We start from the raw sequence: 72,089 nt of genomic DNA on the forward strand, positions 1-72,089 counted from the left end.
TGTTTTGGCATCACCAGAGCTCTTCAAACCTGACATGGTGTCTAAAATATATTTTTTTTAAAAAGGAGGCCCCAAAATCCACTAGGTGCTCCTTTGTTTCTGAGGCCGGTGCTTCAGTCCATAAACACACTAAAGCCATATGTGGGATATTTCTAAAAACTGCACAATCCGGGCAATATATATTGAGTTACGTTTCTCGGGTAAAACCTTGTGTGTTACAGAAAAAAACTGTTTTACAAATGAATTTTGGCAAAAAGTTTTTTGTAATACATTTGTATTATAAATTTGTAAATTTCACCTCTACTTTGCTTTAATTCCTGAGAAACGCCTATGGAGTTAAAACACTTTCCGAATGCTGTTTTGGATACTTTGAGGGGTGCAGTTTTCAAAATGGGGTGAGTTATGGGGTCTTTTTAATATATAGGGCCCTCAAAGCCGCTTCAGAACTGAACTGGTCCCTGAAAAAATGGGCTTTTGAAATTTTCTTGAAAATATGAGAAATTGCTGCTAAAGTTCTAAGCCTTTTAACGTCCTAGAAAAATAAAAGAATGTTCAAAAAACAATGAAAACATAAAGTAAACATATGGGGTATATGAAATAGTAACTATTTTGTGTGGTATTACTGTCTGTCGTACAAGCAGATACATTTAATTTTCAAAAAATGAACATTTTTGCAAATTTTCTCAAAATTTTGGTGTTTTTCACACATATATTAAATTTAAATTGACCAAATTTTTTTACTAACGTAAAGTGCAATATGTCACGAGAAAACAATCTCAGAATCACTTAGATAGGTAAAAGCATTCCCAAGTTAAAAATCAGCTTCGTCCTCAAGACCAAAACAGGCTCAGTCCTGAAGGGGTTAATAAACCAAAATAATGGAACAAAAACATTGGGCTGTGCTCTCCCCTCCCCCTGTCTATTATGCCTGATTTGCGAAGACGCTCTAAACTGCTCTTTTCTCTTTAGCTGTTACAGTTTCAGAGAATGAAGTGTTTCTTCCCTGGTGTGTGAGCCAGGAGCTTTTGGTTGCTACCACAAACTCCAAATTGTCTCAAATTTCCCACTATTATGGTAAGTTCACACATAGCGGAAATCCGTTGCGGAAAATCCGCAGCGCAGCAGAGTGGATGAAATTTGAAAAAAATCTCATCCACACACTGCGTAAATGATGAGCGAAAAAAACGCTCAAATTGACCTGCGGTGCGTTTTTTTTAATCCACAGCATGTCAATTGTATTTGCGTAATCACTGCTTTTTTGTTGCGGGTTTTCCCTATTGAATACAATAGGGAGGTAAAACCCGCAACAGATAGCAGATGTGATTTTTGCGGCAGAAAATATGCGATTCCACCACAATAATCACATCTCCGAGAAAAAAATCTTACCAAGAATTCTGTTCTTTTCCATCCAGGCCGGCCTCCTGGGATGACATTTCATCCGATTTGACAGCGGCAGCCAATCACAGGGTGCAGCGGTCATTTGGGATGAAACGTCCTCCCAGGAGGCCTGCCTTAAAGATGGCAGTGGGACGCGTCACTATGGCTACGCAAGTATGAAACTTTTTTTATGTGCAGTTTTCCGCAGCGGATGTTTTGCCCGGAAAACTGCACCACAATTTGGTGCGTGTTTTCGGCCGGAATTCCCTGTCGCTTCCAGGGCGGATACACGGTGTGCTTTTATGCAGCATATCCGCCCTGTGTGAACATAGTCTAAAACATTATGACGACTCTCAATCTACGCTATACCGGTGCCCGCACACATAGTGGTTGTGCGCCATTCCGTTCACAGCAAATTACCACGGTTTTGTGTGATTTCCATGTACTTGCCACACTAGCGAAAACTGCGTTGGAGGCCTGCCTTAAAGACGGCAGTGGGACGCGTCACTATGGCTACGCAAGTATGAAACTTTTTTTATGTGCAGTTTTCCGCAGCGGATGTTTTGCCCAGAAAACTGCACCACAATTTGGTGCGTGTTTTCGGCCGGAATTCCCTGCCGCTTCCAGGGCGGATACACGGTGTGCTTTTACGCAGCATATCCGCCCTGTGTGAACATAGTCTAAAACATTATGACGACTCTCAATCTATGCTATACCGGTGCCCGCACACATAGCGGTTGTGCGCCATTCCGTTCACAGCAAATTACCACGGTTTTGTGTGATTTCCATGTACTTGCCACACTAGTGAAAACTGCGTTGTGAAATTGCTGTAATTCACAGTAAATCGAATGCGGTTTATGCCGCACGCACTAACAACTATAGATACCCTAAGACTGGGTTCACACGAGCACATTAACGTCCGTAATGGACGGACGTATTTCGGCCGGAAGTCCCGGACCGAACTCAGTGCATATTTCGAGGCATTTAGTAGCTTCGTGGAATGGGTGACGAAGGGCGTAGCCAGGGTTGATTCTTTGATACATTATCTTGATGATTTTTTGTGCATCGGCCCGGGGGGTTCGCCTATTTGCGGTAATTTGTTGTATTCCTTGCAGAAAGTTGCGAAGGACTTTGGGATTCCCTTGGCGCCGGAAAAAACTGAGGGCCCTGTCTCCACCATTTGTTTTTTAGGGATTGAAATTGACTCAGTGGCGATGGAGTGTCGACTTCCCAGGGATAAATTAGGGTCATTGAGTCAGGAGGTACGGCGGGCTTGTAGGTTGAAGAAGATGACGTTGCGCGATCTCCAGTCTCTGCTGGGGAAGTTGAATTTCGCTTGTCGGATTATGCCGATGGGGAGAGTTTTTAGTAGACGTTTGGGGGCAGCAACGGCGGGGGTTCGTGCGCCACATCATTTTGTGCGGCTCAGGGAGGAGCATCGGGCTGATCTTCAGGTTTGGGATGATTTTCTTGGTCAGTATAATGGTCGCTCTCTATGGATGGCTCCAGCACAGGATACGAGTGAGTTAAAAAAATTTACGGATGCGGCTGGGGCGGGTGGTTTTGGCACGTACGGGGGTGGTCCATGGTGTGCGGGTAACTGGCCGGCTAGCTGGGTGGCCAGCGGACTTACGCGGAATCTGGCCCTGCTCGAGCTGTTCCCTATCGTGGTTGCGGTGACCATTTGGGGGGATAGGCTCAAGGATAAGAAGGTCCGTTCCTACTGCGACAACATGGGGGTGGTGCTGGCCATTAATAACATCTCAGCATCTTCTCCTCCGGTAGTTCAGTTGTTGCGACACTTAGTTTTGGTGTGCTTGTCCTTGAACACGTGGGTGGTTGCGGTGCATGTGCCGGGGGTGCGGAATTGTATCGCTGATGCTCTTTCTCGCTCACAGTGGGATCGATTTCGTCAATTGGCACCGGGAGCGGAGCTGCTCAGTTTGGCTTGTCCGGGACATTTCTGGGATCTGGTTTCGGTCCCGTAGAACGATTGGTTGAAAGGTCGTTGGCACGTACGACGTGGAGTGCTTATTCTGCTTGTTGGAGGCAGTGGGAAGAGTGGGTAAGAGATTTGGGTAACGTCAGCACGGATCAAGACAGGTTGGTGGCACTTTTGTATTGGTTGGGGGACGCTTGGGAGGCTGGGTTTTCCCTGGCTAAGGTCAATCGTTTCGTCTCTGCGTTGGCTTTTGGTTTTAAGTTACGGGGCCTACGGGATGTGTCTAAGGATTTTTTGGTAGGACAAGCTTTGAAGGGTCTGCGTCGAGGTAGGGTCAAAGCAGATCGGAGACGGCCCGTGTCTTTTGCTCTCCTCGGTTCTTTGGGTTTATCGCTAGCGTCTGTCTGTCGTTCACCTTTTGAGGTTGAGTTATTTCAGTTAGCATTTTCCTTAGCATTTTTTGGTGCACTTCGAATTGGCGAGTTGGTTTCACCTAGTACCAAGCGGGCTGGTGGGTTGAGATTGGAGGAGGTGGGTCTATATGGGGATAGACTTGAGTTGTTGTTGCGGCGGTCAAAAACTGACCAAATGGGAAAAGGAAAGCGCATAGTTTTGTTTGCCCTCCCGGGATCGGCGATGTGTCCGGTCGCTTGTATGCGCGGTTTTAAACTACGGGTGGGGGCGCCCGAGTTGTCGTTGCTACGTCACGAGAATGGGTCATTTTTGTCCAGATATCAATTTGGCGCAGTATTTAAGAAATGTTTGGCGGCGGTCGGAGTCGGTGCGGGCCCTTACTCATCTCACTCCTTTAGGATTGGTGCAGCAACTGAGGCCGTTGGGAGTCCAACAGGTTTAGGACATACGTGCGCCCTCATTTGTTATGAGTCATGTTGTTATTTGTTTGATCGGTGTTAAAAGCGTGTGTGCTTGTCCTTTTTCGTTTCAGATCAGCTCCCTTGCCTCGTGTGGTTGTTAGGACACTCTTACGTGATTTGGGGGGCCTTGAGGGCGGACGTCCGCCCTGACAGCCGTCAGCTGCGCATTCCGCGGCAGGATGCGGTTTTGCATTGGCTGGGATTCAGAGGTACGTTGTGGATTTGGAGTCAGGAGAAGGGAATTACTGGAGGAGTGATGGGGTGCATCTGACCGAGGTTGGGATTGATTTGTGGAGCCTGGCACTAGCAGAAGGAATTGAAAGGGCGGTGGTGGTGTGGCGGAACTCACAGGCTTAAGGTGGTCAAGGCCTGTTTCGCTGTGGCGGGGGTAGTCCTTGAGGTTGGTCAGTACGAAATGGTGGGGGGGTCGCATCGGGGGTATGCGTCCCCCAAAAAGGTACATTGTTTGAAGACTTCATAGGGTGTTATCCCTTTGAAGTGGTCTTCTGGTGGTTGGAGCCATCTACAGAGGTGAGGTGCCTCCGAGCTGGTTTACGGCTGGAGGTAAATAGTTGGTGGTGGTTGCAGATGGCTAACTCGAGGTGAAAACATATCTGAAAAATGGCTTCAAGGACTTCCCCTGCTCTGATTAGTGTTAATGTTAATTGTTATTTATGATTCTGACCCATGTTGGGTCATGTGAATTATAGGAGGAATTCTCTGGTTGGATTCCTAATTAGTTATCCGAATGTTTCGGATCAAAATTGCATTTTATAAACAATGTCAATTAATAAACGGCTGCTGTGGCCATTTCACATCCAACCTCGGTTGTCACATATCTTTTTTCTTAGACGAAGGGGGGATAAAAGGATAAGTAAAAATGTTCAATAACACACGACTCTACTTAGGCAAGTCAAGAAGAGGCTGGACGCAGCACGAAGGGCTTCAGAGGGAAGCCTCCATGACAGACATAGGAGGGAAAGGGTTAAGAGAGTTGAGAGAAGGAGGGAGTAGAAGGAGGAGTTGGAAAGGGGAAGGGAGGAGTTAGGGGACGTTATCAGTTCTTCCCGCTGTTTTTGGCATTGAGCCGGAAGCAGCGGGAGGAAGAGCAAGTAAAAAAACACGAGCTCCCACCCTCCCGCCCTTTAATTGGGTTGTGTCCCTTGTTTCGTTTTATGTGTGTGTTTGTCTATGCTTGTTTCTGTTTTGTTGTATGCTCATGTAACTTGTTGTTTTTCATTTTTAAGCAGGTCCAGGTGTCATAGCGGCTGGCGGGGGGAGTCCTTGAGGTTGGTCAGTACGAAATGGTGGGGGGGTCGCATCGGGGGTATGCGTCCCCCAAAAAGGTACATTGTTTGAAGACTTCATAGGGTGTTATCCCTTTGAAGTGGTCTTCTGGTGGTTGGAGCCATCTGCAGAGGTGAGGTGCCTCCGAGCTGGTTTACGGCTGGAGGTAAATAGTTGGTGGTGGTTGCAGATGGCTAACTCGAGGTAAAAACATATCGGAAAAATGGCTTCAAAGACTTCCCCTGCTCTGATTAGTGTTAATGTTAATTGTTATTTATGATTCTGACCCATGTTGGGTCATGTGAATTATAGGATGAATTCTCTGGTTGGATTCCTAATTAGTTATCCGAATGTTTCGGATCAAAATTGCATTTTATAAACAATGTAAATTAATAAACGGCTGCTGTGGCCATTTCACATCCAACCTCGGTTGTCACGTGTCTTTTTTCTTAGACGAAGGGCGGATAAAAGGATTAGTAAAAATGTTCAATAACACACGACTCTACTTAGGCAAGTCAAGATTTCTCTATGATTAAACATATTTGAATCTACACAGGGGCGTCGCTAAAGGCTCATGGGCCCAGATGCAAAGATTTTTCTTGGGGCCCCCGCTCCCCAAACTTCTCATGGCCGACTGCCCGCAGCTTTCAGCTACATCACTGGGTCTACTAAGTGACCCAACGATGCAGCACTAGCACTAAGAAACGTCAACAAACAGAAACCTTTAGCAACGTGGAGATCAATGGTGAGGGAAACGGAAGCTGAGGTTTGTTTGCTGTTCCATTGAGGGATTAACCGACAGAAAACTCAGACGGAAGCCCTCAATGGAAGGGCAACGCTGATGTGAACACAGCCTAACACATATGGTAGGCTTAGATACAGGGCCCAAGTGCATGTGTGATACGGTTTGTTGGACTCTGTATCTAAGACTAAGTTAGGCTTAGATACAGGGTGCATCAGACAGTAATCTTATACAGTATAAGATTACGGTCTGCTGGGGCCCTGTATCTAAGACTAACACACGGTAGGCTTAAAAAGGGTTGTCCAGTCCCTAAACATTGATGGCCTATCCTCAGGAGCTCTGCATCCCCTTCAAAACAGCTGATTGACCTATCAGCTCCAGACAGTAATATAATCTTACCCTCCTCTTGCCCGCAGTGGAGGTCCTGACTCCATCCAGGGTCGGGATGCTGTGCGCAGCGCATAGCGTTGTGACTTCATGTGCTGTGCACAGCGCTGGGATGTCATGACCGCCGCTGCGCTCTGGAAGGAAAAATGAAAGTACTGTCCGTTACTTTAGTAACGGGGGTCCGTGTAGTTTATTACATAGGCTCCAGTTACTATAGTAACTTTTCATTGATGTTACATAGTTACATAGTTAGTACGGTTGAAAAAAAGACACATGTCCATCAAGTTCAACCAAGGGATGGGAAAAGGGAAGGTAAAAATTTCTACACATATGAGTGAATATTTTTTTGCTCTAGGGAATTATCTAAGCTTTTTTTAAAGCCATCTACTGTCCCTGCTGTGACCAGCTCCTGCGGTAGACTATTCCATAGATTCACAGTTCTCACAGTAAAGTAGGATTATCGCCTCTGCAGATTGAACCTTTTTTTCTCCAGATGGAGGGAGTGCCCCCTTGTTTTTTGGGTGGGTTTTACATGGATCAGGATTTCACCATATTTTTTGTATGTTTCATTAATATTTTTATACAAGTTAATCATGTCCCCCCTTAGTCGTCTTTTTTCAAGGCTAAATAGGTTTAATTCTTTTAATCTTTCCTCATAACTTAGATTCTCCATGCCCCTTATTAAGTTCGTTGCTCTTCTTTGTATTTTTTCCAACTCCAGGGCATCATTTCTATGAACTGGAGCCCAGAACTGAACTGCATATTCTAGATGAGGCCTCACTAATGCTTTGTATAGTGGTAATATTACATCCCTGTCCCGCGAGTCCATGCCTCTTTTAATACACGACAATATCTTGCTGGCCGTTGAAGCAGCTGATTGACATTGCATGATGTTATTTAGTTTATGATTTACAAGTACACCCAGATCCTTCTCAACAAGTGACTCCCCCAGTGTAGCTCCCCCTAGGACATATGATGCATGCAGGTTGTTGGTACCCAGATGCATAACTTTACATTTATCTACATTAAACTTAATTTGTCAAGTGGACGCACAAACACTTAGTTTGTTTAAATCCGCTTGCAATTCACGAACATCTTCCATAGACTGAACATTACTACATAGCTTGGTGTCATCTGCAAAAATAGAAATAGTGCTATTAATCCCATCCTCTATATCATTAATAAATAAATTGAATAATAGTGGTCCCAGCACGGAACCCTGGGGTACACCACTTATAACCGGGGACCATTCAGAGTAGGAATTATTGACCACAAATCTCTGGATACGGTCCTTGAGCCAATTCTCAACCCAATTATAAACTATACTTTCTAAACCTAAAGTTCTTAATTTACCCATTAGACGTCTATGAGGGACAGTGTCAAATGCCTTTGCAAAGTCCAAAAACACTATATCCACATTGGCCCCTCTGTCTAGGCTTCTGCTCTCCTCTTCATAAAAACAAATCAAGTTGGTTTGACAGTTTCTGTCCTTAGTAAAACCGTGCTGGCTGTCACTTATAATACTATTTTTTGTCACATACTCCTGTTTATAGTCCCTTAAAAGCCCCTCAAACATTTTTCCCACGATGAATGTTAAGCTTACTGGTCTATAATTACCCGGGGAAGACCTAGAGCCCTTTTTGAAAATAGGCACCACATTTGCCCTGTGCCAGTCCCTTGGCACTATACCAGTCACTAGAGAATCTCTAAATATTATGAAGAGGGGGACAGAAATAACTGAACTAAGCTCTTTAAGAACTCTAGGGTGTAACCCATCTGGTCCCGGGGCCTTGTGTACATTTATTTTATTTAATTTAGCTTGGACCATATCTACATTCATCCAATTCATTATATCAACTGATATATTAACAGCACTGGCACCGGCTACATCAGCTGCCCTTTCTTCTGTTGTATATACAGAGCTAAGGAACCCATTTAGTCAGTCACTTTGCCTTCTCTTGATCCCCTTGTTAACAACTCCCCATTACCACTATCTAGGGGTTCTACATGTTCAGACCTTGGCTTTTTTGCATTTACATACTAGAATAATTTTTGGGGATTTGTTTTACTATCCTTAGCCACCTGCCTTTCATTTTGTATTTTTGCTGATTTTATTACCTTTTTACAGATTTTATTAAGCTCTTTATAATTTACAAAGGCTACAGCTGTACCCTCAGATTTGTATTTTTCAAATGTCCTTTTTTTTGTCACGTATTGCCTTTTTTACAGAAGGTGTAAGCCATGTGGGGTTTAATTTTAGTCGTTTATACTTGTTACCTATAGGAATACATTTTGCACTATAATTACCCAAAGTAGATTTGAAAATCTCTCATTTATCATTTGTACCATTGTTTGACATTAGTTCTGCCCAGTCATCCAAAAAAGAGAACTTGAAGCAGCACTCAAATAAAGTGAATTTATTCATCCAATATGGAACCACAACGTTTCACCTCCTCTATGAAGGCATTTTCAAGTAGTACTACTTGAAAATGCCTTCATAGAGGAGGTGAAACGTTGAAACATGTTGGATGAATAAATTCACTTTATTTGAGTGCTGCTTCACGTTCTCTTTTTTGGATATCTAACACATAAGGAGAGGTCACTCCTTTATTTTTGAAGCTTTGCACCAGCCTAGTCAGGCATTTGTTCACAGTGCTGCTCCAATCCTTTGCTTTTTTCTACAGTTCTTCCCAGTCTATATCCTGAATTGCAGCCCTCTTCCTGGGGAAATTGGCCTTCTTAAAATTAAGTGTTTTTGCCCTCCCAGCCTGTGTTTGTTTTTTACAGTATAGGTTAAATATAACTATATTGTGATCACGGTTACCGAGGTTTTCACGAACATTGACATTCCCAACAAGCTCTGCATTATTAGAAATGACCAGATCCAACAGAGCTTCACCTCTAGTCGGGTCTTCCACAAACTGGCCCATAAAATTTTCCTGCAACAGGTTGAGGACATTTCTCCCCTTTGCAGTTGAAGCCGAACCATGACACCAATTAATATCCCGGTAATTAAAATCTCCCATTATCACTACAGTACCCGCCAGTGCAGCCTGCTCCATCTGTTTATATAGCTGACCTTCCATCACCTCAGTTATATTGGAGGGTCTATAGATTACACCAAAAGTTATTTTTTCAGTGTTTACCTCCCTTTGTAATTCCACCCACAAGGTTTCAACCTCCTCAGTCTTCACCCACTATTGTCTCTTTCACACTCACCTTCATATCACTTGTCACATACAGACATACACCACCACCTTTCCTATTTGTCCTGTCTTTCCGAAATAGTGTAAAACCCTGTAGATTTACAGCCCAGTCGTGTGAAGAGTCCAGCCATGTTTCAGCAACACCAACTACACCGTGTTCCAAATTATTATGCACATTGGATTTAAGTGTCATAAACATTTAATTATTAGTTTTTCAATTAAACTCATGGATGGTATTGTGTCTTAGGGCTCTTTGGATCATTGTAATCAATCTCAGACACCTGTGATAATTAGTTTGCCAGGTGTGCCCAATCAAAGGAAAACTACTTAAAGAGGCTCTGTCACCAGATTTTCAAACCCCTATCTCCTATTGCAGCTGATCGGCGCTGCAATGTAGATAACAGTAACGTTTTTCTTTTTCAAAAACTAGCATTTTTGGCGAAGTTATGAGCATTTTTATATTTATGCAAATGAGCCTTTCTTATGGACAACTGGGCGTTTTTAATCTTATTTCCAACTGGGCGTGTATTGTGTTCGTTACATCTGGGAGTGTTTACTTGTTTAACTAGCTGGGCGTTGTGAATGGAAGTGTATGATGCTGACGAATCAGCATCATCCACTTCTCTTCGTTACCACCCAGCTTCTGGCAGTGCACAGACACACAGCGTGTCCTCGCGAGATCACGCTGTGACGTCACTCACTTCCTCCCACAGGAACTTCATCCCGTCGGACGAGCGAGATCACGCTGTGTATCTGTGAACTGCCAGAAGCTGGGTGGTAACGAAGAGAAGTGGATGATGCTGATTCGTCAGCATCATACACTTCCATTCACAACGCCCAGCTAGTAAAACAAGTAAACACACCCAGATGTAACGAACACAATACACGCCCAGTTGGAATTAAGATTAAAAACGCCCAGTTGTCCATAAGAAAGGCTCATTTTCATAAATATAAAAATGCTCATAACTTCGCCAAAAATGCTCGTTTTTGAAAAAGAAAAACTTTACTGTTATCTACATTGCAGCGCCGATCAGCTGCAATAGGAGATAGGGGTTTGAAAATCTGGTGACAGAGCCTCTTTTAGAAGGACGTTCCACATTATTAAGCAGGCCACAGGTTTCAAGCAATATGGGAAAGAAAAAGGATCTCTCTGCTGCCGAAAAGCGTGAAATAGTGCAATACCTTGGACAAGGTATGAAAACATTGGATATTTCAAGAAAACTTAGGCGTGATCATCGTACTGTGAAAAGATTTGTGGCTGATTCAGAGCACAGACGGGTTCGTTCAGATAAAGGCATAATGAGGAAGGTTTCTGCCAGACAAATTAATAGGATTAGGAGAGCAGCTGCTAAAATGCCATTGCAAAGCAGCAAACAGGTATTTGAAGCCGCTGGTGCCTCTGGAGTCCCGCGAACCTCAAGGTGTAGGATCCTCCAGAGGTTTGCAAGTGTGCATAAAGCTATTATTCGGCCACCCCTAAACAATGCTCACAAGCAGAAACGGTTGCAGTGGGCTCAGAAATACATGAAGACTAATTTTCAAACCGTGTTGTTTACTGATGAGTGCCGTGAAACCCTGGATGTTCCAGATGGATGGAGTAGTGGATGGTTGGTGAATGGCCACCATGTCCCAACAAGGCTGTGACGTCAGCAAGGAGGTGGCAGAGTCATGTTTTAGGCTGGAATCATGGGGAGAGAGCTGGTAGGCCCCTTTAGGGTCCCTGACGGTGTGAAAATTACCTCTGCAAAGTATGTAGAGTTTATGACTGACCACTTTCTTCCGTGGTACAAAAAGAAGAACCGTGCCTTCCGTATAAAAATTATCTTCATGCATGACAATGCACCATCTCATGCTGCAAAGAATACTTCTGTGTCATTGGCTGCTATGGGCATAAAAGGAGAGAAACTCATGGTGTGGCCCCCATGTTCCCCTGACCTCAACCCTATTGAGAACCTTTGGAGCATCCTCAAGCAAATTATCTATGAGGGTGAGAGGCAGTTCACATCAAAACAGAAGCTCTGGGAGGCTATTCTGACATTCTGCAAAGATATTCAAGCAGATACTGTCCAAATACTCACAAATTCAATGGATGCAAGAATTGTGAAGGTGATATCAAAGAAGGGGTCCTATGTTAACATGTAACTTGGCCTGCTAAGTTTTTTTTTTATTGAAAGAGCTTTTGATTTCTGTAAATATAACTTCCTGATGCTGCAAATTCAACAAATTACCATTTTAGTTCTCTTTACAACCTTTAAAATGTTTTGATCTCTATTGTGCATAATAATTTGAAACAGTGCATTTTGAGTTTTTTTACTTCTAAAAAAAAAATCTGTTATCATTAGGAGATTTGTTCAGTAAAATTTGCATTATACTCCAACGGTTGATGTCTTGAAGATTATACTGACTGTCATTTGCATCGACTGTTTAGGAAAATCAGCGAAAAAGAACATTTGCATAATAATTTGGAATGCGGTGTAGATCTAGATTTTCCTCCAGTACCAAGGCCTCCTGCTCCACGATTTTGCTTGCTAGACTTCTGGCATTTGTGAACATACACTTTAACTTGCCTTTAATTTTTTCACTTTCAGAAATGTGATTATTTGACATTATTTGGGCATTTTTATTTTCATTGCTGTTTTGTAACAAAAGGATCTCCCTATCCTGTTGTCTAGTCCTCTCCCCACAGTCTATTTCTCCCCCACCAATATAGTCTGACCCCTCTCTTACCTGACTACCCCTTTATTCTCTACATTGACCTCCCTCCTCAGCCCTAGTTTAAATACTCCGCCACCCCAGCTAGAATTCTCTCCCCCAGCACAGCAGACCCCCTCCCATTTAGGTGCAAGTCATCTGAAGAATACAGTACGTACCCCAATGAAAAGAAAGCCCAGTGCTCTAGGAACCGAAAGCCTTCTCCTCTACAGCAAGACTTAAGCCATGCATTTAACTCCCCGAGCTCCTGCTGTCTTTCCTGTGATTCACACGGCACAGGCAGTATTCCTGCGAATACAACCTTGGAGGTCCTTCCCTTCAGCTTGTAGCCTAGGTTTTTAAAATTATTCTTAAGGCTCCTCCACCTAACATTTATTCTGTCGTTGGTACCTACATGGACCACGACAGTTTGCTCATCATCATCCCCTCCCAGTCATTTATTCACCCATTCCACCACATGCCGAACCCTGGCACGAGGGAGACCGCAAACCATTCGGTTGAGGCGTTCTTGGTGACAAATTATTCTATCCATTTTCCTGATTATAGAATCCCCTACAACTATCAATTGTCTTGCCTTACCTGCATTACCATCCCGCTTACTACTAGCTGGGCTGTTCTCCTGGCTGTTAGGGAGATCAGTATCCACTAGGGCTGCCATTTCTGAGACGGACACCCTCGCATCATCACCCAATTTGGCAATTTTGCTTGGAATATCAGAAACAGGATTGGCCTTCCTATTCTTGGACCCCTTTCTACTGCCCCTAACTACATTAACCCAGCTACTTGCCTGATCCTGCTGACCCATGTCTTCACCCTCCAGTTCTACCCCACTAACTTCTTGCTCAGTGAGCAGCATGCTCGGCTCAAGATTGTCTATCGCCCTCAGTGTTGCATTTTGCTCCTCCAGGTCTCTAATGCGAGCTTCCAGGTGAACAACATGCTCACATCCGCCACAGAGGTAGTCACCCTGGAACTCCTGCTCCAGTTGTGCATACATATGGCAAACTGTGTGGGGTGGTGGTGGTGTGGGGGGCCGCAATTGCGACCGTCGTGACTGTGACCGCCGTGACCCCTATAGTTTTGCCACTGTATCTACATCAAACAGCCAATCAAGGCAGATTATATACAAGAAAAAAAAAAAATCATTCTCCACAGGACTACATGCACACTAAACACAATTGTCTTTTTGCATCACAAAAAACATCACATTACATAATACGTTTAAAGAGGCTCTGTCACCACATTATAAGTGCCCTATCTCCTATATAAGGAGATGGGTGATATAATGTAGGTGACAGTAATGCTTTTTATTTAGAAAAACAATCTATTTTAAACCACTTTATGAGCGACTTTTAGCTTTATGCTAATGAGTTTTTTAATGCCCAAGTGGGTGTGTTTTACTTTAGACCAAGTGGGCGTTGTACAGAGGAGTGTATGACGCGGACCAATCAGCGTCATGCACTTCTCTCCATTCATTTACACTGCGCTAGCGATATAGTTATATCGCTAGTGCAGTCACTTACACAAACACTAACATTACTGCAGTGTCCTGATAATGAATATACATCACTACCAGCCTGGACGTCATGTTTATTCAGAATTCTGACATGTCTGTAGTGTGTCTGTGAGATTCCAGCAAGGCAAGCGTAATCTCGCGAGATTACGATGTAACCTGTCATTTCAAATGAGATTACGCTTGCCTTGCTGGAATCTCACAGAAAAGATTCAGAAGTGTCAGGATTCTGAATAAACATCACGTCAAGGCTGGTAGTGATGTATATTCATTTTCAGGACACTGCAGTAATGTTAGTGTTTGTGTAAGTGACTGCACTAGCGATATAACTATATCGCTAGTGCAGTGTAAATGAATGGGGAGAAGTGCATGACGCTGATTGGTCAGCATCATACACTCCTCTGTACAACGCCCACTTGGTCTAAAGTAAAACGCGCCCACTTGGGCATTAAGAAACTCATTAGCATAAATCTAAAAATCGCTCATAAAGTGGTTTAAAATAGATAGTTTTTCTAAATAAAAAGCATTACTGTCACCTACATTACAGCATCAATCTCCTTATATAGGAGATAGGGCACTTATAATGTGGTGACAGAGCCTCTTTAAATAAACAATTTAGCAATTTATTTATTTGTTTTGCTTATATGGTGTAGCATAGGCGATTACTAAAGAATAATGTAGAGGCTCTTGTATACCTATTTTAGTTAATGTGACATTGATGGGTTGTCTGCCATCTTGGTTCATTCTTCAGCTCTGAAATGGTTCCCCTAATATAGGCTGCGATTTCCCATGATTCTTCCTGCTTTGTGGTGGAGTCTCATCACTCTGCACTTGCTCTGGTCTGAGTCCTATACCCGTGCACCAAGTGATAGATCAGTGACTTAAAACTTCTGTACTCTCGAGTCTCCATGTATCCTATGTGATGCTGCTCAGTCTGTCTCCTGCTTGTCTTAGTTTTTACACAGAAGGCAGTGAGGAGCAGTATCTCATAGAAATATACTGGAAACTCACACTAACTGTCTATACTCTCTGTGTGCTGTGTGCAGTCAGAGGCAGGGGAGTTTTATAACTGCAGATAATCATTGTATGGGGTCAGCTATTGTATCACTGCTGTAATGAATCGGGGTAGGGAGACAGACAGGTGAGCCCTAATCTACCCGCAACTCAGTCCCTGCCTACTTGCACGGCCCATCCTAAGTGACGGCGTACAACTGGGCGACGGTCCCTACGCTCAGTAAGTGCAAGACAGACAAGACAAGAGCACACAAAAGCAAGGGGGGTAGGGGCAGTTGCCAATGGAAACACAGTGAGCAACAGGCAGAGGTGAACAGCCGAATCACCCAGGGGAGTACGTAGTAGCAAAATCAAAGCAGGAGAATAGTCAGGTAAGTCAGGGACAAGTAAGTAACAGCGGTGAACGGGTGAATAGCAGGAATCGCAGAGCCAGGAAACCAGACAATCACAGGCAAGGAACATGCTGCAAGTGAGGGTATAAATAGACCAAAAGCGGGAGCTAGAACCGTCAGGCCAGGCTGTGATAGGTTCTCCCTCTCCTCAGCCTGCAAGCCTGAGTGGTAACAGATCGCGTCACTCTAGCAGCCCTTGGAGCTGATGTGGGCTGATTAACCCCGGGCGTCGACACAGAACCTGTGTCTGGCAAACCCTTTAAAACTGCACTCCTGGTCCCTAAGGGCAGAAATGATCCCTTCTGCTGCACTATATGCATGGAGGACATACAGAGGAACAAGGGGGGGATGGGAGGAATTTGATTTGTGATGATATAATCTTGTTGTTCACAGAAAGTCATCTATAGAGGGGAAAGTGACTTTAGTCTACAAACACGTGAGAGCATGGTCCATTTTGGTGGGCAGACAAAAATCACATGACACAGCTGCCAATAATAAAAGGGTTCAAAATGTATTGGTGCAACTGAGCTGAGCAAGAATATCGCTGACGAGTCAGCATGATCTGTGCAAAAAAAACATTTGCCGGAGTGCTTCCTTAATTTATTTTAATTTTATTTTTTACAATGGTGATAACTGATCTTACAGAGCGCAACATTCTTAAAGAGGTCACCAGATTATAAATGCCCTATCTCCTACATAATCTGATCGGCGCTGGAATGTAGATAACAGCAGTGGTTTTTATTTTGAAAAACGATAATTTTTGAGCAAGTTATGAGCAATTTTAGATTTAGTTTCTTAATGCCCACCTGGGCGTGTTTTTACTTTTGACCAAGTGGGTGTTGTAAAGAAGTGTATGAGGCTGACCAATCAGTGACCAATCTGTGACATACACTTCTCATTGTTCCAGCCCAGCTTCTTTCACTGCACAATCTCACTGTGCTGTGGATCATGCTGGGCTGGAACAATGAGAAGTGTAGGACACTGATTGGTCACTGATTGGTCAGCCTCATACACTTCTTTACAACACCCACTTGGTCAAAAGTAAAAACACGCCCAGTTGGGCATTAAGAAACTAAATCTAAAATTGCTCATAACTTGCTCAAAAATGATCGTTTTTCAAAATAAAAACCACTGCTGTTATCTACATTACAGCGCCGATCAGATTATGTAGGAGATAGGGCATTTATAATCTGGTGACAGAGCCTCTTTAAATTGCATAATTTTTCACCCTTTCAAGTCCGTGTTTAGAAGAGAGAATTTTGGCAGAAATGCAGGCTTGAATCTGTATGGATAGGTCTCCCTTCAACTTTGCACATGTGGGCAATGCATTGTTTTTGTCAAGTTGCATGGAAATCGTGTCTGAATATTTACTTTCAAGTCCACGAATGCTCAATTAGATTAAGCTCTGGATTTAGACATTGGGAAGATTAAGGTTGACAATACACTTTACATAGCTGTCAACCCAACAATTGTTCGGCCAACAGCTATTCTTAACGACTCCCCCATACACGTGCACGCTTGGCTCGGCCGAGCGTGTATGTGTTTTCAGTAGGTAGAGAGCCACTGCCAGACTCCTCTGGCTGAGGCTTATCTCCTTACAAACAAAAGGATCAGGTTTGTTAAAATTCAACAACCTGATCCTTCTGAATGGGGTTATCTCTGCAACAGGTACATGGATTTCTGCAAGCCCCATTCAAATGAATAGGACAGTCACAGAACTTTCTGCAACAAATCTGCTGCATGGGAGTTCATCCTAAGGCCTAGTGCACACAATGTTTTGGCCCTATGTTTAGCATGTATGTCGGGAAAGGTTTCGACGTACACACACTAAACGTGTCCATAGGGCACCATTAGCCAGATGGAGGCCAAAAGAGTGTATTTTTGGCCTTTATCGGGCTGGTATACATCAGTATACCTTTTTTTGGAGAGATGGAATAGCGTAGTAGGCTATGCTATTCCATCCTGAGGAGTCCTGCAAAAAAACCTTATACTGTGTGGTATACGGTTTTTAAACATGGGAGTGTATAGGTGGCAGATGCCACTGTATGGCATCTGTCACAGGTATACGTCGGGAAGCTTTCCTAAGGCCAGATCCCCAGGAAGAGCATTAGGTATCGCTCTGCCTGGGGATTCCAGCCCTGGGGAAGCTCCGGAGGTCACTGTCCATATATGGACAGACTTAGATTAACATTTGCTCGATATTACAGACAAGAAAAAACATGGGATACTGATGAAAAATATGCTGCGTGTAAGCAGCCTTATAGGGCCTACTGCAAAGAAGTATCTTACCAGTATGATGCTGTTACTCCATGTTTTACAATAGAGATAATGTATTTTTGTTGGAGTGCAGTGTTTGTCCCAAACATAGTATTTTTCTGTGGGCTTTTTAATTCTCCCCAGACCATAGAAACATTTTCCACTTGATTTTAGAGTTTCCCAAGCAACATTTGATAAAGTATAGCTTTCAAATGTGGCTTGCTATGCACCATTTCCCCATAACACTGTGACTAATTAAGCATTTGGACAACAGCTATATACAAAGTATTTCCCTTCTCAAGCAAGGTAACTTATGACTCCTTCAGAACAGTTACATCTTTAGTGCCTTGTATGCACCATCACTCATCTTTGAGGGTGGCATTGAGCCTCATGCACACAGCCGTACAAAATGGAGCTGGAAGAGAGCTCACATTTTAGTGCACTGGGCTCTGGATGCATTGCTTCAAAGGGAAAACATCTCTATATGTATGGCATTCAACAGACCCTGTATCAGAGCACATGGAGGCTATGCGGCTCTGTACCAATGCTCCACACTGCCATACTACCTCTGAGCACTGCCGAACAGACTCTGTGGCCACGGCAGAGTACATGGGGCCTTATGTAGACAGATTTAATAATTTTATATAAAGCTAAGCTAGAAGAAGACAATATTAGCATTAGAAACGTAGAAAACCACAAATGTATCTGCTGCTGTAAAAATCTGCAAGTCTCCTTTGTAGTTTATGCTAAATACACTACTGTAGTGTAAACGCTGGACTGATTAAACCATTTACACAGCTGCTCTAAAAAGGTAAGTTTGGCTGGTCAAAGGTAATCAAAAAGGAAAGTAAGCAAAAAAGAGCCATAAACATTAGGCCTCATGCCCACTTCAGTGTTTTTCTTCAGGGTGCTAGCCGTTTTTCTCACGGCTAGCACCCTGACCCATTCATTTCAATGGGGCCATGCACACTAAAGCATTTTTGACGGTCCCGTTGCTCCGTTCCGATCCAAAGTAGAGCATGTCCTACTTTGGTCCGAGATTCTGTGACCGTGAGGCCCATGCAAGTCAATGGGACCGTCAAAAAAACTGAAGGCACACGGAAGGCATCCGTGTGCCGTTCCTGTGTGAAGGAGCCGTTGCCTAGCAACGGCTGGGCGGGCAGAAATACATTACAAAAATATGACACTAAATCGGCAGCCACTTGTCTCTATCAATCACTGATAGAGAAAAGAGGCTGCTGATTAAAAATAAAATAAAAAGCAGTTCATACGTACCCGGTCGTTGTCTTGGTGACGAGTCCCTCTTCTTCCTCCAGTCCGACCTTCCTTTCTGACGCAACAGCCTGTGATTGGCTGCAGAGGCCGCTGCAGCCTGTGATTGGCTGCAGAGGTGGTCACGTGGGATGAAGTGTCATCCCTGGAGGCCGGCCTTCTGACATCATCCTGACGTGCGTGACCGCCACTACAGCCTGTGATTGGCTGCAGCGGTAACATGGATGAAACGTCATCGCTGGAGGCCGGACAGGAGGAAAGTAAGTATGAACTTATTTTTTAATTTTTTTTATTTCATTAAAATTGTATTTTCCGAGCGCCGAGAATGGTACTGTCTAGGGTGCTGAAAGAGTTACCGCCGATCAGTGCAGCCCATTAACTCTTTCAGCACCCTGGACAGTACCATGCTCGGCGCTCGGAAACACGGAGTGCACACGGGAGTGTACATGGCCGCTAAACCGGGCACACGGATCCGTCAAAAACGGTCGTGTAAACGGTGTCGGAAGCGTGCACGAGGCCTTAGAGGAAAGGCTACTTGTTGATAAATGACGAGCCCAAGAGTATAACTAGCTTGTCATCCTATGAAGTCGGAAAGAGGCTCTGTCACCACATTATAAGTGGCCTATATTGTACATGATGTGATCGGCACTGTAATGTAGATTACAGGAGTGTTTTTTTATTTAGAAAAACGATAATTTTTGACGGAGTTATGACCTATATTAGCGTTATGCTAATGAGTTTCTCAATGGACAACTGGGCGTGTTTTACTTTTTGGCCAAGTGGGCGTTGTACAGAGGAATGTATGACGCTGACAAATCAGTGACCAATCAGCGTCATACACTTCTCTCCATTCATTTACACTGCAGATAGCGATATAGCTATATCGCTATGTGCAGCCTCAAAAACACACTATAACATTACTGCAGTGTCCTGACTATGAATATACATTAACTCCAGCCAGGACGTGATGTGTATTCAGAATCCAGAGCACTTCTCTGCACGTCTCTGTGATTTACAGCACAGCACAGCGAGATCTCGCGAGACTACACCTGCTATACGCCTGTCAGGATTCTGAATACACATCACCTCCTGGCTGGAGGTAATTTATATTCATAGTCAGGATACTGCAGTAATGTTAGCGTTTGTGTATGTGGCTGCACATAGCGATATAGCTATATCGCTATGTGCAGAGTAAATGAATGGAGAGACGTGTATGACGCTGATTGGTCAGCATCATACACTTCTCTCCACAACGCCCACTTGGTCAAAAAGTAAAACACGCCCAGTTGTCCATTGAGAAACTCATTAGCATAAAGCTAATATAGGTAATAACTCCGTAAAAAATGATCGTTTTTCTAAATAAAAAACACTGCTGTAATGTACATTACAGCACCGATCACATTATGTACAATATAGGCCACTTATAATGTGGTGACAGAGCCTCTTTAAGTAGACCATAGGCCCTGGGCTGTTACCCAAACTTGGGCCCCCTTCCACACCACCGCCCTGTAACTATTTTTAACACTACCTTTTTGGGCAAGCATTAACAAATGGGTGTTACGATTCCCCTTGTCACAGGGCTGTGTCCCTACATACTGAAAGTATCACACTGTGCTGGGACACATGCTACTGACAAGGGGAATTGTCTATCAGTCCTGGACTGTAGAAAGACTTTGTGAAATACAAGGATTTCCTATAATAAACATGTCAGGAGAGGTGACAGATTCTTTATAAATCTAGTGACTCACAGGTGACGACGTCTCAGATTCTAGTAGTTTTTTTCCTCTTTTCTTCTCCATCCGGTCCAGAGCTCATGACGACTTCTCCCGGCCATGACCCATTTCTGCAGAATTTGCCACTCAGATGTCTTCGGCTCCTCACTTTTCCAACATTTCCACACCTATAAACGAAAATAAAATTATCATGGTGCCACATACTGTGACCCTAAATATAATAGCACCAAACACTGCGCGCCTGAATATAATAATACCATACACTGTAAAACACCACATACACACAGCCCCCTGTACATAGTGCCACACACAGCCCCTGTAGATATTACACCCCCCCATAGATAGTGCCACATACAGCCCCCTGTAGATATCACACATCCCCCTATAGCTAGCACCACACACATCCCCCCGTAGAGAGCGTTACACACAGCCCCTTATAGATAGCGCCATACAGCCCCACTGTAGAGAGCACCACACAGCCCTCCCCCTCTTGTAAATAGCGCCACAGAGCCACCTGTAAAGAGCACCACACACATACCGCTGTGGATAGCGCTACACAGCCCCCCTTGTATATAGTGCTACACAGCACTCCCCCTTTGTACATAGTGTCACAGAGCGCTCCCCTCTTGTATATAGTGTCACACAGTGCTCCCCCTTTTGTATATAGGGCCACACAGCACTCCCCCTCTCATATAGGGCCACTTAGCGCCCCCCTTGTATATAGGGCCACATAGCTCTCCCCCTTGCATATAGTGCCACATAGCGCTCCCCCTTGCATATAGTGCCACATAGCGCTCCCCCTTGCATATAATGCACACAGCGCTCCCCCTTTGTATATAGTGCCACACAGCGCTCCCCTCCCCTCTTCTATATAGGGTCACACAGCACTCCCCCCCCTTGTATATAGTGTAACGGAGAACTCCCCCCCTTGTATATAGTATCACAGAGTACTCCCCCCTTTGTATATGGTGCCACACAGTGCTCCCCTTCCCCTTGTATATAGGCCCACAAAGCGCTCCCCTCCCCCTTGTATACAGGCCCACACAGCACATCCCTCCGCCTTGTATATAGGCCCAGACAGCGCTAACCTCCCCCTTGTATATAGGGCCACCCAGCACTCCCCCCTTGTATATAGTGTCACGGAGCACTCCCTCCCTCCTTGAATATATACACAGCGCTACCCCACCTAAAAAATATATATATATTTTACTTACCTTGCCCCGTGGTAGCCGCTCCAGCTGGACACATGTGAATCCTCCGAACTAGACGCATGCGCAGACCGGCGTGATGCAGTACTTCATCACGCCGACCTGTGCAGGGAGTCTTCCCAGCGCCTTATAGGCTGCAAGCGTAACGTGGCCTGCAGCCTATAATATTAATTTGTATGGGACTCTTGAGGACTCCGATACAAATGAATGTGGCTGGCGCTAGCATCGGGCCCCCTTTGGTGCTAGCGACGCCACTAGGCATGAGGGGGCCCCGTGCGGTTCGGGTGGCTGCCCGAACTGCCCTAATGATGATCCGCCACTGATCCTATGGCACCCTGCACCTTGAAAGTCAACTTTAAATGTGGGCTATAACACAGCCGCGGACCCTCGTTCTAACTTTCCTCCCTCCTGAGAGATGCCGGCGCTCACTTCCGCATCACTGTACTGGCACCCGTGGGTTGTTTTCCGGTTACCAGTGTTCCTGTGCCCTGCTACCTGTATCCTGTGCTATACCTGGTTTTGTGTCCATGAAGAGTTGGAGTCTTGTGCTGCTTGCGTCCACGCCTGTTGTGTTACACCGCGCCTGGTGTCTGCTACCAAGGTCCCATCTGAGCCTAGCCGTTACTACTGTCTGAACTACCACAGGTACCCTTGTGCTCGGACTATAGACTTTGTCGTGGTACCCTATTTGGTCAGCTGCTATCCCGCTATGGCGGTACGGCCCAGTGGGTCCACAATCCCACAGATCGTGACAGGAGTCTCATTATTATGAATGGACATTTGTCACTGACTAACATGCCCAAGAACAGCATGTTTTAAACAATCATGTCCAACAAATAGCCAACCTGGATGATTTTTTTTGTGCTGTTGTGTTCCATAGACATGTCACAACGGGAAAAATTTTACCTGATAGTTGGACAAAATCAGTTATGGTATAACTTTGCTCTAATGTCATTGAAGAATGCTTTCAAAAATAGAAGTGTAATAATTTGTTTTTTTATCAATTAGCAAAATATGAAGTGAATGAACAAGAGAGAAATCAATATTTGGTGTGACCACCCTTTGCCTTCAAAACAGCATCAATTCTTCCAGGTACACTTGCACAAAGTCATGGATTTTGTTGGATTATAGTCAGCTGCATGATTGACCAATTATACCAAACAGGTTATAATGATCATCATTTTCATATGGAAATTGAAACACAGTCATTAACTGTAACAGAAACAGCTGTGTAGGAGGCTTAAAACTGGATGAGGAACAACCAAACTCTGCTACAAAGGTGAGGTTGTGGAAGACGGTTTCAGGTCACAGGTCCACAATGGCAGGACTGAGCACAGCTACAACGTCTCTCCCAGGCAAAGATTTCATAGCAGACTGCTCTTTTGAAGCTCTTTTGAAGAAGCACAAAGAAACGGGAAACGTTAAGGACGGTAGCCGCAGTGGTCGGCCAAGAAAACTTAGTGCGACTGATCAAAGACACATCTTTGATCTGTCGCACAAGAATTAAAAATTTTATGGGACTCCAATAACATTACTACCCCAAGGTAAACCACCATATCGTTCACTTGTTTCAGATTCCCTCTAAAGACTCGTTGAAATTGTTGAGACCAATATATGACACGATGGATTGGAAGACTGACTTTGTAAAAACCAGCCTATTCTGACCTGGGAGAAAAAGCATACACAAACCTTTACCACTACACCGTGGTAAAAAGCTACTAAATTCACGACTAAAATATTTAAATGTGTAACGCATTATGAAGTAGCCATGAATACACTTTTGAGATGGAATTATACTCCCGTAAAATTAAGTTTTATCTGCCCAGGTACATCTAAAAGTTGTTGTAGGCATTGTGGTCAGTCGGAATCCCGACTACATATTCTCTGGACTTTTCCTAAACTTAAAAAAATATTTGTTAGATGTATTTTCCCCACTTTCAGAGGTAGTATAAGGCTACATTCACACGACAGGGAAAAAACGGCCGTGTGACAGACGTTTTTTTAACGGCTGTCACACTGCCGTTTTCAGAAAAATGTAGTTCTATGGCTGTATTCACATGGCCGTCAAAAAATAGGACATGTCCTATTTTTGGCCATTTTCACAGCCAGACAGCCCCCATAGAACTCAATAGATCAGTTTTTAACGGACGTTTTTCAGGAATCAATTCTTGTGACGCCGGTTAAAAACTGATTCTGGCCAACAGGACTCCCAGAGCACAGCGCTGCTTTAAGCGCTGAACCTAGGGAAGCCCTTGATGTCACTGCCGGAATCCCAGGCCAGAGTGTCGGGAACGCTCAGGCATGGAATCCTGCTCCTAGAGAGAGCCCCTCACATCACTGTCCCTATATGGACAGTCCCTATATGGACAGTGATGTCAGGGGTTCCTCCGTGGAGCGGAATCCCCGGCCAGAGTGTTGCTGAAGGTCTGGCTGGTGACTCTGCTCCTGAAGGAGCCTTTGGCATCACTATTCATATATGGACAGCGACGTCAGGGGCTCCTGGAGCAGAATCACTTGTCAGAGCGTTGCGACGCTCTGGCCGGGGATTCTGCTCCTGAAGGAACCCCTGGCGTCACGATCCACATATGGACAGTGACGTCAGTCAATCCTCCTGGAGCAGAATCCCCGGCCAGAGCGCTGCCGATGCTCTGGCCGGTGATTCCGCTCCTAAAATATATTTTAATGAACTAAAAAAAAAAAACACAACCCTCGTTAACCATTTTATTGAGAATAAAAAAAACGCCGTAATCTAAGTAGTCCTCGAATCCAAAGTAGTCCAACAACCAATCCTGTAAAAAAAATAATAAAAAAATAATAATAATTAGTAACACGTAAAAATGCAAAGCAATTATTATACTTACCTTTTCTGGGTCCAGCGCTGGAGCCGCAATGTCAACGAGCTACGCTGTTTCCGTAACTTTGGGACTTCTAGGGGGCATTAGCACTAAACGTGCATAGGGCAGCATGAACTCTAAATACGGCCCTGCTTTCACCTACTCTCTCCCCCCTGGCCCCCCACTTAACCTCTGCCTCCTTCTATGCCCCTCTCCCCCTCCTCCCACAGAGTGCCCTTTTGGGTACGTGGACCCACTAGGCCGTACCACCTTGACAGTATGGCAGCTGGCCAACAGGACACAGGTCACAGTCTATAGGTGTACCTGTGGTAGCTCAGACAGTAACAAGACAGGCTCGGCTGGGACTAAGCGTTGTGCAGAAGGAAAGGCGTGGTACTCAGCGCAGCAGGACTCCGACTCAAGACGGCACTTGGACCAGGGTAGCACGGGATACAGGTAGCAGGAACGGGAAACACTGGGAACTGGAAAACACTCAGGAGACCATTTGCAAAGACAGACTAGGGTAACGACAACAAAGCTCAGGCAATGCAGAAAGGGGCAGAGCGATTCTTATAGTCCAGGGTGCTCATGGGCTAATTTGGTACTTAAACTCAGGTGCGTGCGCTGGCCCTTTAAAAGTGGGCACGAGCGTGCGAGCGCACCCTACGGGCCCCGGCCGAGAGAAGCGGAAGTGAGCGCTGGCGTCTCCGGAGGAGATGGGGGCAAGCGCTCACAGATCCATGGCTGCGGCCGTCAGGAGGTGAGTGAGCCTGACGGCTCGTGGCCATGGGCATGACAGTATCCCCTTACGCCCCCTCCTCTTGGGGCCAGAGCGAGAGAGAAAGGTAGGAGCACTAAGGTTCTCCTCTGGCTCCCAGGACCTCTCTTCAGGACCAAACTCTCTCTAACCCACCAAATAAAAGGTTCTTCCACCCACTCTCTTGGTGTCCAGGATCTCCTTAACCTCAAAAGTATCTGATGAACCGCTGGGAGCCACTGCAGGACTAGGAATCTTGGAGTAGCGTTTCAGGACCACAGGTTTCAGAAGGGAGACATGGAAGGAGTTGGGGATCTTGAGGGTAGGAGGCAGCCGAAGCTTGTAGGAGACAGGGTTGATTTGTTGCAAAATCTTGAAGGGTCCGAGGAACCCGGGAGCAAACTTCTACGATGGCACCCTCAGCCGGATATTCTTAGGGGACAGCCAAACCTTAGTGCCTGGAAGAACTGGGGAGGCTCTCGTCTTCTTGTGCCTGCCTTTCTTTTCATGCGGTCGACCGCCAGCAGAATAGAAGATCGGGTCTGCTGCCAGATTTGTAGAAAGTCCCTGAAGTAGAGTCAGCTGCAGGTACCTGGGACGTAGTGGAAACAGGGTGAGGTATTCGTGGGTGTTGGCCGTAGTCAATGAAGAATGGCCTGGAGGTGGTGGACTCACTAGTGTGCTTTTTGTAGGAGAACTCAGCCCAAGGAAGCAGTCATCGTGCTGCCTGGAGATAAAGTGTAATAGATAGTTCTCCATAATGGGATTTATTCTCTCGACTTGACTATTGGACTGGGGATGGTAGGCTGAGGAAAAGGCCAACTTCACACTGAGAAGTCCGCAGAGGGCTCTCCAGAACTTTAAGGTGAACTGAACCCCCCGATCCGACACAATATGCAGAGGCAAGCCGTGCAGACGGAAGATGTGTTGGACGAAGAGATTGGCCAGTCGGGAAGCAGAAGGTAGGCTGGTCAGTGGAACAAAATGAGCCATCTCTGAGAATCGGTCCACCACCACCCAGACCGTACTGCATCCAGCAGAGGGAGGCAGGTCCGTGACAAATTTCCATAGCAATATGTTGCCAGGGGGCATCGGGCACAGGCATCGGCTGGAGCAGGCCAGCCAGTTTGGAGTGGGAAACTTTATTTACTGCGCTCACCGTGCAGGAGGAGACAAAGTCCGTGATGTCTTTGGGCAGTGTGGGCCACCAGAACTCACGAGCAATCAGGTCTCGGGTCTTATGGGCACCCGTGTGACCTGCCAGTTTGGAACTGTGTCCCAAGCGGAGGATTCTTCTTTTGTCTGCCAGATGCACAAAAGTCCTCCCCGGAGGAATGTCTCTAACTTGCAGAGAGTTGACAGGGATGATGCAGGATGGATCAATGATATTCTGTGGAGACTCCATAGTGTCCTCTGTCTCGTATGACCTGGACAAGGCATCGGCCCTCACATTCTTGTCGGCCGGATGGTAGTGGAGCTCAAACTGGACCCGGGCAAAGAACAGCGACCACCTGGCTTGATGGGGATTCAGTCGTTGGGCCGTTTGGAGATAGGTGACGGTCTTGTGGTCCGTGAATATCAAGGGATGAACTGCGCCCTCTAGTAGATGTCTCCACTCCTCCAGAGCAATTTGATGGCAAGTAACTCCCGATCCCCAATCGAGTAGTTGTGTTCTGCGGAAGAGAATAGTCTAGAGTAATAGCCACATACCATAGTCTTGCCCTTGGAACCTCTCTGGAATAGGAGTGCACTAGCACCGACAGAGGAGACGTCCACCTCCAACGAGAACTGTCTAGATACATCTGGATTATGGAGGATAGAGGCTGATGTGAAGGCACTCTTCAGGCTATTAAATGCGGATTCCGCCTCAGGAGTCCACACCTTACCATTCATGCCTTTCTTGGTGAGGGTAGAGATAGGAGATGTCAGTGAGGAGAAGTTTGGAATGAACGGTCTGTAGAAATTAGCGAATCCCAGGAAGCGCTGTTTGGACCTCAAGCCTTGAGGGCGTGGCCATTCCAGGACGGCCTTTACCTTCTCAGGATCCATCTTGAGGCCTAGATCCGAGATTATGTAGCCCAGGAAGGGTAGAGCATTTATGTCAAACACACACTTCTCCAACTTGGTGTACAGGCGATTCTCCCTTAACTGCAGCAAAACTTGACGGACATGTCTCTGATGAGTCATCGGATCCGGAGAAAAAAAATCAAGATGTCATCAAGATAGACTAAAACAGAATTATAGAGGTTACGGAAGATGTCATTAACGAACTCTTGGAAGACTGCGGGAGCATTACAGGGGCCAAGGGGCATTACTAGATATTCATAGTGTCCGTCACGAGTGTTAAATGCAGTTTTCCATTTGTCACCCCGGCGAATCCGGATTAGGTTGTAAGCCCCACGCAGGTCTAGCTTCGAAAAAATCTTGGCTCCTTGGCAATGGACATCTATTTTTTACCGTGATCTGGTTGAGACCCTGGTAGTCGATGCAGGGACGCAGAGAATCATCCTTTTTCTTGACAAAGAAGAACCTGGCTCCTGCAGGGGAGGAAGACTTCTGTATGAAGCCACTCTCCAAGTTCTCCTTAACATAGGTGGACATGAACTGAGTCTCTGGTAAGAAGAGAGGATATACCCTACCACGGGGAATGGATGCACCAGGAATCAGCTCGATAGGACAGTCATACACCCAGTGTGGGGGCAGCGTCTCCACCTCTTTCTTGCTGAAGACATCCGAGAATGTGGAATAATTACAAGGCAATCCTGCCAAGGACTGAGGCAGAGCCGGATTAATCTGTACCAGGCAACGGTTGAGACACTGTGGACCCCACTGGAGAATCTCTCCAGAATTCCATTCCAAGACTGTGGCATGTAGTCGGAGCCAGGGCTGGCCCAGCAGCACAGGGTTGACGGCTTTAGCCAGGACAAAGAACGAGAGGAGCTCGGAATGTTGGCTCCCACTTGGAGCCTCTGTGGCTTGGTCACAGCTACAACCTGGTCTGGCAGAGATACTCCATTCACCGATGCAACCATTAAAGGCCTCTCCAGAGTGGTTGTGGGCAACTGGAGAAGATCCACCAGGTCTCTATAAAATGAAATTAGCAGCGAATCCAGAGTCCAGATAAGCAGAAACCCAATGCGTTTTTTCGCCGGACACCATGGTCACGGGAATGGACAATTTAGACAAAAGTCCTTCACCCAGGGTTGTCTCTCCCACCAACTCTAGGCTCTGGGGCTTTTGGGGGCACAGACGCACAAGATGGCCTCCGAGGCCGCAATAGAGACAGAGTCCCGAGGTGTGTCTGCGTTGTCGCTCCTGGATAGACATCTTAAACTGGTCCGTCCTCACAGACTCCTTTGGCGGATCAGCATCTGAGGACAGCAGGGGTTGCAGCAAAGTAGGAACCGGGCTAGGGAGTCTTGCATCCCGACGAGCCTCTTGGAACCGTTCTCGGATCCTTATATCAATCCGGGTGGCCGGAAGGATGAGGTCATCCAGGGCAGACGGCAGATCTCGGGCGGCAAGCTCGTCCTTAATTTCAGGAGACAGTCCCTGCCAGAATGTAGCCACCAGGGCCTCATTGTTCCACAACAATTCTCCCGCCAGGGTGCGGAAGTGGATGGCGTACTCGCATACGGAAGTGTCTCCCTGGTGTAGGTTCAGTAAGGAGGCGACTGCAGACGAGTCTCGTCCATGCTCCCCAAACAGCGTGCGAAATGTCCATAGGAACCCCGGGAAGTCACAGGGTCTCTGGTCCTTGTCTCTCCCAGATAGGGTTCGCCCATGCAAGGGCCCTGCCAGTGAGGAGAGAGACGATGAAAACGACCCTTGCGCCAACAGTCGAAAATGCTCTTGCATACAGGCTAAAGTGCATCTGGCACTGGTTCAAAAATCCACGGCAGGTCTTCGTGTCTCCATCAGCAGTGAGGTAGCGGCAAAAAAAAATAAAAATTGGGGATCAGCACTACCAGGAGGTGTAGTCGGAGGATCTGTACTGCCAGGAGGTGTAGGAGGAGGAACGGCAGCCGATGTGCAATAATGTTCAATGCCTGGCGGAGTTGGTCCTGTCGAGACCGGAGGTTTAGCATATCCGTCCGCATCTCTTGTTACGTCATCATGGTTTTGGATTGACCAGCGGGGTCCATTACCTGAGCTTACTGTCACGTCGGGTACGTGGACCCACTAGCCCGTACCGCCTTAACAGTATGGCAGCTAGACAACAGGACACAGGTCACAGTCTATAGTTCGTATAGGTGTACCTGTGGTAGCTCAGACAGTAACAAGACAGGCTCGGCTGGGACTAGGTAGCAGGCCGGCACCAGGCGTGGTGCAGCAGGACAGGCGTGGTACTCAGCTCAGCACGACTCCAACTCAATACAAACACTGGGAACTGGAAAACACTTAGGAGACCATTTGTAAAGACAGACTAGGGTAACGACAACAAAGCTCAGGCAATGCAGAAAGGGGCAGAGCCCTTCTTATAGTCCAGGGTGCTCATGGGCTAATTTGGTACTTAAACTCAAGTGCGTGCGCTGGCCCTTTAAGAGCGGGCACGACCCTACGGGACCCGGCCGAGAAGCAGAAGTGAGCGCAGGCGTCTCCTGAGGAGGAAATGGGGGCCAGCGCTCACAGATCCGTGGCTGCAGCCGTCAGGATGTGAGTGAGCCTGACGGCCCGCGGCCATGACACAGAGCCTCTCCCACCATCTGTGACCCCACCACAAATAAAGTTAAAAATCCTCTTCAATTTTCCCTACACCCCCTGCCACTTTCTGTGCCCCCTTGCCATCTTTTGTAATCCCTGTCGGTCACCCTCATAGAGCTCCGGGCACATTCTGACCCCATAAAGAGCCCCTTCATCTGACTTCTGTCCCCCCTCACCTAAAACAGTGGCCTTTCTCCTTCTATTTATCCTATCACTGCTCTCTCGCAGAGCCCCGTTACCTTCTGAACCCTGCTCAGATCTTCGTTCAACATCTGCGGTTGCTGTCCGAATTGCAGAGAAATCAGCCAAAGCTGCAGTACACGGTTTAATGGTGAGGACATGGTACCAAGTTAAACATAGCAGAGAAAAAGCGAGAAACCAATGCAAAGAAGTTGAGGGATCAGACAAAGCTCTCTATACTCTGAAAACAAGAGAAAATGGTGACTGGGTGATCATGTGACCTTCCGGTGGGTGTTTTTAGTGGATTGGGAGCAAAAAAAATGTACAAATTAAATTCATCAGATTTTTAAACAGACAGTGAAAAACGGATACAAAGCCGTCGAGAATAACGAACCAAAACGGCCGTTTTTATCGGCCAACTCCTGGGCCCTGTCTTGTGAATAGAGCCTAACCGTTTTCTCGACCGTTTTGCATCCGTTCTGGGCCGTGTCTCCGTTTTTTAACGGACGGTTGTGACCGGTTTTGCTTCAATTTTAAAAATGGATAAATTTAATTTGTCAATTTTTTTTAGGCCCCCAGTTCGTGCCCCATGTATGCAATGCCCTCTGTAGATAATGCCACAGAGGAGCCCCTGACGTCACTCTCCATATATGGATTGATCTGGCACCAGTTGGTTACACTCCCTTGTTCCTGAATCCAACTTTCTTTTAGGTCCTATGTTTATTTGGTCTTTTTTAATTTTCTTTCTATATAGGCAGTTGGATATTACTTTATAGCCGAGATGCATAACTTACACAGAGTTTGAGTTTGTAATGCTGGTAACATTCATTTTGTAATGTAACAGGTGGATAAGACTATGCAATTGTAGAAGTTACATGTATATCTTGCTTTTGGGGATACCCATTTGTACATTGTAATGAGCCCTTGATATGTTGATGATCTTTAATTTTCTTTTCCTCTATGAAAAATTCACCATAAAATACTTGAACCACAAAAAAACCAAGATAACTTCTATTCACAGAGATATTTACTGAAAAATGCTACTGCCGTTCCCTATCCCTGCCTTTCTGCATGGTTCTTCCCACCTCTAGAAAAACTTGAAATACAGAATCTATATAAAAAATAAAAAGTGTGGTCTGATGTAGAGAAACATGCTATATGGGCTGCACCAGATGCCTGTACCACGCTTAGTGGTGGTTAATAAGTCATGGCTGTGGTGGACTTCCCTGGGAAATTAATGTAAACATTTTGAACATAACGTAGAGAAATCGGTTGGAATGATGATGCACTTACATCTGTCGTGGTGTAGAAATCATAGATAGCCCTTTATAGATGTCTGGGTCACTCCATATCCCATCTGGTCATCTCTCCATAGATAGGCCGAGTAACCAATTAAAACCTTTGGTTTAACACTTGCGTAAGGTAAGAACTACTGCTTGCACCTACCTGATAAAATATAGGACTCACTAACCTTTATTGTTACAGTTGAGAATTCCTTTGTGAGTTTGTCTTTTGCGTTGATCCATTTGGCTTCATTGCCTAGGTGTCAGTAGCAGCTGCTGTTGTGAGTTCCTTATGTGCAGCTTGTGGCAAATGAAAAACCTGGACTTGATGATAAAAGAAGCATGTAAATAGTGAAATCCTTGACACCAGATATTACTTCAAGGCAGTTAAATAATTACCTGGGTAACCTCTGCCTTTGACACAGTCAACCACTCCCTCCTGTTCCAATTATTTCATCCTTTGGCATCACAGTGTGTCTAACACCTATATCCTGCTTGTTTTCCTCCCGCTTCATTAAACTCAAAAGGGAAAAAACAAAATTAATGGCTCCACACTTACCCCAGTCTCACAAGTCGGGTACATTAGGAAAACCTTTAATTCCGCCCTGTTCTTCAAACTGCACATCCAAGACCTTACCATATTTTGCCGCCCCTGCCTCAAAAACATTTCTCAACTCCGCACTTTCATCAACCTCGAGACAACAAAAATGCTAGTACATGTCTTCATCATCTCCCGCCTAGACTACTGCAGCAGCCATCTCCGTGGCCTCTCCTTCTAACACTCTTGCACCCCTTTAATCCACCCTTCAGGTTAATCTACCTCTCACCTGGTTACACCTCTGCCTCTCCCCTCTACCAATCCCGTCACTGGCTACCCATTGTCCAGCGAAATAAGCTCAAAATATTAACAATGACATATAAGGCTGTCCACAACCTGTCCCCTTTATACATCTCTGCCCTAATCTCCCGATACCTCCACACACGTAATCTCTGGTCCTCACAAGACCTTCTGCTTTGCTCTCCTGTTATCTACTCCGCACATCATCATCTTCAAGTGGTCTCCAGTAAACGCACCTCTTCAGAAAAACGTACAACCTGCCATAAGCCTGCTGCCACTACTCTACCGGATGAACTGCTTCCACTCTAACCTCCTGCCTCCTTCCCCCTTTCCTTATTGATTGTAAACCCTTACAGGCAGAGTTCTCTTTCCTTCTGTACCAGTCTGTCATTCATTAGGCTCATGTTTATTAATTTTTTTATTATCTCATGCCATGTGAACCCTTTTTCATATGTACAGTGTCCTATAATTAATGGCGCATTAACCCCTTTCCGACATTTGTTGTAAGTATACGTCATGGAAACTTAGTGGTCCCCGCAATTTGTCGTATACTTACGACAAATGGATGGCACAGGCTCAGAAGCTGAGCCCGTGCCATCAGCCGTGGGTGTCAGCTGTATGTTACAGTTGACAACCTGCTATAATGGTGGGGACCGAAATTAGCTCCAATCCCCGCCATTAACCCCTTAAATGTAGCGGTCAAAGCGACCGCTGCATTTAAGCAGTTTGCAGCAAATTGGCACCCCTGCGACGCGGTTGTGGGGGTGCCGACGGCTGCTATGGCAACAGGAGGCCTAACAATGGCCTCCTGGTCTACCAATTATGGTAGACTATTAGGCCCCGTCTGGAGGCGGAGCCTAATCTGCTTGTTGTCAGTGAACGACTGACAGTTCTAATGCATTGCTCTACACAGGCAGTGCAATGTATTAGAACAGCAATCAAACAGTTGGACCTTCAAGTCCCCTAGTGGGACTAAAAAAAAAGTGAAAAAAATAAGTTTTAAGCAATAAAACAAATCGCCCTTTTTCCCTTCTCAAGTCCTTTATTATTGAAAAAATTTAATAAACCATACATATTTGGTATTGCCGCATCTGAACTATAAAAATATTATGTTATGTAACCTGCGCAGTGAATGCTGTAAAAATAACTTAAAATTACAGAATTGCTCACCTTGCCTAGCAAAAATTGGAATAAAAAGTGATCAAAGAGTCGCATGTATCCAAAAACGTTAAAATACACTGCCTGTCTAAACGTTTAAAAATACAATTTATTAGAGAATTAATGTAAAAAATAGGGCACTGGTTGCCAAGGATCTGAATACAGGCGTTGGCAACGCAGATCATAGATGCTTAAGGCTGGGTTCACACGACCTATTTTCAGGCGTAAACGAGGCGTATTATGCCTTGTTTTACGTCTGAAAATAGGGCTACAATACGTCGGCAAACATCTGCCCATTCATTTGAATGGGTTTGCCGACGTACTGTGCAGACGACCTGTAATTTACGCGTCGTCGTTTGACAGCTGTCAAACGACGACGCGTAAATTGACTGCCTCGGCAAAGAAGTGCAGGGCACTTCTTTGCAACGTAATTTGAGCCGTTCTTCATTGAACTCAATGAAGGGCAGCTCAAGATTTACAAATGTCAAAGACGCCTCGCATATTACGAGGAGGAGCTTTTACGTCTGAAACGAGGCAGCTGTTTTCTCCTGAAAACAGTCTGTCTTTTCAGACGTAAAAGCCACTCATCGTGTGAACATACCCTTATGGAGTGTAGACGAGAGCCAAAGACTGAAACACTAAGTTTAAAGTGTCTAAGACAGTTTAACCATGATTAGCCCATCGCTACAACACTCCATAAACTTAATGAATAAATACTAGTTTGTCTCGTTGCCACAAACAAGCAAGATTCCCAACGCGTTTCTGCGCCTCTATAAACATATAGGAGCGTCCTCAGGGGTATAAATTGCCTTGATCTGTCTAACTGCCGGTCAGCACATATTATGCTGCGAGATTGAGTTTCCGGCGTAAATTCTAACGTGCTGCCGCTCGGCACATATTATGCTGAAGTGTTTCGATTCAACGGCGTGCACTAGACACTGATGACTGGTCTAAGCGCCCGCCAGAAAAACCATAGAGCCTTATACGGCTATAGCCCCACCTACATTGATCGCGTTGGTTGGACCTGAACCAATCGGTGACTGAGACGTCAGTTACTGACGCCCACAGACAGGGATGGCCCCATAGTAACGGCGCGACCAATGGAAATGATGCATACAGCATCAATGGGAGCTTCAGGCAGCTATGTAAACATCGCTGGACAACACTGAATGAGCTAAGGTGAGTAAAGAAGCATCAGATTAATTAGGAGAGTTCACAAAGTTAAAACCCGAAGAACGGGTTATAATGATACTATTAAGGATCTGCCAGGCACAGCTTCTGTATCCACGCCCATAGGTAATCAGTCTGCACCTGCTTCTATGTCTGTGAGACTGACTCCATCTTCCACCACTCAGGATGGCAGGCTTAGGAGTGGGAGAGCCTATCACAGCCTGGCCAGACGGAGCTAGCTCCCGCCCTCTGTCTATTTATACCTGCCTTTCCTGTTCCTCCTTGCTTGTGATTCTTCTCTGTTGGTTTCCTGGCCCTGCTGCAGCTTCTTGAACTACTTGTCCTTGCTTCGTATTGACCCTGGCTTACTGACTACTCTTCTGCTCTGCGTTTGGTACCTCGTACACTCCTGGTTTGACTCGGCTCGTTTACTACTCTTGTTGCTCACGGTGTTGCCGTGGGCAACTGCCCCGTTTCCCTTTGTTCTGTGTTTCCTTGTCTGGTTGTCTGTCGTGCACTTACTGAGTGTAGGGACCGTCGCCCAGTTGTACCCCGTCGCCTAGGGCAGGTCGTTGCAAGTAGGCAGGGACTGAGTGGCGGGTAGATTGGGGCTCACTTGTCTGTTTCCCTATCCCTGTCATTACAGATACTGAGAGGACCGTATCAATTCCCCAATAGAAACATGACATGGACATGACCAATCAGCGTCATGCACTCCTCTCCATTCATTTACACAGCGCATAGGGATCCTGCTAGATCAGTATGTGCTGTCTTATACTAACACATTAACGATACTGAAGTGTTTAGACAGTGAATAGACATTCCACGGGTTGTCTATTCACAATCTGTGCACTTCGTTACTGTTTTTGTGGTAGTTATAGCAGAGCAAAGCTCTGTAACCTGTCATTTACAGCGAGATCTCGCGAGATTACGCGTCCTCTGCTGTAACTACCACAGACAGAGTAACGAAGTGCAGAGATTGTGAATAGACATCCCGTGGAATGTCTATTCACGGTCTAAACACTTCAGTATCGTTAACGTGTTAGTATAAGACAGCACATAAGGATCTAACAGGATCCCTATGCGCTGAGTAAATGAATGGAGAGGAGTGAATGACGCTGATCGTTTACGCCGCAAAAATCACTACGCCGGAAAAAATAAATCATACTTACCCAAAATGCCCTCCTTCTTCCTGCAGTCTGGCCTCCTGGGATGACGTTGCATCCCATGTGACCGCTTCAGCCAATCATCACAGGCTGCAGCATCACGTGGCCTGAAACGTCTTCCATGGAGGCCGGAGGAGGGCGGGGGTAAGTATGAACGGCTTTGCCCAGCAGCGGAATTTCTGGCCGAAAAATCGCAATGTGGTGCGATTTTTCGGACGGAATGTCCTGCGGGTTCCAGGTCGGACACGCTGCGTGATTTTTACGCAGCGTATCCGTCCCGTGGGAACCCGGCCTAATGGTTTTCCAATGCATTCTATTGTTTTTGTCTATATTCACTTACTATTTTCCCTGTGGTTCCGTTGTTTATATAGCCCTTTGCCAATGGTTCTGTCTGGATTAGCGGTGCTCTAAGCCGGTCACGCTTGCGCAGTTGAATGGCAGTTCCCTGCTCTGAGCTAAAATGTCCCTGATGGAAAGAGATGCGCAGAGGAAAAACGAGGTGACGTCAGGTGTTTGGCGCTCCTTTTCTCAGGGCAAGTCGCACACCACAGGAGGATTGTGGGACAGCGCGTGCATGATTCACAGACAGCGTTTTGAGGTGTATTTTGGGCCGTGAACGCCTCGAAATACGCCTTGAAAAATGCTACTGAATGCCGACAAACACCTTCCCATTGTAGTTAATGGGAAAAGCAGTGTTTAGTTCATACAGGCGTTTTTTGTCGCATTTTTCGCGTCAAAAACCCATGCTTTAAACCTCCCATTGACATCAATGGGAAAACGCATTGTAGTCCATACGACGCATTTTTTTTAGGGTATGTTCACACACACTATTTACGGACATAATTCGGGCGTTTTAGCCCCGAATTACGTCCGAAAATGCGCCTCAATAGCGTCAGCAAACATCTGCCCATTCATTTGAATGGGTCTTACGATGTTCTGTTCAGACGGTCATTTTTTTTATGCCCCGCTGTCAAAAGGCGGGGCGTAAAAAAGACGCCCGCGTCAAAGAAGTGTCATGTCACTTCCTCAGACGTAAATGGAGCCATTTTCCATGGACTCCATGGAAAACCAGCTCCAGTTATGTCCGTATTGGACGCGGCATTCAAGCGCCTGCACATGCCGTTACGGCTGAAATGACGGGGCTGTTTTTTCCTGAAAACAGACCCGTAATTTCGGCCGTTACGGACGCTGTAGTGTGAACATACCCTTACACTCTCATGTAAAACACACCTAATTCCCATAGTCAATGGAAGTCCTAATTACGCGCTCCAAACGACATGCCGAAAACACGTAAAAAAACGCGTCAAAAACGCCTGTACTTTACGGAGCGCTTTGCAAAAACGCTAGCGTTCTTGATGCGTTTACTCGTCTTTTTTTTTTTAGTGCTGTGTGAACAATGCAGAAAAACAGGCCAAACATGAAAATAAATCAAGCAAAAATGATTGCAGTGACAAGTGGCACAACCCTTTTATGTGTCTGAAATATGTATAAATAAATACCACAATCCATGTTTTTTTTATGTACTGTTTTCATTAGAGAATGTTAGGCCACAAAATGTAGGAGTATGGATAGCTACCAAGCTCAGGAGCGTTCCCATGAACAAAGACTAGGCTAGCTCTTAGGGTATGTGCACACACACTAATTACGTCCGTAATTGACGGACGTATTTCAGCCGCAAGTCCCGGACCGAACACCGTGCAGGGAGCCGGGCTCCTAGCATCATACTTATGTACGATGCTAGGAGTCCCTGCCTCGCTGCAGGACAACTGTCCCGTACTGTAATCATGTTTTCAGTACGGGACAGTAGTTCCACGGAGAGGCAGGGACTCCTAGCATCGTACATAAGTATGATGCTAGGAGCCCGGCTCCCTGCACTGTGTTCGGTCCGGTACTTGCGGCTGAAATACGTCCGTCAATTACGGACGTAATTAGTGTGTGTGCACATACCCTTACAATGGGGAGCTACTACTCACACAGTGCACGCGCATCTCAGACAGCAGCTGAAAGAGCGCCCGTGACGTCTCGGACAGCTGATCGCATTCTCTTCCCCTCAAATCTTTTTGTCCCTCTACGCCGCCGTAGCTCCAGTGACGTATGCCCGCGCTGGGCTCTGATTGGTAGATTTCAATAGTCGCGGGCTACTTGAATTGAGAGAGCTGTATCTGCTGCAGCGCGCAGGACTTGTAGCATCTAGTACTAGTGGCGGGTGTAGGCCGGGGCGAACACAGCGGTGCGGCAGTACCGGGCAGGATTAACCTCCGGTTGTAGGGCGGTGCACCTTGTTCAGCCCCGTGTACTGCACACACCGGATCATTTTTTTTTTTATTTCCGAGCAGGAGGACGGGGGTCGTGCATTGGTGCACACTCCCCTAACCAGAGTCCTTCCCCGCTTTTCATTTCGTTACCGGAACACCGATCGCGATGTCTAACTACGTGTTGCGGGATGAGAACCAGGAGAACATACGGCCCAGGAAGCATCTAGCCAGCCAGCATGCCCCGCCAGGAGGCCGCACCGCGCTGGGGGTTCTGCAGGGGAATCGGGGGCTTCGAGCTCCCAGCAGAGGAGGCAAACAGCAGGCACCGGTATGTGGAGCTCCCCTGTGTGTTCTGATTGCGGGGGTCACTCATATATTAAGCCTATGCCATCTGCTGAGCTACTGCTGCTTTTACCCTCTATTCTAGAGTTGCACTGCTGCAGGCCAGAAGGGGTTAAATTCCATAGTTTGATCTGCGCCCTAGCAAATCCATGACCTGATCCCGCCAATAGTGATCAATACTCTTCTTCCTCCGCCACTGGTCGCTGCTGCTCGACACTTCAGGAAGGGGGCAGCACCTTCTTACATGGCACTGTGGCTGATCGTTGCCCGTCTATCCCATCACCCCCTGCCCCTCGGAGGGTGTTTTATTAATTCATAGTTTGTAGTCCGCCATTTCATTATAGAAAATGCAGATTAGGGGGTCGGCGTCTGCCTCTGGTGTCCCTAGGGAGCTGCAGATCTATGGAGCATGTGTCCAGGCTAGTGCTGGGGTCAGCAAGCTGTGATCCACCAGCAGCTGACACTACAACTCCCAGCATACCATGACAGCCACATGGGCTCAGTGCATTGGGAGTTGCTGTTCCTCAAGCGCCTGAGGATGCAGATCCCTGATGGCTGATCGAGCAATGGTCTACTTTTCAACATCCTATTTTATAGATGTCATTTAAAGTGAAAGGCTCCTAGTTTAACATTGGGTAATAGCCTAAGTGTCAGTCTTTACTGCATCTCTGGCACTCTAGACGTGCACAGGATGTACAGTCCTTCTGAGATCGCATTGTGGAAATCATGTCCTGTTTTTCAGATTCTTGCTGGACATAATCCCTTTGGCATCAATGATGAGAACTGCGATAGAATCCCGGCTGAGAAGGCTGTTGTGAAACCATCCACCTTCACCATTCATGTTGATGAACCGGACTGTGCAAGCTATAAGAAGCAGGCTGTCGTGAAGAAGACTGTGCATGATGAGCACCTCAAACAGCTGAATTCAGTAGTCATTTCTCTTGGACCGAGGAAACCCCTGGCATCTATAGAACTGCCAATGAATGTGACCGTTGGTAAGTTAACAGTTGTTTTTTTTGTATGCTATTAGGTAAATTCTGTCCCGCTAAAAAGGACCTGTTACCTCTCATGACGTCTGTTTTAGCAAATACTTGAATTTCCCACTAAACAATTCCACATAATGTATTTTCTTAGAACTTTGCATTTTGCCATTCCTCTGCTATTCCTCCTAGAAATGTATGAGTACGGTGTTATCATTGGCCTTGTCAAATGGGTGTGTTCTTAGTGTCTGTCTGCCCTGATTGGACATCGTCAGTCCGTGTAGGGACCCCCCCCCCCCCAAACTAGAAACAACCATTTGTCAATTTATTCATACATTTCTAGGAGGAATAACAGAGGAAGAGCCCAACGTAGAGATGGAAGAAAAGATGCTCTAGATTTGTGTTATTGGGAATGCAATTATTTACTAAAACAGACATGTCAGAGGTGACAGGTTCTTTTTGATGTAAAGCAACTAATAAATTCTGTGAAAAACATGCAGCGACCTGGCTTCCTGGTCATATAATAGACTTTCAGAATCCCTAATCTGCCGAATGCTTAGATCTACATCCCTATAGATTTTTGGGCTGCTTAGCTGCAGGTCTAGCTGCCAGAGATGATGGCACTGGATCTTCCACTACATCTACTGGGGCTAGAGTAGGAAATGGGTATGTTCAGACAGTAAACAAAAATTTGCTGTAAAACACGGAACGGTTTTCAGCCTCTAAAAACTGCTGAAAAATCAAAGCCTCAAGCGCTTTTTTTTTTTCCCCGCTGGTTTTTGGAGTTGGTCTTTCTATTGAGACAATGAAAAACCGCTCCAAGAAGGCTCGAGTGACATGCACTTTTTTACGGGGCGTTTTTTACACCATTTTTAAAAACGGTCGTGTAAAAAACGCCCCGTGGGAATGAACGCAGTTTTTCCTATTGAAAACCATAGGCAGATGTTTGGAGGCATTCAGCTTCTGTTTTTCGTGGTGTTTACGGCTGAAAATAAGCCGTGTGAAAATACCCTAATTTGGATGTCTTTAGTTGAAGGCTTTTCTGCCAAGTTCTGTGAAATCTGGTTAGGTGTTAGGCCTGATTCACACGAGCGCTGCAAATCTCGGACGTGAAACTGCAGGTCCTGCAGGGCGCGATGTCACGCATCCCCCCCCCCCCCTTCCATAGCTGAGTCTATGGAGGGATGCGTGAAACGAACGGACATGTCCTATTTTCGCACGGACCCTTCACACGGTCTGTTGAAACAACGGCTGTGTGAACGGCCACATTGAATTACATAGGTACGTGGGACGGCCGCTGTTTCAACGGCTGCCCCACGGACATTAACACGTTCATGTGATCCAGGCCTTACTCAGAAGACGGCAACAGTACTCCCTTATACTAGTAGGGTTGGGGCAGTTGTAGGCCTCCACAGGAGGAGACATGCTAAGGCTTGGAGTTAGTCCGTTGTAACCTTACAGGATGTTATTAGATCAGACATTTGTGATAAATATGGGCAATTGTGCCCACTATACAAACATCGCTTTAGGACTGCAATGCTGATCCAAGGCTTTACATCAACTCTGAAAGTAATCTATAGAACTCCGGGTTTATAGGGCATTCTCTGCTGCAAAGGTAACTTGAGACTGCATATTCTGTAAAGCTTTATCCTTTCTCTAACTGTTCGTGCTAACTTCTGTTTAAGATTCCCCGATGGATATGTCCATTGTGGCTGAAGAGGAAAAGACAGTCAGTAGTAAGGAAGTTCAAGACTATGCGGAAGAGATTCATACCTATATCCGAGAAATGGAGGTAATCGTCAGTTCTATGGCTAATACTGCAGACCAAGGGCTTGTTTGAGGTTGTCCTTAAAGGGAATGTATCGCTAGAAATTTGTTATTTAGTTAAACAATTATTTGCGTGATTACACATTTTTTTAATTTTTTTCACAAGTCTGGAAATATTATAAATTCGATTCTAATTTATAACATTTCCATGTGCTGGGCACTAGAGGGAGCAGTTCCCAAAATTGCAGCATTGCAATGTGGTAAAGCAACCTCATTGCTTTATGCTGCAAATTTGGAGTAGACGCACTCTAGTGTCCTCACACAATTCCCCCCCCCCTCCCTTATCCTGGCTAGTGCCATGAGAAGGAGGGGGTTGACTCTTCAAACCTCCTACACTGTGTGCTGCCATTTTCTGAGCGACTGCACCGTGTAGGAGGATTAGATACAGTGCTCAGCAGACAGTATAACACAAACATAATACATACACGAACATAAATTACCTGCTCCTGCCTTCGCTTCCTTGAACATATGGCCAGAAGTCGTCCTCTTACTGTCCGGCAGCGGCTTACGGTCAACCAGAATATGGCGCCGGATTTCGCTCTGCGAACGAGCTTCGTTTTGGTCTGTGTAGCAGCGTCGCATGCACCGTTCCCACAGACGGCGTACGCTGCAGAGAATGGAACGGCTCCCGTTCGAATTCTCTATGGGGTTGTATGTGCCGTGTTCCATCTCTGTGTCGTTAATCGATACATACAGAGATGGGGGGGAAAAAAAATGGCAGCCTCAATAGAGAAGTAAAAGTAAGAAAGTAAAACACAAATAAATAAAATTTATTTTATCACACTAAAAGCAATATTATAAAAAAAGAAATTCATAACACCTTCCCTTTAAAGGTCTCCATGTATATTTTGCCCAAGAAGGTGCAGATCTCTTGAAAACCTTTTTCTTCCCTATCTTGGGATCCAATTCAGCTTTTAGCAAAATATAGAGGTATGGTGTACATAAATGTTTAAACACTTAAAGGGAAGGTGTCATGATTTTTATTTTCATCATATTGCTTTTAATATAATATTTTCAAAAATTATTTGTGTTCTCGTTTTTACTTTTACTTCTCTATGGGGGTTGCCACTTATTTATTTTTTTTCATCTGTTTGTGTCGATTAACGACACATACAGAGATGCTATATGGCACATACAACCCCATAGAGAATGCGAACGGGAGCTGTTCCATTCTCAGTTGCGTGCGCCATCTGTGTGGGAACGGCGCAAGTTCGTAGAGCGAAATCCGGCGCCATTTTAATGTGCACCAGAAGCTGCTGCTGGACAGTAAGATGACTACTTCCGGCCGAGGTGGCAGGAGCAGGTAATTTGATAATGTGATACTCTCTGCTGAGGCCTGTATCTAATCCTAGCACTGTGTAGTCGCTCAGAAAATGGCGGCACACAGTGTAGGAGGTTTGAAGACATTGAAACCCTTCCTTCTCCTGGCCCTAGCCAGAAGAAGGGAGGGGGGGATTGTGTGAGAATACTAGTGTGTCCAGCCCAAATTTGCAGCATAAAGCAATGAGGTTACTTTACCACAGTGACCATGCTGCAATTTTGGGAACTGCTCGCTCTAGTGACCAGCACATGGAAATGTTATAAATTAGAATCTAATTTATAATATTTCCTGACTTGGGGAAAAAATTAACAATTTGTAATCGCTTAAATACTAATTGTTTAACTGAAAAAAAAATACTAGCGACACATTCTCTTTAACACCTTCCTCACATCCGCTGTGACATACATACATACATACATTCATTCATTCATTTTATTGCTGTCCGGAAGGAGTTCCCGTGAAGTACAGCGACAGTGTGGGCTCAGAAGCTGAGCTGACAGCCTCACCGCCAGGTGTCAGCTGGGGTGTCCGGCGGGTCCTCACATGCTTGCTCTTAGTGCAGAGTATTAGATCGGTCAGTCACACCATATGTAGTGCAGTGTATTAGAATAGTGATCAGCGGTGCAGATCTTCAAGTCGCCTAATGGGGCAAAAAAAGTTAATAAAAATGTTGTAAGAAATGTTTCAAGTTAAAAAAAACAAACCCAAATTGCCTTTCCCCCCCCCCCCCCCCATAGTAAGTCTTATTGGGAAAAAAAAACCAAAACTATCAATTGGTAATGACCTAAACTAAAAGAAAAAAAAAAATGAGTTTCTGTTCTCAGGTCACATCTTTGCCCCCAAAAAAATGGAATAAAGTCTGTCCCAAAATGGTACCAATTAAAATCTACAGCTTGTCTTGCAAAAAAACAAGCCCTCCCACCACTCCATCAACCCAAAAATGTTATGGCTCTAGTAATGTGGCTATGAAAAATCCTCCTGTTGTGTAGGCCGGAGGGGAACATGCCTTCAGTTTCAGGACGTGGTTATCTAGGCCTTAGTATTTAGGGAAGGGACACGGCACATCTACCAGGGCAACACTTTCCCAGCGAAATTCCCCAAACTGCAAAGGCAGGGAGATAAGAAGGGACACCGTTTATCAGTGTGACACTGGCCTGCACATAAAGTATCGCTTCACAGCGTAAGGGCGGATTCAGACGAACCAGTTTTGCGTCCGTGCCGGCCGCGTGGTTATCGCGCGGACCTAGAGAAGTCTATGGGGCAGTGCAGACAGTCCGTGAGTTTTGCGCAGCGTTAGTCCGCTGCGTAAAACTCGCGACATGTTCTATGTGTCAGCGTTTTTCGTGCATCACGCACCCATTGAAGTCAATGGGTGTGTGAAAATCACGCATGCCCCACGGAAGCACTTCCGTGGGACAAGCGTTATTCGCGCAATAACAGTAAAAGAATTAATGTAAACAGAAAAGCACCACGTACTTTTCTGTTTGCAAACATCCAAACTGAGTGTCATAAAGATGGCGGCTGCGCGAAATGCACGCATCCATATGAACGGGGCACACGGAGCTGTCAAGTGCCTTTTGCGCACACAAAACACCGCGGTTTTTGCGTGCACAAAAACGTCACGTTCGTCTGAATCAGCCCTAACACACCTATGGGTAATTGTTTTATTTAACCCATTATTATGCCCTGATGTACTCCGCACAGATTACATATGCCCTTACATTATAAACTGAAATACCAGTAATGCTCAAACAAAACTACTACCAAGCAATGTCCACGCTCCAAATGGCGCTCCTTCCCTTCATTGTGCCCAAACAGCAGTTTACATCCACATATAAGGCATTGCCATACCCGGGAGAACCCGCTTAACATTTTATGGAGTAAGTCTCCAGTGGCGCAAGCTGGGCACAACATATTTAGCGGTGAAATGGCATATAAGTGGAAAAATTAAAGTTTTTCCCTTTGCATTATCCACTGTGTATTAATTTCTAAAAGAAACACCTGTGGGGGCTAAATTCTCACTACACCCCTTGATAAATGCCTTTAGGGGTGTGGATTCTAAAATGTTTTTTTTTTTTTTTCTTTTGGTCCCTCAGGGGTTTTGCCTCTTCTTCTGAACCCTCCCATATGTCCAAACAGCAGTTCATAAACACATATGGGGTGTTACTATACTCTGGAGACATTGCTTTGCAAATGTTGAGGTGCTTTTTCTTTAGTCCTTATGAAAATGTTAATCTAAAAGTACATCTTATTGGGGAAATTGAAATTTTTTTGTTTTTTTAATTGTTACGGCTTTATTCTAATTCAGCAAAAAAAAAGTTTGGGGCAAAAATGCTCACTATACCCCTGGACGACTCAAGTAGTGTACTTCTCCAAATGGTGTCACTTTTGGGGTGTTTCCACTGTACTAGTACTACAGGGGCTCATCAATTGCGACATGGTGCCCAGAAACCATTCCAAATGGCACGCCTTCCCTTCTGAGCGCTACCATGTGTCCAAACCGCAGCGTATGGGGTATTGCCGTACTCGGGAGAAATTGTTTTACAAATGTAGTGGTGGTTTTTTTTTGTTTTTCTCCTACCTTGTGATAGTGATAAAATTCTATGTTTTATTGGAAAAATGTATTTTTATTTTCTTTGCCTACTCCCAATAATTTCTGCAAAAACCTGTGTGGTCAAAATGCTCACTAGACTTCATTGAGGGTGTCACTTGTGAGGGCTTTCCACTGTTTTGGCCCCTCAGGGGCTTTGCAAATGCGACATGGCCTCCACAAACCATACCTGCAGAATTTGAGCTGCAAAAGTAAAATGTCTCTCCTTCCCTTCTGAGCCCTGCCATGTGTCCAAACCGCTATTTATGACCATGTGGGGTATTGCTTTACGAATGGTGGGCGCTCTTTCTCCTTTAGTCCTTGTGGAAATGACAACTCTGTTTTATTGGAAAAAAATTGCATCATCTTCACAGCCCAATTCTAATAAAATCTAAAACGCCTCTGGTGTCAAAATGCACACTACACCCCCTAGATGAAGTCCTAGTGGGATGTAGTTTCCAAAATGGTGTCTTTCTGGGGCTGTTTCCTTTTTGTTTTGGTACCACAAGACCTCTTCAAACCTGACATGGTTCTGAAAATATAATCTAATAAGGCCCCCAAATCCTCTAGGTGCTGGTGAGGTTCACTGAGGTTTCCAGATCTAGCAGCTAGAGGCTTTCCAGGGGTACATCCAAACGTAGTGGAAGCATTGATTTTTGTTGCAGATTTCACCCCATACAGTAACCCCTTAATGACCGGGCCTGAAAAGACCTTAATGACAGCTACATTTTTCTGTCTTTGCCTTTCAGCAGCCATAACTTTTTATGTTTTCATTGACTTGGCAGTATGAGGCCTTGTTTTTTGCGAGAGAAATAGTACTTTTTTTTTTTTCACGCAGTTTGGCGGTAAAGAATTTTTATTTTTTTTCGTCTTTTACGCCGTGAATATAGGCAAGAGATTTTTCTGTTTTTTGTTTTTTTTAAATCCAGTTCACGTAACCTGTTAAACTAATTAGGTTATTACGGTGGTGTAGATACCTATGTAATCTGGGGGGGGGGGCAATAAAATATATATTTTATGCAAAATAATAATTTTTATTTTTTTAAATCCCATTAAGGATAACTTTTTAACTATTTTTTACTTGTAATGTATTGGCATACTCCTGTATTCTAATACATTACAATGTGTCACTATGACACAAGCTGCTGTTAGGGCAGCGCATACTGTGCCCAAACAGCAGGCAAACAGAACAAATAGCCCTGGGGTCCCCTTAGTAGGTTCCCAGGGATGCGATCAAAGAGGGGATCTCCCTTTGGTCATGTCACGGACAGGGGCAATCAAAGGGTTAAACAGCTGGGTTTGGAATGTTTTTCGTTACAGCTCCTGCTTAGAGGATGAGCGCTCATCAGCCTCTCCTACAGCGATGCCAAAAGATGTCACTGTAGACTGGGGACCTGCACCGCTTGACGTCAAAAGACATGCCGCAGGTGTGAAAATCTGCAGCATGACCGATTCTGTGCACTTTCAGATAGCTGCAGGACCCAAACCTCCCCCCTACAGTACTCTGGTGACTTGAGGTTTGTTCAGCAGAACGCTATGGTAATCTGTTCTTTTAGTACAACTGAGGTTTGGGTTTAGCGGCTGTCTGAAACTAGGCTGAGTTTTATACCAGGCACTGTAGACTAACCTGCTCTAAAAAGAACAGCTTGTATTATAGGAGCTAAGCTGTTTACCAAGTATGTATCCCAACATCAACTGATTTATTTGATCTTATTAAATGGCTGTGTACCCAAGGGGCTGCCAGGGCTTGGTGATCATACAGGTTGATTTGCCAGATGTGATTTCCTGGGTGATCTCTTTAATTGCTTGAGATTGCAGTATCCGCATGATCTAACAGCTTACACTTTTTTTATCAATGCTGTTTTTTGTCTTTTGCTTTTTCCCGTCTTCCTTCAGATAAAATGTAAACCGAAAGCTGGGTATATGCTGAAACAACCTGACATCACGAATAACATGCGTGCGATCCTTGTTGACTGGCTGGTTGAAGTTGGTGAAGAGTACAAACTGCAAACTGAAACCCTGTATCTGGCTGTAAACTACATTGACCGATTCTTGTCCTCAATGTCTGTACTAAGGGGAAAGCTTCAATTGGTTGGCACTGCTGCTATGCTCTTGGCCTCGTAAGTTCTTCAAAGCTTTTAACTTCTAATAAACTCCAATAAGAACTGCTCTAACAAATATTTTTTTAATGCAGTAAGTTTGAAGAGATCTACCCACCAGAAGTGGCAGAATTTGTTTACATTACTGATGACACTTACAACAAGAAGCAAGTCCTTAAAATGGAACATTTGGTGCTCAAAGTACTTTCATTTGACCTCGCTGCTCCAACCATTCTCCAATACCTCAATCAGTACTTCCGGCATCAACCAGTGACCAAAAAGGTGGAAAGCTTGTGCTTGGTAGGTGTTAATGTGATTTTTACGCTTGCATAAGGTTTCTAAAGTGCACAATAAATTGATTTAGTGCATGACCAGATTTAAAGAGGCTCTGTCACCAGAATAAAAATGCTCTATCTCCTACATCAGTTTATCGGCGCTGGAATGTAGTTACTAGCAATGTGTTTTTATTTTAAAAATGATGTTTTTTTAATAAAGTTATGGCGTTTAGAACATTTATGCCAATTAGGTCCTTAATGCCCAACTGGGTGTTTAATTTTCAACCAAGTGGGCGTATGACAAAGAGGTGTATGATGCTGGCCAATCCGCATCATACACCTCTCTGTCTTACACCCAAGCTAGATTCACTGAGCAGCGTGATCTCACGAGACTGCGCTGACACGTCACTTCCGCCCACAGGTCCTTCATCCCTGTGTCTGAAGACATCTTTCGTCTCCCTCCAGGCCGATGAGAAGTCCCAGTCGTCGGATCGGTAGTAGTAGTAGTAGTAGTAGTAGTAGCAGCAGCCTGGAGGTAGACGAAAGATGTTGTCTTCAGACGCAGGGATGAAGGACCTGTGGGCGGAAGTGACGTCACAGCGTGGTCTCGCGAGATCACGCTGCTCAGTGAATCTAGCTTGGGTGTAAGACAGAGAGGTGTATGATGCGGATTGGCCAGCGTCATACACCTTTGTCATATGCCCACTTGGTTGAAAATTAAACGCCCAGTTGGGCATTAAGGACCTAATTTGCATAAATGTTCTAAACGCCATAACTTTGTTAAAAAAACATCGTTTTTAAAATAAAAACACCTTGCTAGTAACTACATTCCAGCGCCGATAAACTGATGTAGGAGATAAAGAGGCTCTGTCACCAGAATAAAAATGCTTTAAGTCCAAATTTTCCTAACCTGCCGCCTTCAGTAGGACTAGACGTCATCCTAATGTGTAAAGACTGAACTTAACACCACCAGTTGTTTGGAATAAGAATTGTTGATAACCGATTGTCGGACAAACTGGGTGGCTTGCATACAATTCCCATAAAGGGGTATTTTCTGCATACCACGGGTAGTGATAGACCTTATGTCAGCGCTGGCTCCAGGTTTATGTGGGCCCTTAGGCAACAGACTTAGTGGGTCTCTTTTTGGGGACGACGACTCATAGCGGCAGAAAACGTGACTTTGTGCCCCATATAGAAGCTAGTGCCCCCTATAGATACCACCATATAGCGACCCCCCCCCCAAACAAAACAAGCTTCATACTCTCCTAGGCCCCGTTCCCGAAACAAGCTGAGCGAATAAGCGCCAATGGGATCCTTGCATAATCCAGTGACATCACGCCAGCCTGCGCAGGGATCCCGCCCATGCGCATGATATGCTGCAGGATGGATGTGGCCTGTAGCCTAGTAAATGGCAGAGTAGGGAGATAATCTCCCTGCTCTGCCATGGTGTTCAATAGTATCTGCGTCCTGTGGTGTCTCTACCGCAGCTGCTAGCGGTGCCACTGGGCATGGTTGGGGGGCCGTGATGGCAGGCGTCACAAGCCCCCCCCCCCCTCATACTGCTGGCCCAGTAGTGGTTGTTACGCAGTCCTGAATATTATCTATGTATCTTAAAATGTCTGCTGTTGAATATTCATTAGGGGTCCAGCCCTCTTAGCAGCTAACTCCTGTAGTGTGATCATGGCCCCTGACAGACAATTACCAAAGTAATGAAACTGGTTTGGCACATTCAAGTTCAACGCATGGGATGCTTTCCCCTGACTAGGGGGTGGGTCAGTGGTGGACTGTGATAACCTTAAAGAGGCTCTGTCACCACATAAGTGCCCTATCTCCTATATAAGGAGATCGGTGCTATAATGTAGGTGACAGATTCTCTTTATTTAGAAAGACTATCTATTTTAAACCACTTTATGAGTGATTTTTAGCTTTATGCTAATGAGTTTCTTAATGCCCAAGTGGGTGTGTTTTTTATTTTAGACCAAGTGGGCGTTGTACAGAGGAGTGTATGACGCTGACCAATCAGCATCATGCACTCTCCATTCATTTACACTGCACTAGCGATATAGCTATGTGCATCCACTTACACTAACATTACTGCAGTGTCCTGATAATGAATATCCATTACCTCCAGCCAGGACGTGATGTGTATTCAGAATCCTGACACGTCTGTAGCGTCTAAAATTTACAGCAAGGCAAACGTAATCTCGTGAGATTACGATGTAATCTGTCATTCCCAATGAGATTACGTTTGCCTTGCTGGAATCTCACAGAGACACTACAGACATGTCAGGATTCTGAATACACATCACGTCCTGGCTGGAGGTAATGGATATTCATTATTAAAACACTGCAGTAATGTTTGTGTATGTGGCTGCACATAGCGATATAACTATATTGCTAGTGCAGTGGAAATGAATGGAGAGAAGTGCATGACGCTGATTGGTCAGCGTCATACACTTCTCTGTACAACGCCCACTTGGTCTAAAGTAAAACACGCCCACTTGGGCATTAAGATACTCATTAGCATAAAGCTAAAAATCGCTCATAAAGTGGTTTAAAATAGGTCGTCTTTCTAAATAAAAAGCATTACTGTCACCTACATTACAGATAGGGCACTTTATAATGTGGTGACAGAGCCTCTTTAATATGTGACTAGCTTTATTTACGAAACCATGTGAAATGTATGAGAAGCAGTTGTGGGTAGTCCCATAAGGCCTAGTGCACATGACTGAGTCCCGTCCGTGGAAACAGGACATGTCCTATCTTTCCATGGGTTCAGTCTAGTTGGTTTTCATGGACCCTATTCACCCGCTAAAGTGAATGGGTCCATGAAAACGATCAGCTGTCGTGAGAAATGGCCCGAGTGGTACTCGGTCGTGTGCAACTGGTTTAAGTTTTGCTGCAGTGGACGTATAGTAGTCATTTCATTGATCAAATGCGAAACTAGCCATGAAGGCATCTGAACTTCAACCGTTAACAAAATGGATGTTAACTTTGTCTTTACAGTACTTGGGAGAGCTCAGCTTGATTGATTCAGACCCTTTCCTCCGATACCTGCCCTCGATCATTGCTGCAACAGCCTTTATCATTGCAAACTACACTGTTAATGAAGAGCCCTGGGTATGTTGTGTTTTGTTTTTTTTGTGTTTTTTTTTTAGTGCTGTATGTATTTTCCTGTGGAAGTTAAACGCAAAAAAACAAGGATTCCAGTCTCTCGTATTGAATTTGTAGCTAAAGCGCATAGAATGGTGTAGTAATTAAAACCTTGTCCTAAACTTATGTTTACAGCCAGACTCATTGGCCAAATTCACAGGATACTCCTTGGAAAGTCTTAAACCTTGTATATTGGATCTCTATCAAACCTACCTCTCTGCAGCAACCCACCAACAACAGGCTGTCCGTGAGAAATACAAGAATTCAAAGTGAGTGATCCATCATATGTAACTCATCTATACTTTTGCATCCCTTAGGCTCTGTCGACTATGCTATGGCTTCCAGCAAAAACGACTGGTCCGGTGCACAAGAGACAAACGGAAACCATGGGCACTGACTCCGTCACCATTGAAATCAATGGTGATGGAAACGGAAACCCCTGGTTTCCGTCTGCTCAGGGTCCCGTTCTGACGGAAACCTCAGACGGAACGTCACAACGGGACCCCAATGCAGATGTGAACAGAGGCTTAGGCCTCATGTACACGACTGAATTGGTTCCATCGGGCTACAAAAAAACCCCTTGTGCATCTGGATTCACAGATCCACAGCGATTCACCAGTGTTGGTAAATCCTGACCATAAAATTACTTGTTCTGAGTTTTCGCAGCGTGTGTCCGTCAGAATGGGTTGCAGCCTTGTGCAGGAGGCCTTCGGCATGGCTACTGTGGGTTTATTTTTTTTTTGGTATATTTGCGTGTTTGGTCTATAAGGTTGTAGGTAACTTTCCCCAATCTACATTTTGATCCGTATGCTATAACCATTAAAATCCCAAGAAGCGATACCCTAGTATGTAAACCCAAGTGTCTTCAAACTAGAGGGACACTTCAGTACTGCAGTTTGTATCCCTGTAACATGCAGGGCTACACCATTTTGACATGTAAAGTGTGTTTTATCATTCAACAGGTGGGTTCGTAATGGGTATACAGCTTAAATGTAAATTGTTCTGTTTTATAAAATTCTATCTTTTATATACTCAAATTGGCGGCCCTCGCTATTTACACATTGCTGTAATCTAGGTTTTACACTTTGGCACAAAGTTATTTATTAGCATTAATTTCTTGGTATGATTCTTCTATGAACTGAATCACGTTATCAACCGTGCGTGGGTTTTCTTGAATATACCTTATCTTTCATAACTCCCCAAAAGAAAGTCCATTGGGGTAAAGTCTGGTGATCGTGGTTGCCGTTCAACCAGGCCTCGTCTACCTATCCACCGATTCGGTAATTTTTCGTCAAGATTACGCACCACTAGAGCTTAGTGTGGAGGGCTCCATCTTGCTGAAAATAGAAGTCTTGTTAAGGTCTAAGGTAACCTTTTGTATTGAAGGAGATGGGTCCAATTACCCCTTTAAATGGAGGCACCGCCAGACTAACTCCAGGTTAATTCAATTGTTGCATGGAGTTATCCTGTTGAGTAATAAACACGGTTGCGCCCATAAACCGCACAGGAAAGTTTGAAGTTGGCTTCATCTGCCAAAGTTATTTTTCTAATGCAATCTCCTTGTTTCATCAAAATTGTAGTTCGACTGTGTGAAAACCTCCCCCTGTATACCTACTTATGCAACCCCTGTATTCTCTAGGCCGTTGCAATAAACAAACCAGCCTTTGCTTTGACAACTGCTTCCGTGTTCCTGCTCTGTACCATTACAGGAATCTTTACCCCTCGCCCCCAATGTGTTGTGTATTAGGGAAAGATGCAGCTGACATGCTTTAACTATTCTCGATGTTATTACTCTATTGCAGGAGGTAGAAAAAGGTATGAGTGTGGGGGGGGGGGTGGGATTTGGTGACCTGTAGCATTCTGCACTGTTACCTTTTAATGTGTTAAACTGATTTCCTCGTGATATATTTTCTTAATTTTTTTTTCTTTCTTAGGTTTCAAGCTGTGTCAACAATTGAACCTCCAGAGTCATTGTCTATATTTTCATAACAGTACCAGACGGACTTTTAATGTATATTTACAAAGCACATGATGTACAGTTTTTCTATCCTTTTGTAATGCTATTGGCTATTCATAAACTGATCTCCGTGACCGAATTATGATACAAAGTTTTAGATTATTATTTTTTTTTATGGGTTTACTTTTTGTAAATTTTATGTATTTGAACTCTTGTTTTAGATTACTTACTATGCTCTTTTATAAAGCAGTTGGCATATGTGTTAACTATATTCATCACTTATTGACAATAAATGTTAAACTGCAAACTGACTGTTTTATTAGAATATATCTACATCACAACAGAAGGAATCTCTTAAAACCATATCTACATGGACCCACCCCGTGAGCATACAGACGGTTCTCCTGGGGTCAGGCCTGGCTCCTTGTTGCAAACTGTGGCAGCCAGGACTCCTGGCTCAGCATCTGTGCTGCTCCTGGCGCACTGTAGTGACTACTTTTGGTGGCATGGCGGAAGTGGTGCGTCTACATCCCAGGAAGTGCTGTCCAGCAGGAAGGAGGGGCTACAGCAAGTTGTAGTAGCAAATCCTAGACCTATTTTAGGTCTGAACAAAGATGGCTCCTCCACTAAGCAACCAGCATGGAAGCAGTGGTACACGCTGAGTGATTTGGACCTGGCAAGATCCTCCAGTCTGGTGTTTTGAAACTGCATTGGATCTTCTAGGAACCTGGTAGTACAAGTAACCTGGTTCTCATTAATCCTGTCCTTTTGTATATTACATGTTTCTTAGGTCAGTGGGTCCCAATAAAACTTTGGACAAATCCCATAACATAGAATGTGCTATGTGAAGTGAGAAACTGGCGGCTTCATATCTGAAACTGTTATGCCAGTCATGTTTGTATAAAGTCTTGGCAGAGGAGTCCACTAGCATTAAAAATGGTACGAACCAAGGTTGGGAACTCTCAAATCATTAAAAAAAACAAAAACCCGTGACTTACCTAGTACCTCATCTGGTAGAACTGGGGTATCTTCCTCTTCTAGTGGGGCAGCCAGGCTACTCAACTCCTGAAGAAGACAGGGCTGGAAATAACCACCTGGCTGAGGACTTGGATCTGCTCCTCAAAACAGTCTTGGCCAATGTGAACATTGATGGACCCCCCCCCTCTCAAAGAACCCTGGGCCGTCCAGGACATTATATTTGAGGGCCTGGGTCTTAAACAGAACTTTCCCTATCCTTAAGAAGGTTAACAGCCTCATTAAGAGTAGAAAAACCCTGATAGGAAGTTAGGCATCCCCAAGATTTTAACAAGGAAATATCCTTTTGAGAAGTGAGCAAGGACTGGGGTAGGTTTCTTAGGCTGGATGCCCCAGTAGCAAAAATATCCAGAAAGGCATTGTCGTTTTTTTTTTGTTTGTTTTTTTGAAGATCTTGGTTCACTCCCTGATCCAATGAATAGAAAGGCAGACTACTAGTTAAAAAGAACCTGGGAGGCATCTACAGTGGCCTTTTAAACCAGATATTGCAGCTGCTTCCCTAAATATTTGGATGTCTCAACTAGAGCTACATATTAGAGATAAGACCTAGGGAGAACAGATAGGGGCTTCACTCTGGGTTTTATCACAAGCTGCAGATATTTTTTTTTTTTTTAGCTGATGCTTCAGTAGACTCTGACAATGCTGCTGATCTAGCCAATAGTTTAACAAATTCAGCCAGAAGCGCTATATGGCTGAAAACATGGAAAGGAGACGCAGGCTCAAAAGGAAAGCTCTGCTCTGTCCCTTGTTCAGTGGTGGTTGTTTTTTTTTTTTTTGCCCTCCACTGGATGACCACCTGGAGAGAGCCTCTGAATGGAGGAAAGTGTTTCCTACACAGAGCAAACCACCAGACTCCTTTCATCAACAAAAAATGTAATCCCAGGGGATAGGAATTTAAATCTGACAAATTCCCTAGAAAAAAAAGTATAAGGGCTTCCTGTTTAGGCCTCCAGAATGATCCCAAAAATAAAGATCACCATCAATGACGCCAGAGGGAGCGGGGTAGGAGGTCTCCTATTCTTTCAAGAAAGAGCTCACCAAATTAGTCGAGTCTAAATATTGAAACAGGATACATTTCGGAATTCAAGATCCCCTTCCGCCAGACAGATTCTTCCCTATGAAAGACACAGAAACAACTTGTACTAGAGAAGTTTATTTTATTTTTCCCCTATCGGGAAGGGGGTTCTATTTCCAGTGCCGAAACTAGAGGTGGGGATGGACTACTATTCCCCCCCCCCCCCCTCCCTTCTCCTGGTAAAGAAACCAGAAGAAAAATTCAGGGTTATGATAAAGCTAAAGCAGCTGAATACATTCCTGGTTTACAAAAAATCTCATATGGCGAGTATCTCCTCTTCAAAAATTGCATGATGGCATCAATAGACCTGCATGATGCCTGTTAGCGTTTCCCAATCTGCAGTACTCACCAAAAGTACCTGAGGGTGGCGGTAGTTCTAAACCACTCCTTAACTCCCCTCCAATACAGGGCCCTCCTGGTTGTTATCTCACAGGCTCTGAGAATTTTCACCAAACTGATTGCAGAGATGACCTTGGACATAAGAACGAAAGGCGTTTTCATAATTCCATACCTAGATGACTTTTTGATAGTGGAAGACTCAGCCCAGGCCTTAACACTTCATCTACAAAAAGTGTGCTCAATTCTGATAGATCTGGGGTGGAACAAACAAAGTGAAATCTAACGCCTTCTGACAAATGCATCTTTTTGGGGATCCTCTTAGACTCCTCCAAACATATGTCTCTTCACCTTCCGGGGAAGATTCAACCATTGGTAGAAAGTGTCTGATCTTTTTCTAGGTCACTCAACCGCTTTCAAAAGGGCTATAATCTGTCTTTGGACTTAACCTGTATCCTGGCTATAATGTGGGCGTGATTTTTCATTGATTTTTATTATTTCAGCTGCATCTGTTAGTTGTCTGCAGTCTCTACCATATCCCCTCTTCTGTTTTACATTTTGATGCTGCGTTATTGAGTCACGTGCATCTTTTTACTATACTCAAAGGTGGGATTTACTGCATAATCCTAGCATACAAGCTAGGTAGCCATTTTGCTGGTGTACATCTTTCAAGTAGGTTCTTACCATATGCTGTTACTATCTAATAGCTCTATATTCTACTTTTACTGTAGTTTTAACCCCTTTGAGAACCCAGCTCATTTTGGCCTTCAGGACCAGACCCATTTTTTTCAAATTTGATGTGTCACTTTATGTGGTATTAACTTGGGAATGCTTTTACTGATCAAAGCGATTCTGAGATTATTTTCTCGTGACTTATTGTACTTTATGGTAGTGGAAAAATTTGATAAATTCAATATTTATTAGTCAAACACTAATATAGTGAAAAATTGCCAAAATTAGAATTTTTCTAAATTTAAATGTATCTGCTTGTAAGACAGGCAGTTATACCACACAAAATTGTTGCTAATTAACATCCCACATATGTCTCCTTTTATTTTTCTAGGACGTTACAAGGCTTCGAACTTTAGCAGCAATTTCTCACATTTTGAAGAACATTTCAAAAGGCTATTTTTACAGGCGCCAGTTCAATTGTGAAGCGGCTTTTAGGGCCTTATATATTAGTAACCACCAATAAGTCACCCCATTCTAAAAACTTCCCCTCAAAGTATTCAAAACCGCATTTAGAAAGTTTCTTAACCCTTTAGACGTTTCACAGGAATTAAAGCAAAGTAGAGGTGAAATTTTCATATTTCATTTTTTTTTTTTTTTAAGACATTCATTTTTAATCTATTTTTTCTGTAACACAGTTTTACCAGAGAACTGAAACTCAATATTTATTGCCCAGATTCTGCAGTTTTTAGAAATATCCCACATGTGGTCCTAGTGTGCTAGGTGTGGACTGAAGCACCGGCCTCAAAATCAAAGGAGTACCTAGAGGATCTTGGGGCCTCCTTTTTATTAGAAAATATTTTAGGCACCATGTCTGGTTTGGAGGGCTCTTGCGGTGCCAAAGCAGTGAAAATCCCCAAAAGTGACCCCATTTTGGAAACTACACCCCTTGAGAGAATCATCTAGGGGTATAGTGAGCATTTTGACCCCGCAGGTTTATTGTAGAAATTATTGGAAGTAGGCTGTGAAAATGAAAATCTACATTCATTCAAAGAAAATGTAGGTCTAGCTAATTTTTCTTCTAATTTCCACAAGAACTAAAGGAGAAAAAGCACTGTAACATTTGTAAAGCAATTTCTCCCGAGTAAAACAATACCCCACATGTGCTCATAAACGGCTGTGGCTGTTTGGACACACGGCATGCCTTAGAAGGGAAAGAGAGCTATTTGGCTTTCGGAGCTCAAATATAGCAGGAATGGTTTGCGGAGGCCATGTCACATTTACAAAGCCCCTAAGGGACCAAAACTGTGAAAACGCCCAAAAAGTGACTCTATTTAGGAAACTACACCCCTTGAAGAATCAGTCTAGGGGTGTAGTGAGCATTTTGAACCCACAGGGGTTTCATAGATTTTATTTGAATTGGGCAGTGAAAAAAAAAAAACATCCTTTTTCTTCAATAAGACGTAGTTTTAGCTCAAAATGTTGGTTTTTTCTCAACAAAGGAAAAAAAGAACCCTCAACACTTGTAAAGCAATTTCTCCCGAGTACAGCAATACTCCAGATGTGGTCATAAACTGCTGTTAGGACACACGGCAGGGGCTCCGAAGGAAAGGAGCGCCATTTGCTTTTGGAGTACAGATTTGCTGCATTTGGTTTCTGGGCACTATGTCACATTTGCAAAGTCCCTGTGGGACCAAAACAGTGGATCCCCCCCAGAAGTGACCCCATTTTGGAAACAACACCCCTCAAGGTATTCACCTAGGGGGTGTAGTGAGCATGTTAGCCCCGCAGGTGTTTGGCAGAAATGAGTGTGCAATCGATTGTATATAAATGCAAAAACGCCAAGGTCTGAACATCTAGGACCCTTAGATAGTGGTAATGGGGAGTTGGTCACAGGGGATCAAGAGAAGGCAGAGTTACTAAATGGGTTCTTCCGCTCTGTATATACAACAGAAGGAGCAGCTGATGTAGCCGCTGCCAGTGCTGTTAATATATCAGTTGATATACTGAATTGGATGAATGTAGATATGGTGCAAGCTAAATTAAATAAAATAAATGTACACAAGGCCCCGGGACCAGATGGGTTACACCCTAGAGTTCTTAAGGAGCTTAGTTCAGTTATTTCTGTCCCCCTCTTCATAATATTTAGAGAGTCTCTCATGACTGGTATAGTGCCAAGGGACTGGCGCAGGGCAAATGTGGTGCCTATTTTCAAAAAGGGCTCTAGGTCTTCGCCGGATAATTATAGACCAGTAAGCTTAACATCAATTGTGGGGAAAATGTTTGAGGGGCTATTGAGGGACTATATACAGAATTATGTGACCAATACTATTGTAAGTGCTAGCCAGCACAATTTTACAAAGGACAGAAGCTGTCAAACCAACCTGATTTGTTTTTATGAAGAGGTAAGCAGAAGCCTAGACAGAGGGTCCGCTGTGGATATAGTGTTTTTGGACTTTGCAAAGGCATTTGACACTGTCCCCCATAGACGTCTAATGGGTAAATTAAGGACTATAGGTTTAGAAAGTATAGTTTGTAATTGGATTGAGAATTGGCTCAAGGACCGTATCCAGAGAGTTGTGGTCAATGATTCCTACTCTGAATGGTCCCCAGTTATAAGTGGTGTACCCCAGGGTTCAGTGCTGGGACCACTATTATTCAACTTATTTATTAATGATATAGAGGATGGGATTAATAGCACTATTTCTATTTTTGCAGATGACACCAAGCTATGCAATATAGTTCAGACTATGGAAGATGTTTGTAAATTGCAGGCAGATTTAAACAAACTAAGTGTTTGGGCGTCCACTTGGCAAATGAAGTTTAATGTAGATAAATGTAAAGTTATGCACCTGGATACGAACAACCTGCATGTATCATATGTCCTAGGGGAGCTACACTGGGGGAGTCACTTGATGAGAAGGATCTGGGTGTAATTGTAAATCATAAACTAAATAACAGCATGCAGTGTCAAAGGCCAGCAAAATATTGTCTTGTATCAAAAGAGGCATGGACTCGCGGGACAGGGATGTAATATTACCACTTTACAAAGCATTAGTGAGGCCTCATCTAGAATATGCAGTCCAGTTCTGGGCTCCAGTTCATAGAAAGGATGCCCTGGAGTTGGAAAAAATACAAAGAAGAGCAACGAAGCTAATAAGGGGCATGGAGAATCTAAGTTATGAGGAAAGATTAAAAGAACTAAACCTATTTAGCCTTGAGAAAAGACGACTAAGGGGGGACATGATTAACTTATATAAATATATGAATGGCACATACAAAAAATATGGTGAAATCCTGTTCCATGTAAAACCCCCTCAAAAAACAAGGGGGCACTCCCTCCGTCTGGAAAAAGAAAGGTTCAACCTGCTGAGGTGACAAGCCTTCTTTACTGTGAGAACTGTGAATCTATGGAATAGTCTACTGCAGGAGCTGGTCACAGCAGGGACAGTAGATGGCTTTAAAAAAGGCTTAGATAATTTCCTAGAACAAAAAAATATTAGCTCCTATGTGTAGAAATTTTTTACTTCCGCTTTCCCATCCCTTGGTTGAACTTGATGGACATGTGTCTTTTTTTCAACCGTACAAACTATGTAACTATGATGTTGCAGAGTGAAAATGGGATTTTTTTTCCATACATATGCCAATATGTGGTGCCCAGCTTGTCCACCATACCAAGACAGTGCTCTAATTATTATGCTGTGTTTCCCGGTTTTAGAAACACCCTACATGTGGCCCTAATCTTTTGCCTAGACATTCGACCAGGCTCCGGAATGAAAGAGCACCATGTAAAATTGAGGCCTAATTTGGCGACTTACACAGTATTGGTTCACAATTGCAGGGGCTCTGATGTGAAATAATAAAAGAAACCCCTGAGAAGTGACCCCATTTTGGAAACTGCACCCCTCAAGGCATTTATTAAGGGGTGTAGTGAGCATTTTCACCCCACAGGTCTTTTTCATAAATTATTGCGCTGCGGAAATTGCAAAGTAAAAAAAAAAATTTTTTCCCTAGATGTGACATTTCAGTGGCAAATATGTCGAAATTGTTAAAAGGGTTCTCCCGGGTATGGCGATGCCATATATGTGGAAGTAACCTGCTGTTTGGGCGCACTGTAGGGTTCAGAAGGAAGGTAGCGCCATTTGGCTTTTGGAGCGTGGAATTTGCTTGGTAGTAGTTTTGTTTGGAGTCTTACTGGTGTTTCCGTTTATAATGTGGTAGCATATGTGAGCTGGGCAGAGTACATCAGGCATAGTCAGGTGGTATAATAGTAAGGTAATAATAAAATAATCCATAGATGTGTGTTAGGCCGTGAAGCAATAGTTTCTGCACAGGCCGATGTCACACTGATAAATGTCCTTCCTTATCCCCCTTTTGGTCTACACTCTGCACCTTTGCAGTTTGGGGAATTTTGCTGGGTAGTGTTGTCCAGGTATAATACGGTCACCCTCGATTACAGCAGATATGTTTGGGCCCTCCCCTTCCTGGTTCCCCAATTTTAGTGCCTTGATAATTCGCCTCTTGAAACAGAAGAAATGTTCCCCTCTGATCTACACAACTGGATATTTTTCTTTCCTGACTTATTGGAACCTTAACTTATTTAATTTTTTTCATAGACGTAGTGGCATGAGGGTTGTTTTTTTGCGGCACGAGCTGTAGTTATTATTGGTACCATTTTGGGGATCATGCGACTTTTTGATCACTTTTTTTCCTTTTTTTTGGGGAGGCAAGGTGACAAAAAAACAGCAATTCTGCCATAGTTTTTTTAGGTTTTTTTTATACAGTGTTCACCATGCGTTCTAAACTACATGATAACTTTATTCTGCGGGTCAGTACGATTCCGGGGATACCTAATTTATGGCAGTTTTTCATGTTTTACAACTTTTTGCTCACAAAAAATTACTTTTGTAAAGAGAATGTATTTTTTCTGTCGTCATGTTGTGAGAGCCATAACTTTTCAATTTTTTCGTCGATGGAGCTGTATGAGGGCTTGTGTTTTGCCAGACGAGTTTTAGTTTTTATGGGTACCATTTTTGGATACATGCGACTTTTTGATCACGTTTTATTTCAATTTTTGGAAGACAAAGTGACCAAAAAAACGTAAATTATGGCAGTATTTTTCAGTGGTTTTTTTTTTTACAGCGTTCAGTGCGCAAGATAAATAACATATTTTTATAGTTAAAGTCGTTACGGTCGCAGCGATACCAAATATGTATGGTTTATTATTTTTTTCAATAATAAATGACTTGATAAGGGAAAAAGGGAGCAATTGTGTTTTATTTTATTACTTGAAACTTTTATTGTATTTTTTAAAACTTTTATTCTTACTTTTTTTTACACTTTTCTTTAGTCCCAGTAGGGGACTTGAAGATCCAACTGTTTGTTTGATGTTCTAATACATTGCACTACCTATGTAGTGCAATATATTAGATCTGTCAGTCATCCTCCTGTTGCCATAGTAGCAGTCGCCAGCCTTGCCATCACATGGCAGGCTGCCGATTTACTACAAACCGCTAAGATGCAGCGATCGCAATGGATCGCTGCATCGAAGGGGTTAATGGCAGGAATCGTAGCTACCTCTGGTTCCTGCCGATACATCGGGGTGTCCGCTGTAACATACAGCGGACACCCACTGCTGATGACGCCGGCTCAGCTTCTGAGCCGGAAGCTGAGCCAGCGCCATCTTACCGATGGTACCGGAAGACTTTTAGGCCCGAGGCATAGGAGGCTTCTGTTGCTGGCAGACCGGGAGGTAAGTATTGGGCCTCCGATCGTGTTTGCAGCCACCGGCAACCCAGCGATCACGTTGCTGTGGTGCCGATGGCTAAAAACTCCTCACATGCTGCGATCTCTATTGAATGCAGCATGTGAGGGGTTAATCGGCCAGATCAGGTCCTGGCCAATACCTCAGTTTGCCAGCTGTAACATACAGCTGTCACCCGGCGGTGATGGTGCGGGCTCAGCTCCTGAGCCAGCTTAATCTCCTTCACGTACGGTTACGTGGAAATGCGTTAAGACACCAGTTCCCATCATGTAACTGTACGTGATTTGGCGGGAAGGGGTTAAAGTATAATCTTGTGTGCATACTGGTTCTTTGGTGATCCATTACTTACCATTCTTTTATTATGCTTTATATTTTAAATGTATTTCAATAAAATATAAAACATTTTATTGGTCTAAATAGTTATGGTTATTACTTTTTTTAGTTTTTAAAAAAAAAAATATTTCATTTTGGTTGTATACCTTTCATCCGCAGCCACTCTCTCACGTGGTGGATGAAAATCTCAGGAGGGGAGGGGAGGGGAGTGTTGTGGGTAAAGTCTCTGACCCTAAGTATAATGACAGAAGTCCTCGGGGGTGGGGAGCCCATGGCAAGCCCTTCTACTTTCTGGGTCAGTGGGATCTTTAGACTTCCACAAGATCTTCCAATTAATGGTAGCTAGCAGCAGTACTTCAAGCCATAAGGTGGCAACATATCCAGTAGACTCTGGGGAAAAATGTAAAGATTTTCTCAGACAATACGATTACAGTGGCGTACATAAGTCAATGATGGAATTATCCCCCAGAATATTTTCATTAGCGGAGCTTCACTTATTGTCCCTTTTTGCAGTCCACCTAAAGAGAAAGGACAATCAGGTAGCAAACTTTTTGAGCAGGAAAGAGTTACTACAGTTTGAATGGTCCCTAAACCAGGATGTTTTCCTGATGATCGTTTCCAGGTGGGGGGATCCATCGATAGATCTCTTTGCTACTAGGGAGAACACAGGTTTTTAGATTCTTCTTCCTAGACCCCAGGGACAACCCAGTGGCAGTAGATGCTCTCTCCCAGTGTATGAGTCAGGAATGGGTTTATGCCTTTACCCCTCTCTGGCTGTTGCTAAGTGATAAAGATCAGGGAAGACAGGGCCTTGGTCATCCTAATCGCCCCATTTTGGCCAAAAAGACCATGGTTCATGTGGCTAAGGAAGCTGTCATTAGCTGTCAACCATGGATTCTCCCAGACAAACAAGATCTCCTGTCCCAGGGCCCAGTGGTTCATTCCAACATCTGGAGGCTGCATCTTACAACATGGAGATTGAAAGGATTATTTTTAGAAAGAGAGGTATTTCAGCAAGTCGTTTCCACATTACAAAGGTTACCTCTAAAATATGCTTAAGGGTCTGGGGAACTTTTCTCTCCTTTGCAGGGGTTGATATGAATCCCTTAAAAGATCCTAGATTTTCTCCAGGCCGGGCTGGACAAAAATCTAAAGCCTAATACACTAAAGGTACAAGTTTCTGCCCTAAGTTCTTTCTTTGACTTCAGGTTAGCCAGACACCCCTGGATCAGGAGGTTCCGAATAGCGGCCCCTAGGCTGAGACCTCAGATAAGATTTTCAGTCCCCCCTTGGTACTTCCATGTGGTACTTCCTGCTATGATGGGTTCATACTTTGAACCTCTAGACTCCCTGTCCATCAAGTTTCTCACTCTAAAAGTTATCTTTTTACTAGTGGTTACCACCGCTCGTAGAGTAAGCGAGATTCAAGCCTTCTCGGCCTTCCCTGACTTGGCTTTTGGTAAGAGAGTTCTACAAGCAGTAGTCCCACCCTAAAAACTGGGGTTCTATTTTACATCTCCAGGGGTGCTGTCATAGGTGAAAGGGTAAAAGATTGATTACTTACCAGTAATCAGTTTTTCAAGAACCTATTACCACACCCCTAGTATATTCCCCCCCCCTCTTTTAGTTCCCTTTTTTCATAGATTATGAACAGATCCAATGATTAAATGGAGATCCAGACAGATCTCTTTGTACATAGTGTGTGTATATATTTATGGTGTGGGGTAGCTCTTCAGTAAGGTGGCGCAAAATTATATATATATATATATATATATATATACATATATATATATATATATATATACACACAATACCGTTCAAAAGTTTGGGGTCACCCAGACAATTTTGTGTTTTCCATGAAAACTCACACTTATATTTATCAAATGAGTTGCAAAATGACTAGAAAATATAGTCAAGACATTGACAAGGTTAGAAATAATGATTTTTATTTGAAATAATAATTTTCTCCTTAAAACTTTGCTTTCGTTAAAGAATGCTCCATTTGCAGCAATTACAGCATTGCAGACCTTTGGCATTCTAGCTGTTAATTTGCTGAGGTAATCGGGAGAAATTTCACCCCATGCTTCCATAAGCCCCTCCCACAAGTTGGATTGGCTTTATGGGCACTTCTTGCGTACCATACGGTCAAACTGCTCCCACAACAGCTCTATGGGGTTGAGATCTGGTGACTGCACTGGCCACTCCATTACAGATAGAATACCAGCTGCCTGCTTCTTCCCTAAATAGTTCTTGCATAATTTGGAGGTGTGCTTTGGGTCATTGTCCTGTTGTAGGATGAAATTGGCTCCAATCAAGCGCTGTCCACAGGGTATGGCATGGCGTTGCAAAATGGAGTGATAGCCTTCCTTATTCAATATCCCTTTTACCTTGTACAAATCTTCAACTTTACCAGCACCAAAGCAACCCCAGACCATCACATTACCTCCACCATGCTTGACAGATGGCGTCAGGCACTCTTCCAGCATCTTTTCAGTTGTTCTGCGTCTCACAAATGTTCTTCTGTGTGATCCAAACACCTCAAACTTCGATTCGTCTGTCCATAACACTTTTTTCCAATCTTCCTCTGTCCAATGTCTGTGTGCTTTTGCCCATATTAATCTTTTCCTTTTATTAGCCAGTCTCAGATATGGCTTTTTCTTTGCCACTCTGCCCTGAAGGCCAGCATCCCGGAGTCGCCTCTTCACTGTAGACGTTGACACTGGCGTTTTGCGGGTACTATTTAATGAAGCTGCCAGTTGAGGACCTGTGAGGCGTCTATTTCTAAAACTAGAGACTCTAATGCACTTGTCTTGTTGCTCAGTTGTGCAGCGGGGCCTCCCACTTCTCTTTCTACTCTGGTTAGAGCCTGTTTGTGCTGTCCTCTGAAGGGAGTAGCACACACCGTTGTAGAAAATCTTCAGTTTCTTGGCAATTTCTCCCATGGAATAGCCTTCATTTCTAAGAACAAGAATAGACTGTCGAGTTTCACATGGAAGCTCTCTTTTTCTAGCCATTTTGAGAGTTTAAAGGGAATGTGTTGCCAGAAAAACATGTTTTTTTTTTAAAATTTAAACATTTAGTGTGTGGGTGATTAAACATTGTTCAAATTTTTTTTTTTTTTTTGGCACGAGCCAGGAAATATTATAAATTATTTCTAATTTATAATACTACCCATTTTTGGCCACTAGATGGGGCTGTTCCCAAATTGCAGCATTGCAACATTGGGTTAAAAGCCCTCGCTCTAGTGAGCTCTCAGCATCCACCCCTCCTTTATCCTGGCTAGTGCCGGGATAAACGAGGGGTTTGAAAGGTTTAACCTCCTACACTGTGTGTCGCCATTTTTTGAGGTAACCCACAGTGTAGTAGGTTTACATACAGTAGTAAACACACACAAACACTAACATACATTGAAATCTCTTACCTGCTCCTGCCGCCGCGGCTCCCTCCGGCCCGTCCGCTCCGTTTGCTGCCGCTGTTCCATGTGCACAAGTCCGGAAGCCGCGACCGGAAGTAGTAATATTACTGTCCGGCCGCGACTTCCGGTCCCCAGGAAAATGGCGCCGGACGGCGCCAATTTCTAATAGGACTGTGTGGGAGCGGCGCATGCGCAGTTCCCACACAGACGCCGTACACGGCAGTCAATGGGACGGGAGCCGTTCGCAGTCCCTATGGGACTGTGGCTGCCGTATTCCATGTCTGTGTGTGTCGTTAATCGACACACACAGAAATGGAACAAAAAATGGCAGCCCCCATAGGGAAGAAAAAGTGTAAAAATAAGAAACAGTAAAACACAAACACACAAATGAATATAAACGTTTTTATTAAAGCACTAACATCTTTAACATATAAAAAAAATTATTTGCGATGACACTGTTCCTTTAATCGAACCCAAAAATGTAATGCTCCAGATTCTCAACTAGCTCAAAGGAAGGTCAGTTTTATAGCTCCTCTAAATAGCAAAACTGTTTACAGCGGTGCTAACATAATTGCACAAGGGTTTTCAAGTGTTTTCTAATCATCCATTAGCCTTCTAACACAGTTAGCAAACACAATGTACCATTAGAACACTGGAGTGATGGTTGCTGGAAATGGGCCTCTATACACCTATGTAGATATTGCATTAAAAACCAGACGTTTGCAGCTAGAATAGTCATTTAGCACATTAACAATGTATAGAGTGTATTTTTGATTAATTTAATGTGATCTTCATTGAAAAAAAACTGTGCTTTTCTTTCAAAAATAAGGAAATTTCTAAGTGACCCTAAACTTTTGAACGGTAGTGTGTATATATACATATATATGTATATATATATGTATATATATATATATATATATATATATATATATATATATATACACACACACACACACACTGCCCACCAAAAGTTCCGGAACACCCCCATAACTTTTGAAAAGCTCGAGGTAGAGGGCTGAAATTTGGTGGGATTTAATAGGGTCATAAAATCTACCAGTTAATGCCCAAAATAAACATCCCCACTCCCTTGTGGGCGGTGGGGTGGGCAGGGGCAGTAAAATCTTAAATGGCATGGGAGTTCTAGTGGGGGCTTATTTGAAAGCTCTTTTCAATACGAAAACAATGCCGCAATTCATTTTGAGATAGGATTTTCTTTCGCTGAGATATTTAACGTTAAATTTATCATCTTCATTATCGGCTACCGACGGTGTTCGTATTACCCAAGTTGTACCGCACGGGTAAAATCCTAAATGTGTGTGGGTGCGTGGGCGTGTGTTTTGAACTAACTACACCATCGAATAAATCTACCAACGGCAGCCACCAGATGCCAAGGCAAGTTACCCCCCACTGTACTAAATGTGTGGACCATAAGTTTCCAATCTATATACCCACTCCAGTTCCTTTCTTTTAAGGGCCACCACTATTGCCACCATGTCTCATTGGGGGTACTATATCTATGAATCTATGATTCTAAATTCCTGCACCGATGTTTATAGATAAAATTTTAAGGCAATTTGCCATTGTTGCGGACTCTCACATCAAGGATACCTCGGACTTCCTGATCAGTATCCATGATCTTGTGGTGCCTGGCCAGACGGTCTTGGTTACCCTTGATGTGGAGAGTCTCTACACCTCAATTGATCATCGACAGGGCATTGATGCTTCCCTTTTTTATTTAAAAAAGTCTGGGTTTTCTGATGAAGAAATTGAATTCATTAGAGCTTCTTGAGTTCACCCTTATGAAAAATTATTTTCTGGTAGGAAATATATTCTATTTACAGAAAAGGGGGACGGCAATGGGGTCAAACATGGCGCCCACTTACGCAAATATTTTTATGCGGCGGATTGAGGAGGACCTCGTCTATGTATCCCACCATATGAAATTACAAGCCATGACTAAGGACCCAGCAGGGGTCTGAAACGCGTAGGCTACCGCCTATTTTCTCATCACTCTCTGAACTTTTGGACATTACCTGCCCGTCACTACCATTTCTCTGTTCATTGTTTTTACTCAAATAATATTAAAACTTGGAAATAGTTTCCTGTTTTAAACAGATTCACTACTCTCAGCGCTGGTTCCAACCTTCTTTTTCTGCCGTATCCCTCGCGTGTGCCGACACGAGGATCCGTGTGCTGACTACCCTACCTGTGACTAGGTGAGCTGGAGGAAATTCTCCCCCTTGTTTTTCTATGTATCCCACCACTTCAGTCTTGTGATGCGGTGGTGGCGGTACATAGACTATGTCTTGGAACGGCTCAATATGTCAATTACAGGAATTTCTTGCCTTCTTGAATGATATGAATTCTACAATTAAGTTCACTATGTCGTACTCTGCATCATCTATTGAATTTCTAGACACACAAAGTTCAATATCTGGCAATAGCCTGGTTTCTGATCTTTTTTTTTTTTTTAAAAACAGATAGAAATAATCTTTTACATTATACAAGTGGCCATCCTAGGACAATGTTGAAAGCATTGCCTTTTAGCCAGTTGATCAGAGTCAAGAGGGTAGTTAGTCAAGAGGACAGACTATCCTCATGGCTTGACCAAATGTGCATAAAATTTGCAGACAGGGGGTATCCAAAAAATATTCTAGAGACAAACAAACGTAAGGTAGAGATGTTGGATAGACAGGTCCTGTTAAATGTGAATCTAACTAAGAAAAAGAAGACACATTTACCCTTTGTTTCAACTTTCTCCATGATCAGTTCACATATTAGTGAGAATCTGAGGAAGGATTGGAGTGTATTGGGTAGGGTTTTTCCTAAAATTGTTGAGTTCCAAGAGAAACCGATGATGGCCTATAGCAGGGGCAAAACAATTAAAAATAGTGTAGTTAAAGCTGATATCGGGTCAAACCGCAAGAGACAAACCTTTTTGGCTCCTCCAAAACAGGGTTGCTATCCATGTTTAGGTTGTAACATCTGTAATAATATGATTAAAGGTAGCACCTTCAGTCATCCACAAACCGGTAAAGTAATGAATATTAAAAGTTTTTTTACATGTCAGACATAATTTGCTATTTATCTATTAAGCTGTCCCTGTGGTCCTCACTTTGTTGGTGAGACCACAACAGAAGTAACCCTCAGGATGAGGAATCATAGATCTAATATAAACACAAAGAGATGGGACCTACCAGTGTCAAGACATTTTCTGGAGAACAGACATGGGGTGTCACAACTAAAATTTAGAATCATAGATTCAATACCCCCAAATAGACGTGGTGGCGATAGAGAGCTTAAAAGAAAGGAGCTGGAGTGGATCTATAGATTGGAAACTATGTCTCCCAAGGGACTAAATGTGGAATACCCATATGGTCCACACATTTAGTACAGTGGGGCGTAACTTGCCTTGGCCTCTGGTGGCTGCGGTTGGTAGATTTATTCGATGGTGTAGTTAGTTCATGTATATGTACGACTTTGGGTCTTATTTGGACCTTCTTCATGCATTTTTTTTTTATCCACACTGTATTGTTGGTTTATAAATACTGTATATTAATTTTTCTCTTTTTGTATTTTTTTAAGATACACAGATACACAGAAGTACATCGTCTGCAAAAAGATTCATCTTTAATTCTACCAACCCTCCCTATCCTAATCCCCTGTATTTCCATACTTTCCTTAAAGCCTCTGCCAGAGGTTCTATAGCCAGGTTAAACAATAAGGGGGACAGAAGGTATCCTTGCCTTGTCCCTTTATAGAGGGTCATATATTTAGAGATCACGTTAGATGTACAGACCTGTGCCCTAGGGTTTTCTCATACATAGATCTTATAGTACTTATAATGAACCCTTTAAAGCCCATTTTAAGCATCACTGTAAAGAGCCAGGGCCACATCACATTGTCAAAGGCTTTTTGTGAATTGATAGTTATTAATGCCTTTCCCTAAGGCCTAATTCACACGAACGTGTCTGTTTTGCGCGCGTAAAAAAACGCAGCGTTTTTCCTGCGTTGCAGTTCCGTGTGACATCCAGTGTATGGTGCGTGTCTGCGTTTTTTACACGTGTATGTCATCCGTATGTCACGCGTTTCACGTCCGCAAAATAAACAGAAGGAGGTGTTTTTCTTTTTCAAAATCATTCCTTTAGCAACTGCTGCGTGAATCACGCACAGCACACGGATGTGCGTCCGTGTGCTGTCTGTGATTTTCACGCACCCATTGACTTCAATGGGTGCGTGATGCGCAAAAAACGCACAAGTATAGGACATGCAGTAAGTTTCACGCAGCGGACACACACTGCGTGAAAAACACGGAATGTCTGAATGGCCCCATTGACTTGCATAGGTCAGTGTGACGTGCATTATTTTCACACGTGTAACACGGACGTGAAATCTGCTCATGTGAATTAGGCCTTAGGCTGTTCTGGGTTAGCTTTTACCCAATCTAATATCGTAAGTTTTATATTACGTGCCCCACTTCTTCCCTTTGTAAATTCCATTTGCGACAGATGAATCAAGTCTGGCATTATCTTTGCCATTCTATCGACCAATATCTTTGATAAATATTTTGCATCCTGATTCATCAGAGATGTTGGCCGATATGAGTCAGGTTTCAGCGAGTTTTCATATATAAACCTGTGGCCCTCAAAGCCACTTCAGAACTGAACTGGTCCATAAAAAAACAAAAAAAAGGCTTTTGAAATTTTCTTGATAATGTGAGCAATTGCTGCTAAAGTTCTTAGCCTTGTAACGTCCTAGAAAAATAAAAGAATATTCAAAAAACGATGCAAACAAAGTAGACATATGAGAAATTTGAACTAGTAACTATCAGGGTATGTGCACACGTAGTGACCAAAAACGTCTGAAAATACGGAGCTGTTTTCAAGGGAAAACAGCCCCTGATTTTCAGAAGTTTTTTGAGCAACTCGCGTTTTTCGCGCCGTTTTTCGTGCCGTTTTCGCTGCGTTTTTTACGTCCGTTTTTGGAGCTGTTTTCATTGGAGTCTATGATAAAACGGCTCCAAAAACGTCCAAAGAAGTGTCCTGCACTTCTTTTGACGAGGCTGTATTTTTACGTGTCGTCGTTTGACAGCTGTCAAACGACGACGCGTAAATGACAGGTTGTCTGCACAGTACGTCGGCAAACCCATTCAAATGAATGGGCAGATGTTTGCCGACGTATTGTAGCCGTATTTTCAGATGTAAAATGAGGCATAATACGCCTCGTTTACGTCTGAAAATAGGTCATGTGAACCCAGCCTTATGTGTGGATTTCTGTCTGTCTTACAAGCAGATACATTTATATTAATGCTAATTTTTGCAAATTCTCAAAATGTGTTTTTCAAAAATAAACACTGAATGTATCAACCAAATTTTACCACTAACTTGAAGTACAATGTATCTCGAAAAAACAATAACAGAATCGCTTATAAAAATAAAAGCATTCCAAAGTTATTACCACATAGTGACATGTCAGATCTGAAAAAAATTGCCTGGTCCATTAGGCGAAACAGGCTGTGTCCTTAAGCAATCAAAAGGGGATCAGGAAAGATTGATTACAACATATCACTCGCAATGGAGATGATGGGCATTTGCTGCTTAGGAGCCACTATGAGGCCCCTGTATCAAAATATATCTTTGGATCTACAGGTCCAAAATGGGGCTTAGTAAGATGAATATTTTGGTCATTTTTGTTCAATTCACCAAGATAGACATTCATATTTGAGATTTCTCCATGCCATAAAAGTAGAATATCACCGATTCCTTAGCAGTCCTTACCAATTTTAAAAAATGGCGATCCTTAAAGATTATCCACTTCTCTTCAGAACGCCCAGCTAGTAAAAGTAGTAAAAACGCCCCGATATACGCACATAATACACGCCCACTTGGACTTTTACTTTTAAACACACCCACTTGGACTTTTGCAAGCCTCATTTGCATAACTACAAAAATGGTCATAACTTGGCCAAAAATGCTCGTTTTTTAAAAATAAAAACGTTACTGTAATCTACATTGCAGCGCCTATCTGCTGCAATAGCAGATAGGGGTTGCAAAATCTGGTGACAGAGCCTCTTTAAGATGAATTGCAGCAATAACAAAAGCTCAACCAAATCGGACTCCAAAGACATGATTTTTACAACCCCTCAGCATCATAGGTGACAAAATAATCATTTTCTTCTAGGGTAGCAACCCTTCAACCTATTTCGAATCAGATATATGATGGAAGTTCTTGATTTTGAGGGTTCAAATAAAAATCCATGAGCCTGCGTACAGGCTTCCATTGCCCAAGACCATGGGATGTCCAGGGGGATCCTCTATTTTTGTGTCCTTTAGACAAGAAGTACAATTTCGGATTCACTAGGTTTACAACAGTCAGGCCTTCATATATAGTTTTTGGGATATTTCGTTACATTGCTCACCACAAAATCCTCTATTCAATCATTTTTGTACACTCTTGCAGGGCCTGTATTTAGTTGAATATAAGACGCCTTATTGTGCAACTATCTAAAAGCCTCACGCTCGGATTTGTCAATAGACCTGATGACCACATTTTCCCCCTTGTCAGCAGGTTTCCACTGTTTGCAGCTGTGTAAGTTCAGACAGACGCTTGCTATTTACCATTTAGGTTGTCATGAGCGACACTGAAATTTTGCACAGC

General features: G+C 44.0%; 1 protein-coding gene across 1 annotated transcript; it reads left to right on the top strand.

Moving 5' to 3' along the window:
* Positions 1–38,132: 38,132 nt before the first annotated feature.
* Positions 38,133–53,112, top strand: CCNA2 (cyclin A2). Its single transcript, XM_075849719.1, has 8 exons — positions 38,133–38,589; positions 39,346–39,598; positions 41,269–41,375; positions 47,218–47,441; positions 47,516–47,720; positions 50,702–50,815; positions 50,984–51,117; positions 52,783–53,112. Exons 1-8 carry the CDS (start codon positions 38,428–38,430, stop codon positions 52,835–52,837), a joined length of 1,254 nt encoding a protein of 417 aa, XP_075705834.1. The 5' UTR covers positions 38,133–38,427; the 3' UTR covers positions 52,838–53,112.
* Positions 53,113–72,089: the final 18,977 nt, after the last annotated feature.

The sequence above is a fragment of the Rhinoderma darwinii genome, chromosome 1 (assembly GCF_050947455.1).
Source record: "Rhinoderma darwinii isolate aRhiDar2 chromosome 1, aRhiDar2.hap1, whole genome shotgun sequence".
NCBI lineage: Eukaryota > Metazoa > Chordata > Amphibia > Anura > Rhinodermatidae > Rhinoderma > Rhinoderma darwinii.

Excerpts from the sequence above, each read along its gene's own strand:
- CCNA2 (XM_075849719.1), top strand. The coding sequence starts at position 38,428 with ATGTCTAACTACGTGTTGCGGGATGAGAACCAGGAGAACATACGGCCC. Across the intron at positions 47,442-47,515 it reads GCTGCTATGCTCTTGGCCTC|TAAGTTTGAAGAGATCTACC; the intron begins GTAAGTTCTTCA and ends TTTTTAATGCAG. Across the intron at positions 50,816-50,983 it reads CTGTTAATGAAGAGCCCTGG|CCAGACTCATTGGCCAAATT; the intron begins GTATGTTGTGTT and ends TTATGTTTACAG.